Source organism: Labrus mixtus, chromosome 8 (assembly GCF_963584025.1).
Source record: "Labrus mixtus chromosome 8, fLabMix1.1, whole genome shotgun sequence".
NCBI lineage: Eukaryota > Metazoa > Chordata > Actinopteri > Labriformes > Labridae > Labrus > Labrus mixtus.
This window is the reverse complement of record NC_083619.1, coordinates 10,964,449-11,031,130: the sequence shown is the minus strand read 5'-3', so window position 1 is coordinate 11,031,130 and position 66,682 is coordinate 10,964,449. Positions and strand designations below refer to the sequence as shown.

The 66,682-nt window shown below is 40.0% G+C and overlaps 1 protein-coding gene across 2 annotated transcripts; it reads right to left on the bottom strand.

Moving 5' to 3' along the window:
• Positions 1-7,013: 7,013 nt before the first annotated feature.
• On the bottom strand, positions 7,014-61,880 carry LOC132978902 (cAMP-specific 3',5'-cyclic phosphodiesterase 4B-like). 2 transcript variants are annotated; one of them, XM_061044253.1, is made up of 18 exons: positions 61,763-61,880; positions 61,225-61,293; positions 48,945-49,098; positions 42,709-42,956; positions 35,328-35,522; positions 35,191-35,227; positions 34,292-34,362; positions 33,627-33,676; positions 20,913-21,025; positions 13,371-13,464; positions 11,621-11,838; positions 11,433-11,531; positions 10,852-11,016; positions 10,443-10,542; positions 10,144-10,298; positions 9,929-10,051; positions 9,579-9,761; positions 7,014-9,415 (listed from the first exon to the last, which is right to left on the bottom strand). In XM_061044253.1, exons 3-18 carry the CDS (start codon positions 48,984-48,986, stop codon positions 9,062-9,064), a joined length of 2,247 nt encoding a protein of 748 aa, XP_060900236.1. In that variant the 5' UTR covers positions 48,987-49,098; positions 61,225-61,293; positions 61,763-61,880; the 3' UTR covers positions 7,014-9,061. The 2 variants fall into 2 exon arrangements, with proteins under 2 accessions (XP_060900236.1, XP_060900237.1); XM_061044254.1 differs by lacking the exons at positions 42,709-42,956; positions 48,945-49,098; positions 61,225-61,293; positions 61,763-61,880 and adding an exon at positions 38,376-38,523.
• Positions 61,881-66,682: the final 4,802 nt, after the last annotated feature.

Genomic DNA, 66,682 nt, shown 5'->3' with positions numbered 1-66,682 from the left:
AATCTAAAATAAATGTTTTTTCAAGTATAGTCCACGTAATATGAAATAATGTTTTCCCCATTATGGTGCAAAAGGGGGGGTTCAAAGGGGGGGTCATTCTCATGTTGTCCATTTTTCATTTTATGTGAAGTGTCAGAGGACGATGTTACCACTTTACATGTCAAGTTGAATCAAATTAGAAATATAAGAAAAGAAAACATGCAGTGTTTTAATGTAATTACCGTAATTACACATATGACAGCTGGGTCTGACTGTCAGGGGGATAAACAATTCCGCAGACATCGAATGCCAGGATATCCAGACAAGTGTGTGGAAAGATATTCCCAAAATCACTAAGGAACCCAAAAACACATGATTTTCCAGAAATTGCCTTTTAAACATTAAAACCTAACATCTCAATTCATTTGCATTCACGTGTGCTTTTGTTAACAAATGTGTGTCTTGCAGTGAGAGAAAGTATTGACAGTCCATGCTTGCCTCAGGGCCCCAGTGTGAGCTTGACTTCAAAGTAAACAAAGATCTTACATTTGCCCTCACTGCTTCTAAATGTTCCATCCCCTGCTAATATCTTCAGAGAGGGCACTTTGCAAACATAAGAGTTAGATAAAGGTTGTGTCTTTGAACTGTTTCATGTGTGGTTTCAATTCTGCACAGATTGATAGAAATAATGAACAAGACAGGAAACTGGCTGGCTGCTGCCAGGGCTTTAATGATACTGACTGACATGGTAGAGTGGAGACAAGGCATGGCATGTGTGGTGGCACTCAGATCTGCACGTAGGCCCGCCTGTTATGCTGCCCTTTGTCTGCAAGACGCTGGACATACATTCACATGTCAGCACACATGTAGGCTACTGTAAACAGAGAATGTTTGGGCTGTCTCTGATTTAAGTCCTGTGCTTAATTTGTGTCTGTTTTTAGTAGACAAAGTCAATATGCACTTATGTTATCAGTTCTTGGTATGAAGTAATGATACTAAGCTTGAATCTCCCAATTCATGCATGATTTTATAATAACAATAATAATAATAATAAATTGGTTTCATATAGCGCTTTTCTAGAAACTCAAAGATGCTTCTACTCCACTACATTCCAGAGACATGTTTCAGTCATGAATGCTGAACACAGGGACCATTTTCTGTTTTTAGATACTTAAAGGATTGTCTGTCAAGTGTTGCTCTTTCACTTTTTGGAGAGTTAGTTTTATTGTTGTATTGGTTCCTTTACTTAAGAAAATGTTAAGTGTTTTTCTACCACTGTTCATTTTAAACTATAGGCATGTTCACACCACTTAAAACACATGTATTCCTCACGTGAAGACAAAGATTACTTAAGCTATCTGACCATCATTGAATTTTGCTTTTCAACAGCCCAGCCACAACAGCCTCTTATATCTGCATCCTCCATCAGGTCCACACAGTGCAACGTGCAGCCCGGCCCTCGTTGGAGCAGAGTCTGGCGGGAGTAGAGCAGCTGTCTCCCTCAGTCAGGGTGGAGGGGGAAACACTGCAGCCTTATCGCTCCTTTAATACAGCACAGTTCAGTGAACACAGAGGGAGCTGGGGCAGTGCTCGAAGACTGTGACGCTGTCAGATCCTTACTGGAATTCACAGCAACAACAGAAACTGGACTCTGACTCATCCCTTTTCTTGTATGATGAAAAATGATAGTTTCGTTATAAAAAATAGAAAACAAAATTATGTAAGCTTCAAACGCAGGCTCAGAGTTTTCCAGGCAACATGAATAATTTTGTTTCATATTCTGTCAGACAAAGTTGCTTTAGAAGTTTAGTTGCTGCTGCATAATGAAGTGATGTCTGGAAAACCATAAAAAACTAATTTAACATTTATCAGTTACTTAGGAGATACGTGTATCTCCAGATGAACCTTAATACTAACCAATTTGATCGTTTAGAAACACTTATAGCTAACAAAACATATCATTTGACTTTTGGCTTCTAATTTGAACCTTTTGTCCTTTATCTCTGGGAACTATTTCAGGAGTCAATTCATACATTTTATCAAACAATTTCCACAGTTCATCTATAACTTTTATTCAATGATTTCAAACCTTCATCCTTTACTTTAAGTTAACCTTTAGCTAAATATATCCACCATTGATTCATTACTTTTAGCTAACTAGTTCCACCATTCAACCATTCATCTTTAAAGCGATTTTCACCTTTCATTCCACCTTGTTGCTCACTAGCCTATATTATTTAGCTTTTGTCCATTCATTCTAAAACACACTCGTTCACCATGATTTAACCATAACTTTTAGCTTAGTATGACAATTCACCCATTACTTCAGCTAACTTCTATTTCATCAATGGGGGAAATAGAATGAATTGCAATACTATTAACAAACTGTATGGTAAAATTCAATTATATATATTTTTTAAAACAATTATTAAAAAATATATTTTTAAATAATTAACTTTACTATAGAGAGAAACAAAGGAACAACATGCGACAATAAAGCTTCCAGATTATTTCTAAGCCGTAGTCTTGAGTGTTTCTCTAGATGACCTTTTGAGTTTCCAATGAGAATGTTTTGTTTATCTCACCCATAGACATGTGGTGTTTTTTTATACTGTGTGGGCCTTTCCTCTCTCTTTTCCTCTCTTTCTCTCTCTTTCAGTCTCTTGCCCTCCACAGACTGTGCCACTGCAGAGCATGTTTCATCTCTCCTCCCACGCACTCGCTCACTGTGACACACCAGAGAGCCACAGAGCTGCACCCTCTCAATGTTTTCTCTCTCTCTCTCTCTCTCTCTCTCTCTCTCTCTCTCTCTCGCTGTCTTTGTGTCAAATAAGGACATTTATTGATTGGGGCAAAATCTTTAGAAGGGCATGTGGATTTAACGTGATTTGGTTTGCAGTAAGATCTCTATCTTGATCCATCAGGCCAAATTTCCGGATTTTCTGTGAGGTTGCAGAAGCATTTAATCGTTGGAACATTTGAACTAGAAACTGCATTTGATTAAGTATGTTTACCTGTCTGTACATGCATGATCAGTGTTCTTCTTTCCCCTCAGGTGTAACGAGTTTGTGTGTGTGTGCATTTATGTGTCTCAGTGTGTCATCCTTAACTATGCATTTGTGATCCCAGTGGAGTTTTTATTGTTTTTATTTAATAATTTAAAAGAAACTTGACAACAAGGATGACTTATTTACCGCTGTGTCCCCACAGGGCCTCTAATGTCTGAACGATTCCCTGGCTGGCTGCGCGCTGGGTGAAGAGCCCAGAGGAATAAGCACAAATGTCAGACTGGTTCTGTGTCTTAAAGGCATCATAACAAATGTGATGTGACACTGAAAGGGCTTTACACACAGGATTACGTCTAAGGAAACGAACAATGTTTAATCACTACCACTGTCTAAGAATTAAATATTATAAGACAAATTGATGATCAAATATCCATCCATCCATTATCTATACTGCTTGTCTGGTGCGAGGCAGCTTGAGCCGATCCCAGCAGTCATTGGGCGAGAGGCGGGGGAACACCCGGACTGTTAGCCAGTCAATCACAGGGCTGACATATAGAGACAGACATCCAGTCACACTCACATTCACACGTACGGGCAATGTAGATTCACCAATTAACCTAACGAGCATGTCTTTGAACTGTGGGAGGAAGCAGGAGTACCCGGAGAGAACCCACAAGGAACATGCAAACTCTACACAGAGAGGCCTTGACCGACGGGGGATTCGAACCAGGAACCTCCTCAACAGCACTAACAACTGCATCATCAAATATTTTAAGAATAATATTTTCATTTATTACCTTACCCCACCCTCCGAAAATCAGAATAAAATATTTCAGAATTAGTTTTAAACACAGCATGCAGGGCCCCAGTTTTGATTTCCTGAAAAGGTCAGATAAACACATCTTACATTTTGGCTGTATTTTGACATTTCTCCTGCATTTTCTCATCCAGTGGATTATATAATGCTGCCATAAAAATCTCTATGTATTTGAAAAAAATGTAGACAGTTGCATGCAAAGGCGAAAATCACGCTGAGAGAGAAACAATGGCATATCTGTTGCGACTGCAGCCAGGTTTGATAACAAGATGATTTGTGACATTTTACTGGGAAGGACACATCCTGTTATTGTCCAAATCCTTCGATTTAAACTCAACACACAAACACACACATACAAGAGGCCTGAGAGGAAGAGGACTGTCGCATCTCATCTTTTTCCAGATTCATCATTTTCTTCAGGACTTTTGCAGGGAACTTCCTCGTCCATCTGTCTCAGCCACTCAGAGCTGATCTTTGCCATTTTACACACAGACCTGCGTTATTGAATTATCCTGGAATGCCACTGACTACAGTCCCCACTGTCAACCCAACTAAAAACAAACAGCAGCTGTGCCAGGAGCAACGGCAGGAAGACATTTGTTTTTATAAAGTGAATATGGAGAGAGCAGGTTTGTTTTGCTGGAAGTGGTTCTCTTCCTCTCTTGCCTCGGCCCCGGGGCTGTGGATGCTCTCAGGGCCTGGCTGCAGGAGTGGAGAAACAAGGTGGATTGGCTGTCGGCTAGATCTCCTGGCAGTGAAAGTCCCTGGCCCAGCCTTAAGTGGGTGGCTCACAGACATCAGGGCCAGTCTCCTGACGTCAGACCTCAAGACTTGTGTTAAGGTTTCAAACAAACTTGCTGCCCATTGCCATGGCAGTACGGACCACCACCATGGAAAACACGAGTCTCTGTCTGCGCCCGTGTTTATCATAAACAGCTGCCTCGTTTCTGCTGAATCTAATGGAAGAGGAGAGCAGCTTCAGGTTTCTTGATGTCATTCAGACATCCGGACACTAACACATGAAGGGAATTTTACGTGACACACAGGTTGATTTCAGGGAAATACATTTAAGCTGTCTCGGGAACAAAGGGCTTCTTGATCAGTCTATTATAACGTTCAATTATCATATACCAGGTAGTTTTCATAGCTGAGTAATGAGCTCCTCGGAACATAGTGTTGGCCACGTTAATGCCATAAAATTATTGGCAGATACATAAGAACTGAGGATAGTTTATGTAATCATGACAGCTATCTATCAGGCCTTTTATGGAGGCATTTTTTGTGGGTTGTTGTGACCTATATATGTCACACCTTAAACAATACAATGCATGTTGCAGTGATTGATGATTTTTGCGATGAAGTTGCTGAATATTCTGCAACTGCAGGGAGTATTTTTCGAAGCATGACCCAAACTTTTTTCCAATAACGCCTGTTATTGAAGTGGGAGGTTTTCTTCAAAGAACTAAAATGTTTTGAAGCTCCAAATGTGAAAAGGAGAATGTTCACATACTTATATGCAGTTCTACTCTCTATTTTGACTGCTGTGCTGGTATAAAACCACTGTAAAGAGACTTGTGCAAGACTATATCACTGTACACACACTCTACGGGATCATTACTGATTCACATTACTAGTCTCTGGTTTCTGAACGTTAGGAACATAACCTCTGATTGGTCAAAAGCCTCAATACATCTAACAGTTTTCAAAACAGATGCAGATCGAAGCAGGGTAAGAAAACTTGTGAAAGCGGGATGATTGCACTGAAGCCTTGAAGAATGTTGCATCTGACTGGAGCATGTGTTTAACAGGGACTAAAGTCACAGTAAACCATACTCTGCATTTGTCGGGGCTTTTAATGCCTTTAATTAGAGACAGGAAAGTGGATAGTCGGAAATCGGAGAGAGAGTGGGGATGACATGCGGGAAAAGAGGCACGGGTCGGATTTGAACCCGAGCCACCCACTTTAGTGACTACATCCTCTGAACATGGGGGAGCGCGCACTAGCCACGAGGCTACTGGGGCCCTGGCAATATTTTTGATAACATTGAAGTAAGTCTGTTGCCTGTGACAACACATGGGGGAACCAGAACTACTAAAAGAATTTAATATTGAAAAAAATGAACTAATGTTCTAATATTATTGGGGGCCACTGAGAGTAATGGGGCCCTAAGAATCATCCCAAATCTTCTACCCCATATGGTGCCCTTGATCACAGTGATGTTATAAAATTGCAAGTTCACACAGATTCACATTTATAGGATTTACACACCGTAGAGGGGGCTGATGAGATTTGACACAATAGGAGCCGTGAAGGTAACATTACATCGGCCAAAGTGTCTTCACTTAAGTTTTTCTTTGTTGAAACATACCTCATTTTTTTATAAATTTAAATCTGTAAAACCATCCATTGTCTTCAAACTCGGCCTCACGTATTCCGATGATTATCTACGTGGGTCATAGTGCTCACATGGTGGAGTGAATGCCCTGAGGGTTCTGCACATAGCATCACTATCTCTACTCTTCCTGTTTACACTGCTGCCTTAGTCTCCAGCAGCAATGAACCCAAATCTGAGGGAAAACAGGTCACTGCGGGGAAATGACGACAAACACTCAATGGTTTTCCCCTTAGAGTTTGAAACTTAAAAAGTTACAATATTGCATCAGTTTAAATCATATAGACTGTGTAAATAACGGAATTTGCGACTGTGATGTCACAATGAAACCTTGTTCTTTATTTATTCCGTTGCTAAGTTGTTTTTTCTGCCCAGAAGTGACCTAGTTACTGTAGATTAAAAAAAAAAAAAAAAAAAAAAAAGAGAGCACACCTTTGACCAACTGTTTGAACATTAGACCAAACAAGACAAAGTCTTTGTTCAATAATGGCATGGTATAAAATCCCCCCAGAGGCAGCAACGCCATACACCGAGAGTCTAAGTTCAGTGACTGAATTAGCTGAGGTGACATCTAGCTCATTTTTATATTACCTAGAAAGTAATATTACAATTCCCTCCCACATACAGTTAAGAAAAGAGAAATGAGCTCCGGAGACCAAAACTACTTAACTGCAAATGTCTGCTGTAAAGTTGCCCTTTTTAATAAAGACTTATTTTTAAAAGCTTTACAGATAAGAATGATACAAATTTCCTCAAGTTTAAATTCATGAAGCTTTGATTTCTTTTGTGATCAAACAAACAACGAACACCAGAGGATTCTGTAATACATGCCCATTTTAATAATCCGATAGAAAACATTTCTTTAACACAACATACACTGTTTTACAATATATTGTGAGGAAAACACTGAAAAAATATATTTGAAACATGTTTTATATATTTCAGCAAATATTCCTTTAGCGGTACAATGACCCGTCACCGTACACAATGGACTGCAGCAAAGATTCAGCCGTCATAATCTGCCTGGAAAAAAGAACATAAAGCCAGACTTCTTCTGCACCTGACATCAGGTGTGTTGTTGGATCCTCGGAATGTACAAACATTTCAAACGGTACATTTCAAATCGTCAAAAACTGAACTGCATGACTTCACGTTATGGTCTTATAGCAAAGTAGCTTGTTGAGAACAATAAATCAGAACCACCAGTTCTAAGTACAGTCAAACTGTGACATGTGGTAGTGCATATAAATAACAAATATACAGAGAATATTAACCATCAATACCAATATTATCATGTACAAGAATAAGATAATAAATAGACTGTTACAAACAGCTGAAGAGTCATCGAGACTGTGCAACTCTGACACACACACACACACACACACACACACACACACACACACACACGTCCATATCATGTCACAACACGATATTGTCTTTTATTCTGAAGGTTGCACCTCACACGTGGTACCTTTAAGGTAGTGTTGGACACATCAGCAACCAGCTGCTGAAGTGTCGGCTTATTCAAAGTGCTGGAATAAAAACTACAGGATAACAATGATTTTTATCGCTAACAGGTGTCTCTTTTTCAAATGTGCGCGCAGTCTTACAGTCATGTAAAAGATCAAAACAAGTCACGGTGTCTTCACGAAGATGGAATACTTTTAACCCCCGACAGGTTTGTTTGTGAGAGCAAATGAAGAGTTACACAGCGGAAACAGATTTCTCATGATGTCATAGCTCGGTACAAAACAAAGTAAGGAGATTTTTGTTGATTTATTATGAGCAAATTAATTGTTGATTTGATTTTGAGAGGCCTTAACTATTCATCTAGCTACAGGATGATGCAAGAAGAGAGCTGCTTTGGCTTCAGGTTGGAAGTCTGTTACACCGCTGACTCTTCAAGCATGGGGTCAAACTTTTCAGAGGTGGCAGTAAACAGTGCTTCCCTCTTTGGAGGTTTCTTTTAATCTTAAGGTAATTATCAACTCAGTACTACACATGTTCACTTCAAAGAATCAGATCTGTGACTTATTGAAGTGTTTATGAAATGATTCTTTTGAAAACATCGAAATGAATTAATTTGAAATCAAATTTAATTGAACATCTTTTTGGTTTAGCATGTTTTAAATTATTGAATGTCTCCACTCTCTCTGCTGCCACAAAGTGCAAATTGTGCTGGGAAGTCAACTGATTTTAGAAATACATCAACCAGACGCATCTGTGAGACGAAGCTTAAAATATTGCAGGAACATCCGGAAGACTGTGTGAGAACATTTTGCCTGCTTTGTAGAAAATTTGACACATTTTTACAGCTACATGAATGTGTTCAATAAATTATAAAAACACTTACAAAAAGACATGGTTGTTAAAAAAAGGCACACAACTTTTTTTTGAGAAAAGTGATAAAAAACAAAAAAACCTACTTAGTAACACAGAACTTGTGGACAAGTAGTTTTGGTTGGACGCTTGAGGATGTCCCATCCGATCCCTACACAATACAAAGAATCTGAATGAACATAAAAAACGTCCTTAAGTGCAAGTTTGGAAGTTCTACTAGTCCCAGTACTCAGACACAGTCAGTTTTATCTTCTTTGTGAGAACAAAGATCCAGCCTTTTATTCTGACTGTAGTCCCTTCTTTAAAAAGCAGACCCTTCTCTTCTCCAGCTCCCTTTTAGGGGGCTCAAAAACAAACTGCCATTGGTTTTCCTGGCCTTGTTTGCAGGGGTGCCCCACATTCAGTAAGGCCCTCTTTACCAGGCAGCTCCAAAGAGCCAGATTGCAGGATTTCTCCACTGCAATTAAAAGAATTCAGCCAAAAACAGCTAAACCTAGCTGCATACTCAAACACCGTCAGTCCAGTTATGTTTCCTCTGGGGAGACGTCACCACTCGTCATTTCTACCCTGCCCTCATCCGAGGTGTGATCTTGGAGTGTCACACCAGTCTCCATCATCCCGCCCTCCCCGTCTTCGCCCTGATCGTCCAGCGTCAGTTCGAACTGAAATTTAGTCGATGCAGGTACTCCCTCCAGCTCCCCGTGTGGGGCGTCCTCGCCGTCGCTGCTGTAGAAGGGAGGGGAGGGGCTCTGCGGGATCATGCTCTGGTACCAGTTCCTGTTGTCCTCCAGCATGTCCAGGATGTCCTGGGCGTCAGGATGGACCAGGTCAGCCCAGGTTTCCCACAGAGGGTGGACAATATAATCAATGAAGCCAACCTGGAAGAAATAAAGGAGGAAGTCAGTTAAAATGAAAACAAAACTGACAAGTTATCAGCAATATTTTATTAGACAAAAAAAACCTCAGTGTATATGTGATTACTATTTTGATTCCATAAGGTCTTCAACTACTTCTGGAGCTTGACATGTGTTTTTTCTTTACCTGTGTTCTCTCCACTGAGGCTGTATGTTTGTCGCACATGGGGCTGATCTCCATCCCCCTCTCCCTCTCTCTGTCTCCCTGGTGGAAGAACTCGTCCATGATCCTGTCTGTCCACTGACGGTAAAGATCCAAAGGCTTGGTCGGGTTGCTCAGGTCAGCACAGTGAACCATGTTACGCAGAACCTGCAGCAAAAAATGAATAATGAAACATCTTGCATCTTTTCAGTGTAACAGACTGTCTGATGTCAGTGTCTGGTTTTTGTGTGTGTGTGTGTGTGTGTGTGTGTGTGTGTGTGTGTGTGTGTGTGTGTGTGTGTGTGTGTGTGTTTGAGTTAGAGTGTGCATCTTACCTGCATCCTGTCTGTGTAGTTGTCCAGCAGCAGGACTCCAGAGCTCGTCACTTTCTTGGTTTCCACCATCGTCTTCAGATCGGCCAGCAGACTCATGTGTTTGGACATGTCTGTTGCCAAAACCTGGACGAGAAAAAGGCACAAAGAATGATGTAAGCGCTGCACACCACTGTGAAAGCAAAAACAGGTCTGCAGAAATGGAGACGTTTGCTCACCATGTCTATGACCATCCTGCGCAACGTCTGCCTCTGCTTCTTGCTGAGGTTTTGGAAGATGTCGCAGTTGTCTTCCTGCAGCAATTTGAAGCCCACAGCCAGGTGGTGGTTCTCCAGCACTGACTCATCGTTGTACATCAGAGCCAGCTCGGAGTCTATAAGCAGAGAAAGGAGGGAGGACAAACTGAGCTTTAGCTTTTTTTAAAAACAGTGTTATCCTTGGAGGCAAATGTTTCATCCTTTTTTGTAATTACAGACTTAATAAATTGAGCGGTGGCAATCCAGCAAAGGGGACTTACTGGTGTTGATGAGGAACTGGTTGGACACTCCTGGGTGGTCCACATCGTGAATGGCTGCAGCAAAAATGGCCGCCAAGATCTCCAGATCAGTAAAGACCGCCTGCGTTGAAAGAGAAGTAAAATAAACAGATGAGCTTCAGAGGAAATAAACTGGCTGAACAAGGTGTTAGACAATTGTTTGAGGCCGATTCTCGCATGTGTCATCCTCTGCGGCATGCAGTTTCAGGGCCATGCCAGCGCTGGTGACGCTAATGCCAGTCAGCTAATTAAATCATAATGGAGAAGCTGAGAAAAGGTGCAGGCCGTGATGCTTTGAGTATCGACAACCTTATTTCATGAAAATTTTAATTACTAAAACAAACAAACTTTTTATTTTTTGTTCAATGAAAGCATAAAAAACTTGGCTTACATCCAGTGCAGGTGTGGACAGGAGGATGTGTGTGGACTGTGCAACATCAGCTGCATGGAGGCTGTTGTGGTACGCCACGTCTGAGTGATAGTGGCCCTCCAAGGTCAGCATGAACGTCACAAAGGTGTCTGTTGGAATCTTGAATGTCCTCATCAGGTCTCGCTCCTGCATTCGACACAAGAGTATTAGAAAACAACAACAGTGAGAAGGGATGAAGATGGTACAGCTACTTTTTATTTTTGTACTGTAGAGCTGATTTCAGTGAATTTAATCTTCAATGGACAAGTGATCTGACCTTAAATCTAATCTTGGATCATGATCAGCAAATTGTGACTTATTTACAAGAGAAAAGGCTGCAAATGAGGATGATTCACAACTAGAAATCAATCTTAGCTGCTAATGTCCCTTAAGCAGATGTTTCTGTTTCTGTAGCAACACTGACAGCTGAATATACTTTACACGCTGATGTGTGCTGAGCCTTGTGTTTACTGTGGCCGTCGGTGTGTATGTATAAAAACGTTTGCACTTCATTAGAAGTTTTCTCTGACTCATGCAGAGACGAGGAGGTTGAAGGCACTGACCTGAAATATGGTGTACATGATAGAGGTGAGTGGACGGTTATGAGAGTGCTCGGCCACTTTGAAGATATTGAGTCCCCATTTGTTGATGTCCTCCAGGTCCTGTAAGTGAGACGATAAGATTACATATCTGTCTCAGCTAATCATTTTCTTTTCTTGTATTTCTGCTGTATCATCGGTCTATGTTTTACCTTCGATAGCAGCTCCTCCTGGTCCGTCTTGACCCCGAAGCGGTTGCCTGTTCCTCCTGAGATGCTGGGCGTGTTGCTGACCTTCCTCACACCGCTGATCTGGGTCATCATCCCACCCTGCTGCTGTTGCTGTTGGTGTTGCTGCTGCTGACCCTGCCTCCGCTTCCTCTCCCTCGATTTAGGGACCGGACACGGAAGCTCCAACTCATTCTGCTTATCTGGAAGAATGAAAGAAATAGAAAAGACACAAACAAAAGTTAAAAAAAAACAAAAATAAACATGGTTGTTGGTAGCTCCAGAGTAAAAGCAGACTGGACTTGTTGTTGTTGGATTGTCTCGCGCACTGCACAGAGTGAACAAAGTTAACACGGGGAGACAGTTCACCTCTAACACCTTCATGACAACACGTTACAGCTGCACTGACACTTTTTTAATTAGCAAGCAGTACTTCAGATACTGTTTACAGCAGAAAATACTGCACAATTGTCTCATTTAGTTTTGTATATACCAGTTTTTTTATTTTTAATATTTAATTTTAAACATTTGTACATTGAGAGCACAGTCTACCAAAGTCAAAGTCTTTGAATGTGTGAGCATATCTGGCAAATAAAGCTGATTCTGAAAGTTACCTTTAAGCAGTCATTGGTTTAATACTGTACAAAGTGGAAAAGAACCAGACATGTGGGATTCTTATGAAGGGCACTGTATGAAAGCAGACAAAGCTCCATTGGTCTGTGCATTCTAAGAAACTGAGCAACGTTGCAATGACAATCCATAGACCTATGGCCACAACAAGTTAGTGTGCAGGTTTGTTTTGTGCATGCATTGCTCAAAGCAGATGATAGTGTGCCCTGGTGTGCAACCACACACCGCAGTGAGAGAAAGAAATGTATCACTGCTGCTGCGTCCTCCACAAAGCACAGGAAGAAAGTGATCTCCCTACACCTGACAGGTGTGAGCTGCAGTGCAGATGACAACAAAAGCACAAAGCTTCAAAGAAGAAAAAAAACAGTTCCTCTCTGTTTTCATGTGCTCGTCTCTTCTATCAAAGCCAAAATCTCTTTCACTGCACCAGTTTTATTGCTTTTCCTTCATGGTGCAGCCATCCCCTCTTACCCATGTGGGTTGTTTAGAAAAGATGGAGGTGTGCTTCCTAGCTGGAGCAGGGCTTCAGTGTGCACCGACCCTATTAAGCTGCCTGTCTGGGTGAATGATGGCGTTAACTTTGATAGGAAGGTAGAACACCTGAGGGGCAGACCAGCTGGCTTGCAGTGAGTCACGAAACACCGCAGGGCTTTTAGAGACAGGGAAACACTGCTGCTGTCCTCCTGATACATAACTCAGCTTCTATGAGGACCTGATGGCACTGTATGCACACAAACACTCTCCCTCTTTCCTGCTCCATGCCTCTGATTTTTCCAGAGGGGAGTCTTTCCTCTGTATACCCCCCTCCCCATCCGTGTCCTCTCTCCATATCTCCCTGCAGCTGGAGAGAGGGGACTCTCTGTATCTTCCCTTCAGACCAGTTCAGGCAGGTTTGAGAGTGCTGGAGGACACCAGGTACTTAGCACATACTTTGGGTGACCTCACAACCTCTGCCACATACAAACTGTCAGATTCCTGATGGATATCGCCTCATTTGAGCCATCCACTGCCGTTTTGTGTGCAGCACATTTTGTAATGGCACAGATCATACTTCTGTGGGTGCCTACTGGTGTGATTTTTTTTTTGTGTTTGCTGCAGTGCTCACCTAGGAAGGTGTTGGAGATGTATTCTGACACTTGGTTGCCCGAGCGACTCATCTCAGACAGGTGGCTCAGTTCCCGGTTCAGCATCCTCTTGAACTGGAGGCAAAAAGATAAAAAGTACATGAAGATAAATGATTTATAAAAGAGAAGATAATAAACATTCATTGCATCATTAAAGTGCTGTTTCAGAGCAGAGAAAATAAGCATTTACTGTTATATCCCACTGAAATATGTCCCATGAGAACACAGCCTGTTTTTTTTAAATGCACCATATAAGGTTGTGTTTACATCTTTGGTCCTGGTTTGGATTAGCCACAAGGGCCTTGACTCTCTCATATTTCAACAAACATCAATTAATATATAAAATTATCTTGTGTCGCTTTCTTTTCAGGGAAACAAAATGTGCCAGTTTTCTTTCTCAGAGCTGAGTGAGAGCAGGATAACAGAGACAGTCCAGACTAATCAAAAACCCTGAAGTGCTTGAACCAAATTTAACAAATTCCATTGAGTGAAATCAAAAGTGATTAACCAGCTACAGTTAAAATTCTTCAATATAGAGTATATACACGCAGACATATGCACATACAAATACACACAGTCCCATCCATGCCCTTTCTCCTCTGGGACACACCTTGATGTATCCCCAGGACACAGAGAACAGGTAGTTGGCCTCAGGCATGGTGCTGAGCTGTGCTGAGCCCCTGGTGCTCCCCAGCAGAAGCCCTGTATGCTCCTCTCTGAGTGGACCCCAAGGCTGCAATCAGCCCTGCAACCTGCAGCTCAAAGCGCGTCCAAATCCCCCGCCTTCAGGCGCTGGACTGCAGTAAAAAAATGCCCCTGCTGAACCGCCAAAAAGGGGCTGCGGCAGACCCCCACACTACATCCCCGACCAAATATGTCTCCTCATGTCGTCGCCTCCTGTTTTCCAGTATTGCAAAGCCGCTGGCGAGAGTGATGGAATCCCCCTGGATGCAATCAATATTTCCTTTTCTTTTCTTCGATTCACGCCGTCTCTGTCTGTCTCTCTAAACCACAATCCGAAACGTTATCTAGTGACACAACTGGGGGAAATCCAACCTTCCCCAGCCCAGATTGTGCAAAGCAAGGAGGACGATTTTAAGAGCGAGAGGGAGAAAGGAAAGGAGGGATGCAGAAAGACGGAGAAGACACGGAGGAGGGGGTGCGCTCTAGCTGTAGAGTCCCCTGTGGCAGAGAGGCTGATGGAGTCTCTCTCTCTCTCTCTTTGCCTCCCTCCACTCGCTAAACACTGAGCCAAGCACAGCACTGCAGAAAATGGGAGTTTGGAGAATCCCCCCCTTATCTCTCTCTCTCTCTCGCTTGGGCTCTCTGCAAACCCCCTCCCGCTGACTCCTTCACCCCCCCTTCCCCATGCACTCCCCCTGCTCAGTAATGCAGAACAGAGTCAACGCATACTGCGCAATGTGAGGCTTCAAAGCACCACAGCGTTTATCACATGGCTGAGGAGACCCAGGGTATTCATTTCCCAGATTGTTTTTAACCACAAGCTGCTGTGCACATTTTGGTCCATAAGCACTGCAGCACATTTTAAATTTCTGTTTTCGTTCTGAATTTCAGCTTGTCAACAACAATAATTCCAATAAGCAGCTTGTTTTCTGTCTCTCTGCGGCAGCACTGTGTATAAAAAAAAAAAGACGTAAATGAAGACAAGGGATGAGAGAGTTTTCAGTCTGCCACCCACTAGTGTACCACCAATTGCACGACAACCTGAACGCCATGGCAACAGAGTCACGTGGCCCCCTCCATCGTTCTCACGGTGGTCCCTGCTCTGAACACATTGCATCACATCGCATACACACACAAATGTACAAGTACACACACACACACACACATTCAATGCATGGCATGTGCTCTGGATTGACATAACTGGGCTAAACACTGTAAAGACACAATTCAAGATTGTTTCAGGCTGCAGATTCGGACGAAAAGGGCTTTTCCTGTCAGGAAATAAAACCACATTCTAATCCTCAATGAATTCAAATGAATAGTGGTGCAATCAATTCTTTTTTCCTGAAATGTGATCCTAATTTCAGCCTCATAAGCCTTTATTCAAGGGCTTTTTTAAAATACTCATACAGAACCAGCCACTCTTTGGTCGCAGCAGCTAATAGCTGACAAGCAGACGGCTAACATCCACTTGACTGTGAAACTTGAAAACCTCTTTCAAAGCGCTGGCCTCACTCAGACACCCAGCCTGCCAGAGGCTGTCCATAAACATCAAAGAGAGCTCGTGAGGACAAAAATGTGAATTGGAATCAGGCGGCATTATTCCATTCAAAGGGCGACTTGTAATTGATTCTTTAAAGCAGCAGAACAGTGCGGATTATTGTGACCTGGAGGATATGAATCAGACACAAAGCCACATGTCAGTTTCTCAGGGTCATATAGTTCAGCTCAGACACACAGCGTGCGTTCAAAGTGTGACGACATGTCTGAGTGTTCAGGAGAATAGATTACTCAATGCATGGCAGTAACTCATACATCCTTTTACGTTGGTGCTCACTCAGAACAACCCCCCACCCCCCCCACCCCTCTTTAGCAACCTCCACAAGTCACATAAACTCAGCTTGTGGTTGATTCTAAGAAGACGATAAGCTGATAGTTATAGAATATTCAAAAACTGTGCACACTGGAGTCACTGTTTCTATGTAAATGACATGCATAGGTGCAAGCCTAAACACTATTTACATATGAACTTGTTTAAATGAGTGTTCCAATGTTACTATTCCAAAAACACATACACTTTTATCTCTCTGTCCTGAAACTCCGAACCACATAAAAGGCAGGAAAATCAAAAAAGGAGTAAAAAGAAAGTTGAACTTTTTTTTTTGTGAGGATATGATTTACTTTAGATCAAACTAATAAACTTTTTAGTCTTGAGTAGATGAGTCTTCATACAGCAGATCACTCTTAAGCAACTTAATGTAACCAGCTCAGAACATTTCTCACCTTTTTCCAACCTGTGAGCATCTCAAAGTTCTTCTCCTGCTTTTCAGAACAACATAGTCCCATTGTCACTTAAAAATAAATAAACGAAACACAAGTAGAATGAAATCCCGTAAAGTTCCTTTGCGCAGTAACTCCTCTTCAGTGAGTCCGAGTGCTGCTTCCTCTCTCTGTACGGTCTTTTGTGAAGTGCACACAGGCAGGAAACGTATGGCGATAAAGCTCGACTTGACTGACCGGCCTCTTCAGTCTAACACAAGATTGATGGCTCCTCCCTCCAGCACAGGCCCGAGCACGCGTTCCCGCCTACTTCCCCTTTTTTACTTGACAAAGAAACTTGACTCAAGTCACTTACTGGTAGATGTCCTTCCTCCTAACACGGCCTCAGGCAACAAAACAACTAACATACCTTTAACTCGTCACTGAAAAGTCCCAGACAGCAAGTAAAACAGAAAGCCATGCTGATGTAATGTGGAGGAAAATATCAGATTACATGGATGTATTAGTTCTTAGTAGCATACTTTGACCTTGACCCAAAAAGAGAAGAGATAAAGATGGGATTGCACAGCTAGATAACTTATTGCAATACTTGTCTGTGCAATCTACAAAAGCAGGCAGTGATCCAGAGCCTCCTCTGCCCTGTGTGAGGCTGTTTATTGTGAAAACACACTGCATTAGCGAGTTTCAAAGTGTAGAAACACTAGAAAGACATTTCCTAGAAGCCAGGGAACTAAACGGGGTAAAAAAGGGTCCTATCCGCCTTCCTCATTCGGTTTATTTTCCATGCAGCATCAGATCATAGAGGTTTAACTTTTTAATTACAATTAGACACCATAATCACTACTGCAGCTTCAGTCAAACCAAATCAAAACACTATAATTTTATGTCCACTACTCCTGCTGCAGCTACAATCCCACCGCTACATCTGTTTCAATAATTTTGTCATTTTTTCCCCACTGAAGACAGCGGCGCTTCAAAGTTAGAGTGACCACACGTGAGTTAAAGTTTCCTACCCCGCTCGGGGGCTCGCTTTATTTCGCTCGCACGCTAACCCACAGAGTTCTGCCCTCCTCTAACTGGATTCAGATGGCAGAGTTTGTCCAAGGCCGCCACTCGCTCCAGCATGGAAGTGTGGCGAGCGTAATGATAGTGAGGGGGCAGGGAAGCAGCTCCCCCAGCTCTGAGGTCACAGCGACCAGGCAGGCGGTCAGCAGGGTGTGTGGTCCTGTTAGACCCGGATACACCTGCGCCCTTGAGCACTGTAAGTAGAGACACTGTAGGTTTGACGGTGGATTCAATTGCATCCTCTCTGGTTCCTCTCTGTCTCTGCCTTTGTCAGAGATCACGTCATATAAATGAAGAAAAGGAGCGAAAGCTGCAGATTCTGTGTTAAGTCAAGGATAATGTGCAGTGAAGGGGCTGAGAAAGCAAAATGAAATCAACGCACGATAATTCACTATCATTCTGTAGCAACAACCCAATCCCTGAACATTATTGGGCTTATTGCATATCTACTTATGATAGAAATCAATAATTTGACACAAAGTTACTCCCTTATACTCTATGGTAGGATTCAAGTCCTCCAGAGTCTTTGATTAGAGCCTCATCCAGAGCAATGGGCTGTTCTTTACGACAAGAGAAATAGCAGACCTGTCTGAATGCCAATCACAATCTAATATCATGGATTAATTAAATATTCAACACAGCCATGAAACTATGGTGCAGAAATGTAACAATATATGACAACTGTCTTGCAATATAAGGTGAATAGTGCGATGGCTTTAATATTGCACAACAATCCAGCACACTGAGGAATCTCAAACGGAACATGACAAACTCTTGACCTCCGCTCTTTCAAAAACAGCGTTGGTCAACAATGATCAGTGCTGGAGTTGGGTCATAGAGACAGGACTCTGACTCACGGGAACAATGTGCCCGGCCTGCCTGAGTGAACGGCTTTGCTGGCATGCGTCTGCAGAGCCTTGTGCCCATTGTCCTGACAGTCCCAGTGACGTGTTTCTCTCGTAAAAACTCAACCTGGCTGCATGGTCGAAGCTCTGCTATTGTCGTCTGGTAACCAGGGAGCAGAGGAGAGGGGGCAGAGGGGGGTACGGGAAATAAAGAGACAGGAAACCTGTGTCATGGTCACAGTCACCCGCAACGGTCTGAACACACTCCTCCCCATCAAATCCTCCCCCAGACCACAGAGTAGAATACACACGGAAACGGACAACGCCGCCCTGGGTGTTTATAATCTGACGCCACCATAATGTCTCCACTGTCTGCACAGGGTTAAGTAACTGTGTGCACTGTATAGTTACTGAGCTGTGCACAAATGAAAAATGGATGCACCAAGACAAAGGGGAAAATGACTGTAGTTCTAAACAGTTTCTTCATGTAGTCTTAAAGTAAGTCAGTTTATTCACTTCAACCACACCAGAAAGATGATGTTTTCTTTTACAAATATTATGCAAAACATAAGCATGTTATCCCTATTATTGTTTTCATCTTAGAAAGCAAACGTCTGCATTTAGTTCAACTGACTTCCTGAGTGCAGCCTCATAGCGCTGTTAGCATGGCTGCAGACTCCTTAGTCTGCTTAAAGAAAACGTTTCAGTCTCTTCATGAAGTACTCGTCTTTGTAAAGACCTGATGTGTTATAGATAATACTGCACTCACGCTTATGAAGAAGCTAATTGTAACATTAGAAGTCAGCTCCACTGTCCAATTACTTTTGTTAGACAATCTTGTAAGAAACTCAATACAAGCTAGTAAAAGTCATTACACTTCCTTTGAATTCAGACAGTCGGGCTGTGCGTTCAAAGCATTTCAGCAGTAATTAAGTCTAATATTTGTGTTGCTATTTTTCGTTTCATGACAAATTCAGCTCAACTGTATTTACAACGCTTTACACACAACACTGTCGATCCAAAGTGCTGAACAGCGCAGATGGAGAACAAACAAAACAAGACAAGGTTACAGCCAAAAGAAAATCAAACAAATGATTTAGAACTGCAATAAAAGCAGCAGTAACAACAATAAGTACTCTAGGTGCCATGCTGTCACCACAATCATAGTAACAACATCATAAGAGTCAGTGTTCATTTATTTGATGTCCTTATTAACACCTGCAATATTATTGGACATGTTTGCACTATTGTTAGCAGAGCAGAAATGTTTTCAATTAGAAAACTGTGACACAAACTTTTGCACAAAACATCTGTTGTGCTTTACTGCAGCACTCTTTCTTTTTTAGAAGCTTGCATAAAATAAATCGGACCTTACCTGCTCAATAGATGGATAGCAGATATTTATAAAGCAGAATAAAGTGAGTGTGTTTAATGGATTAACTCAGCAAACTGAAGAGTAATTATAATCCAAGACAATGTACCTGTTGCTGTTATTTTTTTAGTGGGGTTGTAAAACAGTGAAATATACATTTAAGGCTAAAAAGAACTTTCCTCTAATGAGTCTTTACTTTTTGTTAATCCTAAACTAAAGTCTGGCAGACTGATGTATGTCAGTTAAGTTTGGCCTTTAGCGATGACGTCACTGCAGACAGCAGACCAGTGTTTACCTGAGGTCAACATTACACCAGAGCCAATATTCACTGCACACTCAAATCAATGATAAACGCCTCTGTGTGCAGGATCAAATCATATTGCATGTTCATCTGTAGCTCAGCTGTGTTGCATAACATACTGCAGTTTTACTTTGAATACCATAAATATATGATTCTCATATTTCCTTCATGTATTCAAAGTTACCTGGAACTCTGTTTTCATGCACGCAAACTGAATGTTGCTCAAACTTTCTTTTACAACACATCTATAAAATGATGAAGCCACCACAGAACAGCTGTTAATTTGCAAGTGCGTCAATGTGGTAAAAGGCAATTCAGATTTTGCATGCACTGGTCAAATTTACAACCACCGTGCAACAAAGGCCAACTGTACGACTTTGCAGAAGTCCGACAGGTCCTCATACTAAAGCATGCTTAGTCTCAATATCATGTCCTCAAACAGCTATTAGATTAGAAGCTGATAGGGGCTTCAAACTGGGAAATGATCTTGACATGACAGTGTGCTGTGTACCTAGGAGGTCTTATGCTGATCATAATTACAGTTTATTGAGAAAACAATGCACAATTAAGATTAAATCAATGGCTGTGCTATAAGAGAAGGCCTTAAGTATTCATCATAAGGAGCATTTTAGTGTCTACAAGACAACTCTCTCAAACTTGTCATTTGGAGATAAAAAAGGTTTTTAATGTGAGTTGATTAAGATTAAAGCCCTCTTGGACTTTAAAATAGTAACATTTTTAAAGATTTCAACATGCACTTTTACACACTCACAGAGAATTGGTGTTCAAACCAACAATTATGATCTCATTTTAATACACCAGAAACCTTCAGATATTGCAAGGTGTTAATTGCCCAAGATACCTCCCAACATTCGGGGTTTAGTTACTTTTCAACTAATAGCATACATACTAAACTTGTCAAAACTTTACAATTGCACTGTTTGCACAGTCATTTGTAGGCAGTTCATTATCCTACCTTGTTAGAGGCCATGTCACTGACTGAGCGGTAGGTCTGGATAGTCTCCAACTGGTCCAGACACCAGTCCAGCTCCTCCATGGTCTCCATCGCCAGCTTCTGGTAGGACTCATCTGCCAACAGACACATGGACACGTAATCAGGCCCCAGAGGGTCCATGTCCATAGACGAGCCCCCCGACACTATGTGTGGAGGTCCGAGGGTCCCGGAGTGGCTTGATCTCACGGAGGACTGGCCCGCAGAACATCCAGGAGACGTGGAGGAAGAGGGGGAAGTGTGTACACAGAGCTCCTTCATCACGTTATGCTCCAACACCTCAGAAAAGTTCAGGGAAGACGAACTCTCGGTAAACACAAAGTCTAGCCTCAGTTTGTCTGAGTCTTGCTCTGTAGTCTCTTTCTCTCCAGACCCCCTCTTCCCCGTCGCTCTCGTGCACTTTTCAAACCCCCTCCCACTCTGTCTGCTTCCCCCTCCCCTCTCAGAACCTCTTTACTGAACGGGTGGTGTGCAAACCAGGCGGTCTGATGCCTCCTGCTGTTGATGTGTCTGTGACGCCCCCCCCCCCACCGCCCCCCAACATTTAAACTCATACCAATTATGTCTACATACAGGTACACAAACACACCACCTGAGAACTTATTTTTCCACTATCTTAATTATGTTTTTGACCCAAACAGAGGCAGCTCTACGAAACTTTAAACCTTTTGGCAGAAATGTGAAAGAGAAAAATCGACATGAACTTATTTGACGCACTCTGTCACTGCTGCAATGATTACCGCTACAACTCCCTCCACTTCCTTTCTGAAATGTGCAGACCACTTCAAGGCTTCACTCTGCTGAGCAGCAGCAGCTTACACCACAGCAGCATGATTCACAAACTGGCTCTCTCCTCTCTGAACCTCTCCGAGGGAGGAAAAAAATTATATGAAACACCAAACTCTGTGTTTGCACAAGCAACACGAGAGGCAAACTTTGACTCCCTGAATTGAGGGGGGGAGAGAGGGAGGCCAGGGTCTCTCTGTGTGCCAAAGAAACCAAAGCGCTTCCTCTTTGGCCCTGAACTCACAGAAAACATGGAGCGGAATTATTACTAAATGCTGGAGTGAAAACATAGCTGTCGTTTGATGAAATAGCTAGTCATTAGCAGTTATTACTGCCAGGTGGTAGACACACGCGATTTAGAAGTAAAAAAAAAAATTTGGTTTATGAGAAATCCACTGAAACTATAAAACACGAGAAAACAAATTAAAAGCTTCTTTCTGATGTAGCAGGGAGAAGGTTGATTCAACACATTTCTGCCTAAAGGGAGGGAACGCTGAACGCATCTGGATCTCCCCACCTTCCTTTTTTGAAAAGACTGATCTCTTCTTCATAGGGCTTCACACATGGAAGAAATTTACCCCATATGCTTAGCACAACAGGACAGCCAGCGTGCTGCTCCCCAATTTACGTCAATATAGAGGATCAAAGCACTTCAAAGCGCAGTGATGGCGTACAGACTCTGAACCACCGCTGTTTGACAAAGAACTTCAATGAACTCTCAGATGGTATATATGCAGTCGAGGAAACATTTAAACATCGAAGGAACATGATGATAGCAACTCCTCTAGATCTAACAGAGAGTCAAGTTTCAATCCTTAAAGCTTAACTCTGCTTTTCAGAAATCAGGCCACTGACTCCTCAGGTTACACGAGCTCAACTGCTAGCATGAGCCTTATTCCTCAGCTCGGATAAATTTTCCTTTACTTCAGCTCCAGGTTGGAGGATTCAACAACCCTTGGCGGCAATATTCAGCTGGAAGCCAAGCTTCCTGGTCCAAACTATTCACAGGAACCACTGGCATCCAAGTCATGTAAAAGTCAGTGACACAGAGCAGAAAGTAAAGCATCAAAGCAGCTCATGCACAAGGCGTTGAGCTGTTGAAACTGGGTATACACCAACGTGCGGCCGTCTTGAGCCAAAGGAGCAGGAGACCATGCCAAGGAGGTGCGACCACATCCTGCCCCACTTTCATCCAATGAGTGCTTAAAGATACATTCTGCATTTCAGGAAACATCAAAGGCTTGGCTGGTCCACACCGCCTCCATGACTGTGATTCAGGTCAGATTGAAGCTGTCGTTTGATTAATTACACAGTCCAGCATCTGATGGCTGTAAAAACCCTCGGATGCAGAACAAAAGATTTTGGATTTTGGTGTCTGGCTTCAAACCACTTGTCTAGAGCAAGACCACTGAGGAGGAACTGCACATTTCAGCTGTTATTCATCAAAATGACAAAAGCTGGAAAGTAGGCTACCAGTCTTCTAAATAACTTAAGTCACAATCAAGTTTACGCACTTACTGATATTGATGATGACGATTATGATATTTGGGGTATTTGGTTTTGATGCTGGTTAGAACTCTCAAGATCAGGTGTCGATGTTGTGCTTTGCCTCTGTGTCCGATCAGACTTAAAGCTGATCGTTTGCACTTACAGACATTGCTTCCTCTCTTCTAGATCCTTGCTTGTGTTCTTCTTACTCTCTGATTTACGTCGCTTTGGATTAAAGTGTCTGCTAAATGAATTGTAGAAGTTTGAGTTAAAGTTTTACTTTAACAAAGTTATCCACTAACACACACACGCACACAGCAGAAGTACATAAAAAAGATGAATACATCATCGCTTTTTAGTTGATAATAAATACAGGGCTAAATGGACCGACACATTTCACAATATCACCAGTCAAAGGTGGCATGACGCACATTCAAACTGAAAAACCTGCTCCGAGACAGAGTGTGAGGTACTTTTCCAGCCTCTCGTTTTCAATGGAAGTTTTTTCTCGCTCGTTGAGTCCTAATGCTTTGGCCATATGCTGGAGGCTGCAGAGAGGACAACAGACCTCAGTGTGCAGACAGACCCTGTCTGCCTCCCCCCTCTCCTCCATTTCCCTCCAACTCTCTCCCCTATAGAGCCACAAACCGGCCCTCTGTGGGAGTCATCATCTGCACCAAAACCAGGGCTGGACTCAACCCCATTCACCCCCTCTGTCCCCCACAATCCCATCCTACCCCACCCCCAATCTCCATTCCCACCTGAGAAACCTTCAGCTCACATCCACCTCACACTGCCACTCTCTGTGTTCTCAACCTACCCCCCAAAAATCGGTTCCCCCCTCTGTGTGGATGAATATAAGTGTCCAGAACTGGACTTCCTCCCTATTACAACATCAACTGATAGGCCATAGCAAGTGAGGAAAGACAAATCTAAACCTTTTGCTGTGTTACAAATAAAAGCAAAAATGTAACACCAAAAGAGTCATCATAAAAAAACTTGAGAAAATATTCCTTTATAAAAGTAGTCCTGTATGCAGACTTCATAAATATAATAACTTTGAGAACATAGGTGAGATCTGAAAGTAGCTCTTCCATGATACGTTGTAACTTTAAACAGTTCTTACTCACAGATCTCACATACGATGCTGGGTACTTCAGTTCATAACATTCATAACAATTAGCATTACATTTCAGGTTCTTTACGTAAAATGATAACAATGCAGAAACCCTACAGACTAAAAAATGCTCCAAAAGTGGCTCAATCTTCATTATCCAAAGCGATGTACATCAGAGAGTAAGTACAACACTAATCCATTCATACACCGCCACCGAAGCAGCGGGAGCAATGCGGGGTTAAGTGTCTTGCCCAAGGACACATCAGACATGTTGCTCAGCTGGGGATGGAACCCTCGACCTTCTGGCTGGAGGAGACGACTCTACCAACTGAGCCACAGCCGCCTTTTAGAGAATTTGTTTTGTTTGAATATCAGAAAACTACCAGATTCTTCTGCTCTACACCTGATGCTTGCTTTCCTTTCAGCAATGTAATAAATAAAACAACTCTGGTCAGGAAGCACAAAAAATTAAATCTAATTTTGAGAAAAAATAAGAAAAAAAAGGAGCCCACTCAGGACTTGATAGCTCTGATAACTTGGCTATCCCTGACCACAAGGCTTGTAAAATGCAGTTAAAGTAGGCCTGACTCTTCTTAAATACAAAATATCTTTGTGCCAGGATATTCACAGAGTTTTGTGTGTAAGCAGCTTTACAGGCTTAACGTACGGTTGAGGTTTTAATGTAGTAGGAGTTTTACTGTGAGGCATTCTTAACACAGTGACTAATGTATCTTCAGTCTTCTTTATTCAGGGAATAATGGGGCCAGTTTAGACAGAGGGTCAATAGAGAAGACTTGAGTCATCAGTCAGTCAAAGTGTAAACAGCCTTGAGCTATCTGCATGTACGCAAACACACATTCCTCATCTCGAGATCAGCAGATCATGAAGGAGAGAAAAAACAGTCAGTGGTGTTTGTTTCACTTTGTTCCCCACGTGGAGCTGAGACAGACAATGAATCACCCATGTATCACCCCCAATGTACGTCAATCTACTTACATGATGAAAGAGGGGAAATGTGTTGACATTAAGAAGAGCGGAGGAGAGAGGCACTATCATTCTTAAAGTAATGGTCTGATCAGAGAGCAGCACAGAGAGGTTTTCTATACCTGTGAACACACACCTGGTTTGAAAGTAACCTGTTACTTCTTCAATGATTGATGAGCAACTTGGCAACAGAAAATGTCTCTATTTGCTTTATAAACAACAAAACAAATGTTGCTCTATCAATATCAACTTTTGCATATCGTTACTGCTCTAAATATAGAACGTTTGTGTAGCTACAGCATCATCTTAAAGTGTTATTTGCCATTATGTGGAATTTCCAAATACATATTATCATTGTCATTATCAGAAGACTCAGCTGAGTGGGAACGTGTAGACACATCCCTGTTAAATAAAGGATTTTTAAACAGCATCAGAGTGCCTCCGATTTTCAGTTTCTTCACTGTGAACCTCTGTGCAGTCTTTTCTCCATGTGACCTCTGTCGTTTATCCGTGAGGTGCACCTGATTTCCTCACATTATTGTTCTACTCTTTGACCTGGTGCAGCACTCGCCTCATTTTATTTTTCTACACATTATCTTTTTTTTATATTAAAGTCTTTCTCAGGGAGGTGATTGGCAAAGGACAAAAAAGCAGGACCCCCCCCCCTCACTAAACAGACACACAATAGAGACACATAAGAAAGTTTAAAAAAAGAAAGAAACACAACTTATGAAATCCTTAATTTCACAAATAGTGTGCCTCAAAGTTCAATCTCTTCAAAATATTTCTGTCTTCAGCAACAGCTTGTTGGTTATTGCCAATACATCGTTAAACTGTTTCCATTTACTGGCTGGCAACATCAGGTAAGGTGGGGTTTGCAGGTCTCCGGGAGGCCCCTCCTCTAAAATTAGAAGAACCAAACATTTCTTGTACTCCAAGGTAGAGGGAACCTCTTGCACTTGAGCCCCTCCACAAATGGAGGCCGGTGCTCTCAGAGAGGGACTTAATTTGCCTTAAGTGACTGTGTGCTTCAGTACTTTCTTTGTATCCAGTCTGAGAGAAGGAGTCCACTGAATTACATTTTGAGTTTCTCCTTTTTAAAATTATGTTTGGCTCTTTTTGCCACAGCCACTGTGACGAGGACTATACATGGGACACGCAACATAACTGCCATGCTATCGGCGCTCCCCACTGAAGTCTTTCTCCTGCACAGATTGATTTTCATGCACCAATTTGTGTATATACTGCACCCTCTTCTAATCATGATATGGTCTTGTGCCTTCTTTCCCTTTCAGTGTTCTTCTGGCAGCTTTTCACACCAATCATTAATGATACGGTCCATTTATCATTGCAGCATGAATGGAAATAAGTGCAACGGTTCTAGTTATACTTTGAAAATAAAAAAGGCGTTTTTTTTAATTATTACAACCAAGTTCTGGACCCCACTGACATCATTAACCCTTTCTGTTTATAACGATTAACAACGACATTAGTAGTTGCATATTTAAATTGAGACACTGCCCAACAATCCATCCATTCAAGCCGGGACGTGACAGCTGAAGTCTCTTTCTCTCTCTGATCACCTGCAGAGCCAGAGCATGCATCAGGTGCTACTCAAAACACGTGAGAGAAATACAGCGCTAGGGGAGATTATCTGTTCGTTTGTATAACTTAAATATGGATCTTTTAAAAGATATCCAAAATGGTCCGCAAATATACTTTGGCATGCTGCCTGGGTACAGTTTTGTTAAAGTCTTTTTTTAGGGGGGAACATACAGACTTCAGGATAAATCCCTGAAGAATCACATCCCTGCTTTAAGGAAGTGGTTCAACATTTTCATGTCACGACCCCCCCCAATAACAACAGCTTCGGTGTTCACAGGTGATGTTTGTCATGTGCGACCGCCCTCTTGTTGTGCGTGTGTGTCCCTCTGCCCCTGCCCCTGCATAAATTATAGGCAAGGTTTATTAATCCCATACTTTAATAAAATGATACAGTAATTATACAGTAGTCAGTGTAAAAATTCAGAACTTGTTGTGGTGCATTTACAGTAATGGTCCACCCTGAAACCATATTATGAGCCTTTGTCTTCTTTCACAAACACCTTTATACCTGATAATGTCTCTTCATAGTCTACAACTGCAGCCGACTCTCCACACATCAAAACAAAGGGCTTCAAGAGTTAACAAACAATCGCACACACACACACACACACACACACACCTCAGGGCCTGTTTGACAGCTCCCACACAATGAACCATGGAGCTGTGTTGGCACAGGCCAGCCTGAGGGATGGGCTGCAGCGAGGTTTATGACTGTGCTGACGTCAATGACATAATTCAAATACTTAACCAGGCTGCATGCTTCCAGCCCTGTGGATCCGCTCCTCTGCCTGCTAGCTTGGAAAACCTGAGATGGATTCCTGATGTGGAGCAGAGAGGAGCGGAGTGGGACTGGCCTGACTGAAAAATGACAAATAAAATTTGTTCAACTGTTTTCACCTTCCACTCTCCGCTAACACTTTATGCTTTGTCCTTACATCACGCTTCTTTAGTTCTTGTCTCACTTATTAATGCATTCACACTAGGGCTGGGCGATATGAATATCTCAATATTGTTTAGCTGAATGGCGATACTCGATATATATCGATAAGTCTTTTATTAACAGTGAAAACACATGAAAAATAAACTACCTGTTTGTGAATTCAAACAGTAATATTGTAAAATAAAATAGTTCCTTAAATTCAATAAAAGAGGGAGAGAGGAGGAGCAGGGTTAAAAGAGACAGACAGCCATCATCAGTGAGATGAGAAAAAGGTGAACTGGCAGCTGTTGAAAGATCAGAAAGAGTTATGCAATTGTTGAATTTGTTTTTGTCTTTTTTCTTTTATTATCATTTAATTCTTTCATAATGTAATACATAGGTCATAAAGTCATAACCTTTTTCTGCTTTCAACATTTCCTGTTAAAGTTACACACACTCGTAGTGCCTACGCACCTGTGAGGTCAAGATAAGTGTGCCATACATTGAAGCAAAACCACATAGCGTTTCTGTGTATATGCTCGGTTCACGGTCTTCGAGCTAAAACTACATATGAACTTAGTATCTCCTGGGTTATGAACTTGGTATGACCTGTGTATGTATCACGTTTCTGCTAACGTGCATTGTTGAGGTGTTACAGGATCTTGAAAAGAGACTGTTTGGCTATAAAAACCCTGTAGAAAACCTGATCGAGGTTCCTTTTTGCTTTGCTAAATGAATCCATGTCACTCTGACTTTTGAAATCCCATTTTGGGACTTAGTCTCTGAGCCAAGATCTTTTAAAACCTCAAGTATCTACACTCACAGGTTTAGACTTTGGTCTTTGAGTTTTTATATTTTTTACTTTTACTGTTTTGTATTTGCATTTGGAATATCATTTGAAATTTTTTAATACATTTTCAGAAACTTTTTGAAATCATTTTCTGACTGAAATCATTTACACCACAAAGACTGGAAGTCCCCCTTAAGGACCCCGTGTACCTCGGAAGGTAAGTTTTGAGCAGTCACACCACGGATTTTATATATATATATATATATATATATATATATATATTACACACTTCATACACAGCTAACATCATCACAGTTGATGTTCACAGTTATTCCCCCTCCGGGGGGGTAATCTAGAGTCCTATTCCAGGGGTTATCCTTGAATCTAATTATTCTAGAAATGAATGTTAGGCAGATAATCCTGCGGCTGTGATTATAACTTCCTCCAAAGGGTGTTAGAGGAGTAATTTTACATAGCTCCTTCCACTAGGAAAGAGTAGACTAGCAGGTTGGTAGGGAGTGAGCTCTCATTTAGTTCTAGGAAAGAGTAGTCTAGTTAACTAATGGGTGGTGAGCTTCCGTTAGCTATAGTAAAGTTATTCACCTCTTTTTGCATGTCCAGGACATGCTACACAGCTCTATAATGTTATTTTAATGCAACATAAACTATATGGATATATATGAACGATATTGTCTTACCCTATATCTTGTTTGAAAATACATCGATATATCTTAAAAACTCAATATATTTCCCAGCCCTAATTCACACAGATACTAAACTACAACACTCCTCCACTGATTTGAAAAAGCTGAACTGTTAGATTGCATCAACCTGGTAGATTACAGGTGATTAAACACGTCCTTTTTCTTGTGTATTCTGACAGACGTACCTGTTTGATATTAGTCATTATCTTCTTTGTTTACAGAAATAAATAAATTAAATGAGTAAGTCTTACTAAAGGGTCCCACGCCCTGTCCACTTTACGCACTAAGTCATGTGTGTGTTTAGTCTTAAGGCAAAGAATGTGTTTTCTTTTTGCACTGCAGGACTACCGACCAGCTGACGGGAATCCCCCACAGAAAGACACATATAACGAAAAAGACTTCTTAGGTAAAGCTTCTGTCAATAAATAAAACTAATTAGATTAGAGCTTACCGAAGATGATTAAACATTTTGTCCTAAAGTTTTTTCCCACATAAATCTCATTTAACAACAGCCAAACTCTATCAGATCGACTGAATAACAACTAATCCACTCAAGAAAATAAAAAGTACTTCTTTTGAATCCTGTGAATTCCTTGGGGATCTACTGTCCAGTATGAAGAGTGATATTAAAATGTTTTGAAGTTTACCTTCAGAGGCTATTTAGCTTAGCGTAGCTTAATATGGAGACTGGAAACCTGGGGAAAGATTTACCATTGCTGTGTCCAAAGATAATATATGGATATAAATGTATAAAATATGAATAATTACATCTGTCAGGAATCATTTCTTGTTCATGAGAAATACACACAAACAGATCAAAGGTTTTTTGTGCTAGAATACTTCTTCATTGGGAGGAGAGACTTCTCCATGTTGATATTAGTTACCTCGTAAGTCCATATACGAGACATATCTTTTGAAATCTTTTTGTTCATAATAAACATTAAAGATGTAAATGTATCAGTTCTTGACATCTGAGCCTCCACAGTCATTTGAGGATAATTTTTTAACCGAGTCAGGCTAGCTGTTTCACTTCCTTCTAAACTCGATGCTAACTAATCAAATCAGAGGTTTGCTGTAACCGATTTCACAGAGAAATATGATAAGATGTTCTTTTCTATTTAAGTCATAGCAAGGAAGTGAGGAGTTACTGAAAATATTTATTTTTGCTGTTCAATGTATATTGGTTTATGAAAAATGAACTGCATGTTTATTATCAGGGTTCACTTCACAAAATTACCCCTTAAATCTGTGTTACTATTACTGTGCACTTGCTTTATTTTGATAGGTAGGTCCACATAGAGAGCTGTTTAAAAGATAATTAAATACAAACCAAGGAGAACTGTAAAAAGTCTGCACATGCTTTCTTTTTCCTCATTCAGGGGTTGAATTTGATGTTCACAACTTTAGAAAGCAGGCTTCCAATCTGGGCAGCGCTGACTTCAAGTTCCTAAAGGCACTGTGTGCGCAATTAATTCCTCAATGGGAACACAGACTCCCAAGAACATCATGTTTTACATCCTCTTCTTCTAACCATCATCCCTGAAGTCTTCTCCATCTGCGACAATATTCAGCTCAAGCTAGTGATGAGCGTAACAGATTGATTAGCAGTCCTTGACGGTCACCGACGTCATCATCAGAACTGTTCCTCAAAAGCACCCTTTTTCATGCGTAAAATAGAACAAAGCCTATAATCTGACCGACGCAGGGAAGAGTGAGCCCTTTGTTGGCCACGGGGCTCATGGGACCCCATGTGATGGGGCATGAGATGGTTTGTGAAGCATAAATTCAGACTCACACGGGAAACACTTCCATCCCGTCACGTTACTGTAGTAAGATGGTTAACAGTGTAAACAGCCTGCAGTGACGCACGTGAGGCTGAGCTGATCTTTAATAATATACCCCCCCCCCAAAGGTTTTCTGATTATACCGCACTTTCACCCAGTCACTGTGGTCACGTTTCTGCCTTTCGTTTATTTGATCTATTCTGCCCTTTTTTCTGCCTCTCTCATATCGCATCTGATTAAAGGGCTTGAAAGCGCTGACGTCTCTCCGTGACCTTCGCTGTGTTTTTATTCTTTCCTATCTCACTCCATGAAACAATCTCTCACTCGGTGTCTCTGTGTAACCTCACCATCTTCCTACAGGAATTAACACTACTCTCACTCTACTTCTCATGAGTTTCACTTCATCCCATCTCATTCCCTCTTTAGACGTATTCAAAGTTTGATCTAGCCTCAAATCAGCCATCTAAGATGACTTCATGCACAGAAACAAGCAGGTACTTTTTCCAAAAAAAAAAAAAAAAAAAGGGATATTCCCTTACTGAAAACAGAGATGCAAAACAGGAAAAATCTGTTCTCCTTTTCCGCTCAGAGAGTTGACGAAAACGAGACAGAAAGCAGCAGCAAGGAGGAAATGAGGGCACCTTTCTTTGTGGTATTGTTAATTGTTGTTCTCTCCTCCTAAACAACTCGAACAATTACTGCTATGCAGTGGCAGGTGTTGTGATTGATCCTTATATGGTCAGGTTTCATGGATGACGTTAATATTTAATGTGGGTCACAACAAAGCGATGTCTAAGAAACATACGTGAACTGTGGTTCAAACAAATGAAAACAGAGTGAATCATATATTTGCTTTTTTATTCTCTAATGACGGGAGACATCAACAAGACGGTTTCACTCGTCAGAGTTTGCTCTGTGAAGGTCAAGGTTTGTGTGAAGTGTGGAGGAGGAGGAAGGAAAATAAGAGCCGAACAGTTGTCTTGTATTTTTTCCTGCTGCGGGACGCTTCTAGCAGCCCATCTGTGCTGATAGGAAGTAGAGAGCTGCTGTGAGCAGGCTGTGCTGACGTCAATCGGGGCTTGAAGAACCAGTGCAGCAGGAACTAATATCCCCACCTCCCTCCTCCTTTTCTTTCACCCGTCCTCTTCCTCCTTCACATCTTCCTTCATGTGAATCTTAAGCATTAAATTTCTTCTGTGGGCCTCAGCTTTTTTTCATACCTTCTGCACAGGCTTAACGTCAGTGCATGAATTTTTGTGTTGTTATCAGGTGATAGTTTCCTGTGTCAGTAAGTGGAGATTACAGCTTCTGTTTGCACGTGTGCAAACGCCCAAAAACAACAGTTTGTGCAGGACGTTAAAAGTTGATAACTGCAGCCATGGACATTTTCATGAGGAGTTACAGCTCTAACCAAAGAATATCTAAATGAATTAAGAAGTAGCACGGAGAAGACTGAACATAAAATGAGTGTGCACAATGCTGCAAAGGCACACCCGGGTTTATTAGCTGCCCACATATAAGACTGCATTATTAGCCTCTACGCCCTGTTTTTCATTGTTTATCAAGCCTTCTTCAAATTATACATGTTGTATGTTTGTAGAATTCACACAGTTAAATAGGCACTTTATTTGTCATTGTACTGTGTACTGCACAAAAACTGCATGCTTGAATCATTATCTTTCTTTTTTTGCATCTTTCAAATCTTTAGCCTTTGGACATAGTAGAAAATAGTCAAAAAGTACTGCAAAGCCTGTAGAAGTGTTTTGATGTATCATTTTCCTGCCTGATACAGATATAATACACACTACCCATTATTGTATACATAATGCTAATGACAAAAAAAAAAAAAGGTTTCCATCATTTAAAAGATTGGCCAAACACTGATCACTGCACATTTTAGTGACGTGTAGAAAGTGCTCGCGTTGTGATTCAGATTGAGCAGCAGTCATTGCTACAACAGCAAAAACACAAAACAGGGGTTTCCTTGGGGTCCTTAAAAATTATGAGATGTCAGATTTACTACCTTGGCTATCATTTGTCCCGTTAATGTTTTAGCTGCTCTGCTTTTTGGCATCTGTTACTTAAAAGCATGTATTTATTTATGTATTTGTTTGTTTATTCTGATTGAATTGTTCTCTTAACATCATTGAATGATGAGGACATACCCTTAAGTCTCTGAAGTTTTAATACATATTGAATAAAATAAAAACTTGTGATGTGGATTAGTTACCTGAAGCCAGTCTTTTGTTGCTCTTACACAGTAGTTACTCATTGCATTAATTCATATATATTTTCATGTATCTGCATAGGCTGCTGTTTTGGCTAATAAATGCATTGACTGGTGTAATGTAGTTCAGGCTGTATTAGATACCGTATATGTTATTTCATTTTTTTTATTAGTGTCTGACCCCTTTTACAGTTTCTAACACTCATTATTATCGCATTATCATTCATTAAACTCCTCTCTTTGTATCCTGCATTGATTGTAATTTAGGACTCACCTGACAGACAGACTTTGGTGGCAGAAGGCTGATTAGCAGCAGGAGACCTCCTGCAACCAGAGAGAAAGAGTCGTTAAATATTAAAATCAGGAGCCTTCATGTGTCACAAATGCCTGTATTGTGATATTTTTTCAGCAGCAGTCATTGTTGCCACAGCGAAAAAAAAAAAAAGGGACTTCCTCATGTCACATGTTACCCCTACCTCTAAGATCATAATGACTCTGTGACCTTAAACATGTTTCAGCTGCAGCCAATGACCCAGACCAGTTGTCAGAGTTAGCCCTCTACTCGTGCCCTCAAATATAAAATAAAATGTCGCTGTGTCCCTTCTACAATGTCAATGCTGCAACTGCCTAAGCATCAAAACACTTGTGATATCTGGTTTACTGATAGAGGCCACTTTACTCAAATGTTTTCGGTGCACTGGCGCCCCCAAGTGACACATATTTGCATCTTGAATTGTAGCATCTTAAATAAAAACTTCCTCCTTCAGCTTTCATCCACATCAAGACTTCATCTCAAAAATCAAGTATGTACTTTTCTGACAAGGACAAAAAGTCATCCATTAAGGGAACCTTCACAGCACATCTGAAGACATTCTTCAGCATTTAAATACGGTCACATAACACAAGCAGACACTTTCATAAAATGACGAGATGACTTACTTATTGGATACACACTGCACATTTGTCAGGGTGGTGAAGTTGTTTCTGACAGTCCGCAGGCTGGCCAGAACCTAACACAAAAAAATGAAGAAAGTGACAAAGGTGTGAAATATGCAGAATATGTACTTTAAAAAAAGAGAGTAAAATATGCAAAGATTACAATTCTACTCTTGAATATACATAATATTCAGTGATGCACTGTATAAACATATGGTGGCTGCTATGACTATGATGACTGCTATGACTATGATGACTGCTATGACTATGATGACTCTGAAAAAGTCAAAAGTGTTTTGAATTTTAATTTTAAAGTTCACATGCATCTGCAGCTAATAATGCAGAAAGATTGATTAGTTATTGTTTTGTTAATTTGCTGTGATGATCAATGCCGTCTTTGAAGGTGAATCTTTGTACTAAATGGTGCAGCTCATTACTCTCCATCCTATCAAAATCAGTAACAAAATCTTCAGTAACACTTTTACAAAAGTGGAATCTACAGATTCACCTTTTCACGCTTTAAGTGGAAAGAGTGCATGTCATGTAGAGCACCACATGCAGTAGTATAAACTTCCTTTAAAGATTCAAAGACAGAAAACGTCCTCATCTGTCGTCATGATTGTTTGGAGCTCATTGCTTTAATTAGAGAGCAGAACTCGACAGAGCAATAGTCGAGCACAGCTTCAATTGGAAATGATGCATTTGGAGAACAACCAACGCAATGCCCACCAGATGGCAGAAAGGTTCATCATGACTTGAATAAAAGAGTTACTTTTTAGATGTGAAGCACCTCTTACATCAACAAAGACTTTAGAGAAACTTGTGTACATAAAAAAATACAACTTATACAAAACATAAGGCAACGTTCTTAGTAGCAGATTTTATTGACTTGTAATTCTTACCTGAGCATATGGAGTCACAATCAAGTCCTCTCCATGCCTGAAATGGGAAGTCAAAAGGGAGAGATGAAGAAATCCATACATCGTTAAAGTGTTCTTGATAAAGCAGCAGTCACTCTCTGATTCTTTTATTAACTCACAGTTCTCCTACAATCGAGGAGTTTCGAGACAAAGACTTAGGTGACAGGTCGTAGTCGCTGTCAGAGCGGTACAGGAAGGACTCCCGCCGCTGGCCATGACCCGCCTGGTTTGGATGCAGGACCAGACCTGAACCTGGGGACGCCTGTGGGTCTGAAGGACTGCAGCACAATGACGGACCATTCTCCACCTCAAAGCTAAGAGACAAGAGAGATGAACGACAGAACAGTTAGATGAAAGAGGAGATGAACCCCTGCAGCTTTATTTAAAGAAAAGGTACAGAAGGTATGTGAAAGCTTCTTGTTTATTCATTGGACTGAGACGACTGTCCACCGAGTCGCACAAGTTGAATCAGACAGGTCATCGAGGGAATATAAACCTGACAATCTGTCTGCAGGATATGCTATCTCAATACACATCATATCACATTTTTTTCAAGCTGTAATAACAGAAATAAATTAGTTTTATAATACTGTCTCTTCTGTCCTTTGATGACACTCAGTTCCTCAGATTTCAAAGCAGCTATAAGGAGTTATATTCTCTAGGTCTAAAAAAAAACTAAAATAAAAGAGCAGGAGTCACATGAGAACAGAGTTTCACATTAAGCTTTAAAAATCTAAAATTGAAGTGTTTAAAAGGTTTGGCATCATTTGATATCAGAGCGACATTTTCCATCTGTTTGCAGCATAGACGCTAAAAGCTGCTTCCCCCTGTTATGTTCTGACTGCCTGCTGAAGATCTGAGAGATCTACTGGGTTTATTTTCTTTGAGCAGATCAGTGATGTGTTTTAGTCAGAGATTATCAAGTGATTACAAACGAGTAGCAGCACTTTAAAATCTATAATTAAGAAACTGGAAGGCAGTATAACGCCTTAAGAAGAGGAGTTACATCCTCAGTACTCTTGGTACTTTGAAAAAAAAAGGTTGGCAGTAGTGTTCTGATTGAGCTCAAGTCGTTTGCTGATGTATTTTTTGGGACAACCGAATAAGAATATTGAAGTAAAACATGCTGGAAAATAAATACTATAAGACGTTTTGGGCATGAGTCTTCTTAAAACCCCTGAGATCTATCAATATGTCCTGAATCATATCAATCAATCTTAACAGACTATCAAATCATCATCATGTACTTTCAATAATCTTCCACTAAATACTGCCTTGAGCAACATTGCCACAAATCCCATTCAGGAAAAGAGATGGTTGCATAACCCATTAAACCATTATACACCCATCAATCCATCAATGGCCTAAAATCTAAACTACGGTGCTCATTAAATTAGTGTGTTGCTGGTCAGAGAGGGGAAGGGCTTTTTGATTGTAATTTGCTGCTCTGGTCTGTGTCTCACTGAAATACTGACTGTGACAGCTCCGCTCATTAACTTCTGCTCAGCAGACGCATATGACCATGACCAAGTTTTTTTATTGAATACAGGAGGATCTGTTGAATCTTTGTTGTTCTGCATCTAATTGTTAGGATGGGATATTGTTGTTTGGATAAGATAAGTGCTGAAGAGACGGCATCTCCTCTTCATTTTGTGAGAGGAGACTGTTTGATTCATCAACCCTGACAGATAAACCACATTATAACTCAACTATAAACATAAAACCATGTAATGAAAAAAAAAAATCTTAATACTTGGCTAGTTTGCCTCTGGCTCTTTAGAGGAAAAAATACACAAACTGCCCAAAATAAAACATCCAATTATAGGAAAGAAAAACTGTCAAGAAATGGTCCAAGCAAAATCTAAAGAAGAAACAGCAGATTGGATAAAAAAAACACAAAAAAATGTCTCACTTCAAAATAAAGGAAAAAAAAACAAAAAACTTTTACATGAAGATCTTTTGAATGTAAATTTGTCGAATGCCTTATTTGATCTGCTGTATTTCATCGTTTTGATGGCTTACTGTTGTTAAACAGTTAGTTTTTTCGCCCTTTCTTTTAAAACTTAAACCGTGTGAGCTATAATATTTTGTTCTTTAAAGCACGTTAACGTTTTATTTTGAAAAATGCTTTACCAAAAAAAATAAAAAATAAATCATCATTATGATAATTCAGACATATTTAATGCCATCATAATCAAAATAGCCACAGTTCCTCTACCCAGCATGTTTGCTGAGGCCACAGTGAATCCACCACAGATGTGTGGACGGATGTAATCTGTTTGCAACAACTGAGCGTGTGCAGGAGGAGAGGATGGGCTGTTGGGTAACCAGATGATCGGGTCAGATGGAGCCGGGTTTAAGGGTCAAAACCCAAAAAGTCAAAGCCCTGCAGGGGCAACAGATGCCACAAAAAAATGAATCAAACTAAAAACCAGTCAGACTCCAACTGTGTGCATATTTTAGTTTAATTCATGTTTAATTGACATTACAACTCAGCTGATAATTTTGGTTTAAGGACAGTAAAAGTGTCCACAATAGAAATAAAAGTCACATTTTGTTTCTTTCCCAAACACTTAACCAGCTCTCCACAATCACGTAATATCTGGACTGTCCTGACAGTCATTCCACTCTTTACTCCACTTTCACCCCCCGCCTCTGTAATTTCTCTAACATGTGGGATTAACCACACATATTTATCCCCCCTAGACACTCTCAGCTCCACACCTCTGCCAGAAGAGCTCAGATTAATGTGAAATGTTCTGACTGATTACACACATGAAGAACGTCATCAGCGTAGCACTCTGCGTCATCCAAATCCCAACTTCACAACATTACCAGCATGCTTTACCTAGAATCTAATCTCTTAATCTGATGCAGGCAGGATACCGCTGGAAGTCATCACAGCAGCATTTCTGTAGATCCTAATGTTCAGGCAGTTACGCTGGATAACAATTTTCAGAATAAAATTCCCTTTTATTTCTCTCTTTAGAAAATAATCATGATTATGATAAATTCAACCATGATGTAATTCATTTATAAATTCTAGATATAGTTAAGGAAAAAACAATGCTGCAGGTCTTGAAATAGTGAAAAAGACTGTCCAGTAACATCTTAGCTGAAGAAATTTATTTTTCTGAATTTACCAAAATAAAGTGGCAAAGATTCACCTGGGAGCTGAGAGGTGTTCTCTGTTCACAACATCGTCGCTGAAGTCAAAGTGCCCCGCTCTGCACCTTGGGGACCTCCGGAGCATTCTTCTCTTCCTTTTCACCTCCTCATCAGGCACCAAAAGCTGCAGATATTTAGACCTCTCACCCACAAACACACACTGACGGACCCTCTTTCAGTCCAGGAACAGACCACGTGCTGGAATACTGTCCGCTTGATAGAAAAACCAGGCAGCTCTGGACTGCTGCAGGACTTGCTCTGTTTATCTGACCGCCTGTCCCTTTTTCCTGCTGATATTAAGCCACTGAAGATTAATCCGTCCGTTTACCATCCGGCCCCGCCCTGCACTCCACAACCTGCGAGGTCCTATTAATGTGTATGCACTAAAGTTTACAGAGCAAAGACCGATCATTATTTTCCATTTCTCAAACTCTCAATAACGTGCATTTAATGTAATATTCAAATGAACCAGGAGTAGTGCTTTGCTAAGCCCCTTTTATCCTAAATGAAGCATCCAGGCCATATACATATCTAGTTAAAAGTCACAATCACTGCATCACTTTCAGATAAAAACTGAACCTTCCTTTAATTGTCAAAGAGAAGGTTTTATTATGCATTGGAAAAAATATTTTTTTTTTTTAAAAAGGCAGAAGAAATTTTTATTTTTATTTTTGTATTCCCTGTAACCCAAACTTAATCATGTTCGAAAGTACCTTCAGGTAACAGATGTATTTTGTAAATGGTCAAATAAATCGAAGATGATAAGTTGATGTGATCATGAATTAAAATATGTTAATTAACTCAGGAGAAAGCAGTGAGATCTCAGTTCACTTCTGCTGTAAAATAAGTATCTCTGCTCGTATACAAGCTAATGAAGTCAGAGGACGAACAGGTAGTGACAGAGGGTTGAATGTATTTTGTTTATGTGTTAAAATTATTCTGTTGTGAACTGTCTGACTATTCAAGAAATGCTGTTTTAGGTTAAACTGGCCTATAAACATCTTGTTATTCTAGAGGGGTTTTGCGTGACCTTTGATCTCTACGAGGATGACTCTGCATGGACATCTGCTCTTCTTCTGTTTAGGTTGATTGTGTTAAACTGCTTATCTCCTACAACAGAGCATGTCAATATTGTTCCTTCCTCCTTGACATGTATGAAAGGAGTCTTCAGTGTCTCTCTCATTTGACTCACTCACAGTCTCACTCTCTCTGCAGACTGATCACCATGATACACTCTGTGCAGTCACTCCTTCTTGCAACTTCTTGCAAGAATAAAACCTCACAAAGACGATTGGGTCTTGGTCTTTGTACATATTCTCACGTCACTGAAATATTTCCATAACAGTGTAAAAGTGTTTGACACAAGGATCACAAGTAATATCATAGTTCAAACTGATCACTAAAAGAATCAGTGATGCCATAATTCGATTGTTTAAGGTTGAAAAGCCTGCATTAAGCGTTACTTAAGAACCTACAGAAGGTAAATGGTCTTTCACATGAAACTCCTGAAAATGTCCCGTACAGTGTCTGGATGAGCTGTATGTGTGGACGCAAATGGACGGATTTTACCCAAGAATCTGCTCAAGAAGTTGGGGTGAGCCTGTGTGTGAATACAGTAGGAAATATTCAGGAAAGGCGAGGGGAAGGGTTAATAACGTTTATATCAGACAGTGGCTGACAACCACTTCAATATTTGTGTGATCTTTATGAAACTGCTTCATACTATTTTCTTTTGTTAGCAAGTTCTCTGACAAGCAGGAAATAGCTCTTTCATATTTTTAGGACTTCTATCCTCAAGAAATGACCTAAAATAGCATTCATGTCTTTGTTCTGTCAGAAAGCAGTATATTATAAACACAATCTCCTGTTTATTTAATACCATGACAGTGTTTTGATATTAAACATCCACATCGTTTTGTTAAGTTAGTATTCGAGGTAACTAAGCAGGCTAAAAGCAGTATGACGCAGGGACATCTGAGAGAGAGTGACATGAACCAGAGCCTCCTGTTATCATCCGAGTGCAAACACAGAGAGAAAAAAGGAACAGGCTGGCCATTCTTAAACTAGACCACTGCTGCTGCAATATAGATCAACCAACGTTATTCAAACATCGACTGCAACTTCAAGTAACACTTTATAATGACATGGACATGGTGTTACCCAACTTCAAAGCAATAACAGTAACTTCACTGTAACATCACAAGCATTGACGATGAACTGGAAAGATATTGATCTTCATCAGTATAATGCATCTCAGAGAAAAATAGTTAATCCTCTGCTTTGCTCAGTTTGTTAAAATAACAGAGGGATTTCATGACCGAATAATGTCATTGTCTCATCTTGCACACTTAACCAGATATAACTTCTAAAAGTTACAACAAATCCCAAAAGGCTGCTGAAAAGAAAAAAACCAAGTCAGACCTATTGAATGTAAACCTCGATAAACGTGTCATCGCCTTCAAACCATTCACACAATCAGATGAAACCCAAGCTAGCTGCAAGCTAGCTGCTGTTAACTCTGTGGTGAACTAAAAAGGTTTGTTTTAGTGACACATCGTCTCTCCTGAATTGAAAATAATTCAGATACTGGGTAAAACGTGCAGAACAGCTAAACTAATAAGCAAGCTTCAATGTTTGTTTATCACACTTCTTATCGTCATGGCGAAATATTGAATCTCACATTGCAAAATGTCTTATGTGCAGGCCTATTGTAATTAGTAAAAATGAGAAGGTATTATCCATGGAGCCGTAAGTTCTTATTGTCATTGTCTGTCTCTAGTTTTTTCATATACCAATTAATCTGTTTGATAAATGGATTTTAGCTCAGCAAGTTTGAATTATCTTATTAGCACAAATGTGCTTTAGTTGTAAAAGGACACAGTAAGTAATAGAGGTAATAAATACAAATGAAAAGGTTGAAAAGACAGATCTGTTGTTCTTTCTCACAAAATGATTCTCAACAGGTGTTTGAGCTTTTCAGCTACCTGCTCTCTCCACCAGCTCTCATAGATCTCCTGCAAGTCTGACAAAAGAAAAGTGACGGCTCTTACCTAGCTTTGTTCTTCTACACTTCAATCACACCACCATTTTTTCTTTCTGCTTTATGTTGATGAAGAAGGAAAAGTCATAGATGCTCAAAAGAAATCACCCCGCCCACGCCCAAAAGAAAATAACACTGAAACAATATCTGATGCTTTGAAACAAATATTCAGCCAGAAGAATGACTATAAGATTATGATTCATTACCCCACTTGAAATGTGCTCTACAACCCCTCTCCCACAATATTCTTTACGCAAATAAAATCTGAAACGTCATCAAGCTGAATGGCTATCAGTGGCAGCCAAATAATCAACAGTATACAAAGTTGTGGTATACAACACATGGGTCAAACATGTCCAAGCTCATTGCCCTCTTGTTTTTTTTTTTTTAAAGCAGAGGAGCAGAGTGAGAGTTTCATGGAGATAAAAGAAAGAAAGAGTCAATTGATAAAACAGGTCTGATAAGAGCCTGTAATCATCAATAGTTAGGTGAGGTGAGTCTCTAGGGTTCAAAGAAAACTACCATTCAATAAAGTAAAGTGGCAGCCATGATGAAAGTCTCTTTTATAGTTTGATTTAATGCTACTGTGCAACAGCAGCCCACTGTGTTCAGCCTCAGAGGTAGACACAACAAAGGAGGGTTTTCAACTGCACGACTGCAGAATTATTGTTAGTACCATCTGTTCTTCTCCGGGCACAGGGTTAGGAAACTAAAACTATGAAGCAAACAAAAGAACAGCTTTTGGATCACACATACACCGAGACAAAACAAAAATCTAAATGTCACTGCAATCTTTTCATGCTAATGTGCAAATCAAATGTCAAAAGAGGACGGTACAAAAACCCTGAGGCTGTTTTCAACACGTATAAGGTTAAGTTAAAGTGACAGACAAAGTCCTGCACTGCAACATCCCCAAACAATTCCCATTAGGAGAAACAGGCTACAAATTCACAACCATGCAGAATTGAAAACACATGGAAAAGTCCAAAATAGCCTCGTCTCCCATTCTCTGTCAAACATAGATACCAAGGCTTCTCCAATTGTAATATTTGGATTTGCAGCATTTTCCTTTTCCTCGTCTTTTCTAGGTTTATGTGTTTGAATATTATATTAGGTAATAGCTTTCTGCGGCAAATCTTTCCATTTGCAGCCTGTTCAAATGGAAAATTCTTCAAATGAATGTATCTAATACTCGGATCTAAAAAAAATAAAAACTTAAGCAGGCTTGTCAATCCACCAAATTGACCAACTCTGCATCACTGTCATGATTGTTTTTTGGGGTTTTTTTTTACCTGTCAGGGTCGGCGTTTGTGATGTCTATGCGGGGCAATGATCCGATAGGCAGACTTGTTGGTCTGGTCCGGGTCACTGGATCTTCCTCAGGTGTTAGGGACCTACCCCTGTAACTCTCCTTTTCAGCCTGTCGCCATGACAATGGAGGCAGCTGCAGGTTTCCAGAAAATCGCCTGTGGACTTTGAACAGCTCGACCCCGAGCGTGCTGCCTGAGTAAAGCTGTCCCGCAGGAGTCTCCTTATTCTCCTGAGGAAACAAACAGTGACAATGCTTTTAATATTGGCTGTAGATCGGCTTAGTGGTGGAAAAAACATGAAGAAAACCCAGGTGATAATTAATCCAATAATGAAGGAAAAGCCCCACAGAAGTTTATCTGTTGGAGGAGGACACCGTTATCAAATGTAGCTTTACAAAACAAAAACAATTTTTGATATCAAATATCGATGCAAAAAATCTCTAATTCACACTTACTTTTCATTAACATGTGCATTGATTCACTTGTTTTGATTAAAATGATACAAAGCATTTGGCATTACTCAAACTACTTTCTGATATACAGCTGTGTCTGTGATATAATGTTTTTATTTGACAATCACAGAGGCACATGGGGGGGGGGGCTCATTTGATCAAATGTTACTGAAAATGTAACACCTCTCTGCACTTTCAGGCCAAATAAACTAAAAATTATAATCAATTATATAAATAAAATTCCTTCATCTTTCGGAGAAATCACCAGACATAGCTACAGTACAAAAAAATATTTTTCCAACAGGGCTTCATTTGACTTCAATAATTTCTGACATGCTATTGTTTAATAGGCTAACAGAAATGACTTCTGTTGCCCTTTGACATGTTTCAAACACTAATAAACACACGTGGTTCCTCGTCTACCTACATGTGCAAACACGCAGTCACAAACAAACTCACATGCGCGCACACACACACACACAAACACACAGTCAGAGGGCGAGATCACAGCCTTAAGCCAGTCACTTAGTATTTTAAAACTAATAGGTTAAATCAACATAAAGATTGTTATTCAAGAAGTTATTTACTGGAAAAAAAAGATTAATCAATCATGCTTTATTTTTTATTTAGCACCTTGCTCACAATGTCCTCATTTTGAATCTTGGACTACAAACAGACTGCACAGATCTGTGGTTTAACAAAGTGACGGACAGTGTACGAATGTTTCAAGCTTCAATACACAGAGAAAATAAACTGTGTGATCGAAGTCTATTGCAGTCATCCACCAGACGCGCCAATTGACATTTTTATTAGCCTTTGCTGAATATAAATTGTGTTAAGTATGTCTGGTTGAGTGTGAAGGCTCCAGCAGGGTGTTTGTCTGTGATGAAGGGTTATAAACAAGTCCAGGCACCGAGGAAATAGAGGCGGGCTGCCAGAGCTCAATCTGCATACATCAATGTCCACTTTCTGTTCGCCGCATGCAAGTGTAAATGAAACGCTCAGACAGGCTTCAAATAAATGAGCGAGAGAGAGAGAGAGAGAGAGGACAAATCAATGAATTCCTAGAATGTTGGTTCAGTAAACAGGACAACATTTGTGTACTCGGAGTACGAGGTAGAGGGGGGAAAAACAGAGAGGACGAGTGTGAACCAACCGCAAGTGAAAGAGTGTGTAGGACGAGAAGCCACAGTTTAACCTATGCAATCAAACATAAGAGTTATTAAGCTAAATGCAATTACTTTATCATATTTTTAAGATTAACTGAAGTTATAAAGTGTGTAATTCTACCTTACAGCAGAGTTGAATTGATTTCTCTTTGAGTTGGTAGTTTGTAAACTGCAACTATTTTGATAACAGATTTTCAGTATGAGTAACATTTTATGAAAAGGGACAAATTCTCAGATCGTAGTCTCTTAAATGTGAGTTTGTTCTGGTTTCTTTCCTTCTCTATGACAATAACTAAACATATTTATCTTGAGGGTTAAAACCAGTTACTTGAGGACCAAATATTGGGTTTTGGGAGACACTGGCCCTTTTCAGTGTCATAACAAAGCTCCGCCTTCATGACGTCTTTGTATGTCCATATTGTTTTGTGACGGTGTAATATTGGTGTCCCAGTCTGTGAATTCACAGTGGGAGCTTCACACACACAGCGCTGTTCCCGCCCCCTGGTTCTGCCGATCCCGTCTCGCCCCTGTAAAGCCTCTTTTATTTCTCTTAAAGTCGGTACAGAGGGGGACCACTTGTCCTCCCATTAACCCTCTGTGACATTCAAAGTGAAGGCGAAACCTCACAGAGGAGTAAATATAGTGAGTTGAACAGACACTCAGAATAGGGCTTCTGATAAACATATATTTATTAAAGATTTTTGGGGGACTTTTATGACATTATTATAGGGTGGAGGGCAGTGGAAGAGTAGGAAACTGAGCTGAGAGAGTGGGGAATGACATGTGGTAAAGTGCTGAGGGTTGGAGTCAAACCCCGGCTGCCCCCTTTCAGGACTAAAGCCTCTGTGCACTGACCCTGATCAACATGTTTATCTTTTCCTGACATGTTACTGACCAAACAAATAATCAATCAATCAATCAAGAACATAATCCTCAAAAAATAGGCCTGCATAAGAAATATAAACAGCAGTATACATGTAGATGTGTGTACAGGGTTGTGACAGAAGAGGGTCTTTATATAGCAAAGAAAAAAAACAACCTATCACTGCCCTCTAGTGGAGAAATACTGTATATTTCTGCAGAATAGAAGAACCTACCACAAGATAGTCCAATCATTTGATACAGGTCTTTGGATATTAGATATTTTAGATCAGATATTCCATTTTCCTGAGCCCATAATATCCATTTTTGTCCGATCAAGATCAGTAAACTATAATACAGTGTAGAGAGATTCCTTAAAAGGTAGCACACATTTTGTCTCTGCCTTTTACACACTGCTGTACTCTCTTAGCTGTTATAAATATTGACTAACGAATGACAGAGAGAGATCCATCAAAGTATTTAGGTCAACTTTTACTTGTAGCAGACTGGGCAACTTAATTTGCCCCTTTTTTAATTAAAATTGTGGTTATGATTGTGATTATTATATTAATATAGAAGACCAAAACAAAAAGTTAGAAAACAGCTAAATTCCCTCCAGAGAGGCAAAACATTAGTCTCTTTTTTAGCTGCTGCAAATTGATTTAGATTGAGGGAGTACTGATCACATACTCATCATCAGATATGATTCTATTCAACATGGGCTAAATCATTACATCTGAACAAAGAATAGCAGCTGAATTTAAACCAAAAGCATCTACTGAAACTTGGTAGGACATCAGAGACTGCTGCATAAACACATTTACATCTGCACATCTGTTTCTGTCAGGGACAGTTTATTTCTCAGCAACACTGTCCCATCAAATTAACTTTAAGCAGGACAGAGAGATCTTCTCTGACCTTTAATCTTTCATGGGACATTTTCAAGTTTCAAAGAGAAAAACCATAACTTCAAATGCACAGTGTGTGTGAACGGATGTTAGCATGCGGATGACTACATGGTGAGGAAGGAGCAACAGCATTTCAGAATGAAGAAAGGGGACGGACAGACCGAAAGGAAAAGTCATTCTGTTTCTTCTTTCCAGTTAAAGAGAATAATGGCAGGGACAAGAAAATTGAGTAGCAAAGCGGAAACATGAAGAGAGAACTTTTGAGAATAGAGGGAGGAGATGGGGGTTAAGACGTTTCTTAATGAGAGTCATATGAAGTGAACAGAGGAGAAGTAAAAAAAAAACACAGAGATGTGAATCTGTCCTCCCCTTTGATTGTCTGTAAACACAGCTCTGCTGACTCCTCTGCTCCTTCTAGGAAATGCAATTTGTCTGATTTATGGTGCCTGTCTCTTTAAGACACATTCCTCCCGTCCAAGGGAAAAGGTTTGAAAATTAAATCTGTAACAACACAACTCTGTTCCACTGCTGTTACACTTACACGATCACTCTCAACAACAAACATTATAAGCAGAGATCTAAATAGTCTCTTGTCAATATTCCACACTAACACTGCTGTTTCACTTCCAAATTGTTTATCAATCGTGTATCGATTGGATCTCTGACACTGGAAATGTGAATCTAGTTATTCATTGATTCCATGTTTGTGCTCCAAATGTCTTTTGGACGAGGAAAGACAGCTCTTTTCCCCTCATATATGCCTGTAAATAATCCTGGAGGAGGATCAGATGTCTGTACTTTAAATTTAAAAAGCTGGATTAATTACACGTGTCTGAATATGGTCTACAGGATGTGAGATGAAAGGAGGTAATATGGCTCCAGTGTCAAACAGAGGTGTCGTGAGTGCTCTCTCTGTGAAGATGAGAGAGGTCTTTTTCGTCCTCAGAGCTTAAACTACTTCTCTGGGATTCTTCCAATAAGCCTTTTCCAAGGAAGGTGAAATAAATGAGGCAGATTTAGGACAGAAGCTCGATCAAGATTGGTATAATGTCTGAGTATCCCAGAGCAAAAGAGGGGGGTAAGAAAATCTTAAATTATTAAATGATATGCGCTATTGAATCTTAATGATATGGAAACCTGAGGGTGTGGAGTAGTGGAGAATAGCAGACGTCTTCGACTTCAGCCTGACATTTTGCAAACCAGACATGATGGAATAAATAAATAATCAGTGGGTTATTAGGTTTCTCTGTTTTAACTAAGCCACACCACTGTGGGCTTTTTATGGTTGGGTTTGATGGTTCCTCGTATGCCTAACAAAAATGGTTTGTTTACTTTTGTAGATCTTAAAGTTTTTTTTTTTTTTTTTATCTTAATACAAAAATAAATATTTTTCAGCTATTGTGACAAAAAGGATGGGAAAAAATATTATACAGCAATATATTGTAGTCCTGAATACTGCGACACAATTATCAAATTGCTGGTGACCAATGTTGATAGTTTAAGAAAAAAAAACCCTCTGAACAGACTTCCCTGCATATTTGGCTCACCACGTCACTAATTCACTTTCAGTGAGGGGCTTCTGACCAGAGACGTGCGGTCAGGGGAGGCCTCACCTGTCATCATCAAAAGTAAAAAACAAATCATTCTTAAATAAAATAAATATATATATTTTTCTAAAATCCTTCTTTGGTTAAGTGATAGTCCAAAATGAATGCGACACAAAACACTTACTAAGTAGCCTGATTGAACTATTGGTCTAATCTAGTCAAACGGCACTTGCAGTCCTCAGTTGTGAAACACAAACATTTGAAACATTAAAGACGCCGTCACTCTTCCTTCAGTAGAATGTAATGAGCGTTTTAAGTGCTATTAATCCAAAGTTTTGGTCCCCAAATGAAACACCAGTCTTTTAAAAAAATGTGTCTGCTGTTCCCATAATTACTGCTCGCATTAAAGTCAAAGTTACTATAAATCATTCCTGACAACACAGGCCATTAAAATGGGTTATATTGTGTGTTTGCTCTATTAAAGTGAAAAATGTACCCTAACCCTAACCCATTAAACATGTTTGAAACATCTTATCATACATTTTTAGTTACTGCCAGATCTCAGTTCTGGCAGCATTTAGATGTTTCAGCAGGAAAACTTTCATTTTCCAGGCTGTAGCTCGGTTTCTGAGCTTTTTTGGACAGTGTCGGAGTAAATGATTACGACCTGCCTGCTCAGTCATAAACACGGGTGCTGTGGAGGAGAAACAGATGGACCTCTCTGTCAGATCTCTGCTCATCCCCCTCTCATCCATGCTTCCATTCACTCAATGCACTGAACGTCTCCTGCTGTGACCTCTCTTTTACACCTTTCCCCTTCTTCCTGCTCTGCCTCCGTCCTCTAAACTCTGCATCAGTCCTCAATTCTTTATCTCTGTCAGTTCAAGCAAAACACCATGTCCTTCATCCTCTGTTCCAACACACACATGCACACAAACACACACACACACACACAAACCATCTTGCTCTCTGCGGTGTGTCCTGCCGGATAGCGGTCTGTTGTGTACGGTACAGTCATCTGTTCATGAGTCACTGACCACCACACAGACATACAGTACTGCACCTTGCTCCCACTAGAGCTTGTTGTGTTTGGACACAGAGGAAAGACTAACGTTACAAAATTTACAGAAACTGTGCAAACTGCCGTATCAGGCTGTAAACTTTGGAGGCGAGATGTAGGATTTCCGATAAAGAGAAACAATGAGAGGCCGTGTAATGAATTCATGGATGGATTTGTTGCTGTACAGATGGAAGGTTGAAAGAAATCAATACTGTACTTACATTGCCTGGTGTAACCCCCTGTGCACTGCTGCTTTTCTTCATTTTGAGGGATGTTCGACCAAACTCTCTCTCTCTCTCTCTCTCTGGTTGTTATCCTCTCTCTGAAAACCCGTCTCTCCTGCTTCTTGGGCTCCGGGTAGCCTCACCAGTCTGCCTGCACATGGGAATTGGAGTGGAGGAAAAAGAAGAAGGGGTGGTAGGAGGAGGAGGAGGAGGAGGAGGAGGAGGGAAAGGATTGATGAAGCAGCCTGTTCCAAAAGTTGTTCTGTCTGCTTCACAGTAAGAATCATGTCTGCAATTGTTGTCAGACTTGTGTAATTGTTCTTGGTAAGGCTTCTGTGTGCGGCAATTTGACAAGTCTCAACAGTGTTGTATTATGTAACTCAGACAAAAAAAGCAGACATTACAGTAACTGTGACGGATCAGCATTCTCAGCAAATACAAGTATGAACAGTAAGCCACTCGTACTGTTGGGAAGTGAATGGAAAAACACAATGCAGTGGTATTTAACAGCTGCATGGCATTAACTTTTTCAAAAATGTTACACAAACCTGACAGCAGAGCTGGTTTGATTGAAATGTATTTCAGTAACGATGATAAACAAAGACATTTTATTATGCAGTCATAAAAGCCTGTCACAACGATTCTCGGATAAGGGTACTAGTAGCATTATTGGTACTTTGACAAGAATATAAAATGCAGTTCATCAGAGTCTATGAAGTTTGTGGTGACACTGACCTTGGGGAAATGACACTTTTTAAATACTTTCCTTTTGAACTTAAAGCAAAATGATCAGTGTTCATAATGACATGCCTCATTTTTTAACACTAGATCTGATTAATTAATTAATTTAAGTGTAAACAACAGGGCTTAATGCTGACAATGTCTCAGTACTCGGGTTCACAATTTCTGACAATCCCTGAGGGTTTGATGCCACCCTTCCCTCAACCAAGACTACAAAGGAATACTTGCTTCAAGGAATTTTTCTAGAACCACATGTCTTCGATCATTTGAGACACACAGCTATGAATGCTCTTTATCTGACACTAATGGACTTTATTCCAACATTTCTACAGACCACTTGAACCTCTCAAATACTTTTCTCCCCTACTAACCAGCTCATCAACACTGCCCTCACCTGTCTGCAGTTTTGTCATAAAATTGTGAAGAACTTTTTATTCTTTAAAATTACAAGTTAACTTAATTTCGGGTCAGTATTTATGCTGATATTCACACAGATGACCTGAGAAAATTAAAATAACTTTATTTATCCCTGAGGAACTTCATTTGTGTAAAAGAGCATCAGTGCGCATACAGCTAGACAAAAAAACAACAACAAAAACACACCCATACAAGTGGCTACAAACCCTGTAAGAAAGACATAGCCATGTGAAAATGTACACATTATACATTTACTGAGCTTTGTAATGCAAGTCTCCCCCTTTATCTGTTCACCCTGTACCTAAAGCATCTCTAAACACTCAGGTACTTCACATTTCAGGTGATGTCATGTCGATGATGTCATTTCTAAGAAGCGTCTTTCCAGATGCCCTTCACAAAGCGGATGTAAAACAATTACTGAAAACCAGACCAGGATAGAAATGCTCTACTGTAGGCCGATAATATACAGTATTTACATACTTAAAATAAAGTATCAATGCAAATGTTAAAAATGTAATGAGCAGCCTCAGTTTAGATTCTGATTAAAATATTTGTTCCCAATCCTTTAAACAGGCACAAGTGTGCCAGAGTGCAAAAAAGCCTGCGTATTTCCTGGTCAAGTCTTGGCAGGTAATTACAGTGCTCTCTACAGCCTCTCTGGTATTTCCTGACTTCAATTCATGTTTTGTTTTCTCTCTGACGTCTTGATTAGTTCACTTTACGACCTATTGTTTTTACAACCTTGCTCTGAAGGGTATTATTTGTGAGATTCCATAACTGCTGAGCTCGCTCACCGCTGTGCAAAAGAGAAATGCTCGACTTAATCATCCTCAGAATACAGATGGTTATGTCATTCAAAGTGCCAATAACAAATATAAAACACCTAAACACAAGCAGCCATGCAAACATAAAGCTTTGATGAAATCTTAGCAGGGTCTGCAATGGTTTAAAATAAAACCCTTGTTACATTTTCTATTTTTATACAAAGGTAAAGTAAGGAGATGTTAAGATAAATAACATGATTATGCAGATAAGGTAGTCTACTCAGTTACCTCATGTATGCGTCAGATTTCCTGTTAACAGCTGTAAACTTGAGTAAATGTTTAATGGTTGCTTTATTTTGCTTATAAAATAAACGTATTTCCCCAAGAAAAACCTTGCTCAAAGTTTTCAGAAAAACATTGTAACACTTTCACAAGTACGAATATTAGTCACTACAAATGTTAGTAGTTAAACTGCATTTTTCAGTAGCTTGGTGGTAGCGTCGCTCTGTTCTGTGGTCTGGACAGCTAAGCTTTTCAGTAGCTTAGATGTATTAGTTACAGTTGAGGTTTCAACAGAGCGCTCTTTCACAAGCAAACTGTTAAGGATGAGTAGCAGACACCAGTCCTTTGCGGATGTATACTTGTAGCTGCTCATACAGATGTGCAGTGAAATGTAAGGGTCTAATCCTTTTTGTAATTTCAGTGCCATCGCTGCGACCCTCCTCCACCCCACTCCTCCATTCCAGCTCCTCCTCATCACATTCTGCATTCCTCTATCAAATATTAGGGGTCTGGTCGGAGAAACTTCGGGTAAAGTCTGCGCGAAAAATGCAGCTGTTTGCGTTCACATATAGCCTAAAGCCCCTATGGGTAGCCTAATCTCCGGAGTTTTTCAGGAGATTTCCGTATGTGTGAAAAGGGTTAATGTGACAGAATCTAATTGCACATTTATCTTTTACTAAACTGTTGAATAAATAATTGTTCACGCTTAATCAAGTCTCCCCTGATTAAAATGTGTTAAGTAACGTGTTCTAGGTGTGTGCAGCACCAAAGGTTAAGGGTTTTTTCCCAGTGTTAGTGTTTACTCATGCAACCTTCAGCATTAGCCAGTCACTGGATCAAGTCTGATCATGATTATTAGCACAGTTAATTAAAGAAGTGATTCATGCTGGTAGATTTGCTGTAAAGTGCTTTATAAATAAATGTATTAAAACAAATAACCAGCACATTAAAAAAAACGTCAACAGACAGACATGAAGAATGATCCTAGTGACGGATGTGAATCAATATTTTAAATGCACTATTGATCTGCCCCGATGTTTTTCTCCTATATTAACCTTAATCTTTAGCTTTAAAGCAGTGTAAGGCTGCTGTAGAGAGAGGCTGCTGCCGGTGCTTAACCGCTGATGACAAGTCAAGTGGCATGAAAAAATAATTTCTCAGCTGCCAAAAACCCTCAATCCTGTTTATAGCTTTGAAAAATACATCTATACAGGCAGCAACCTGCTGTCCAAAGTTTCACTTCAAAAAAATGACAAGAGAGATGAAATGACGGCGGATCACACAGGTTTGGTGTTCAACATCTGGAAGAAAAAAACCTCTTCAGCTGCTGGTTCAAATCTCAGCAGGAGTGGGGGAAGTTCTCAATAATGTATGAGGCTGCATAGATGTGTCCATTATAGGTTTCACAAGAAAAACCATACTTGAAAAGTAGGTTTCAAGTAGATGGTGGAGCTTACTTCATGAGAAAAAAGGTCTGCACATAGATGAGGCGAGTGTTGAATCAGACAAGTATTTTAAGATTTAAACATTTTAATTCTACAAACATCTATTCAGAAATGTATGATATTTGACAAACATGTTCTACTTCATTTAAACTAGTCTAGCTGCAAACATGTTTTTCTGCACACAACTGAGTAAAACTATTACACTTTCAATATAGAGATCAGTCTTTAAAAACATTAGAATACTGTGATTAATTAGTGGAATTTGGGAGGCTTAACACATTAGGCCTACAGTGGGTCATTAGACCAATGTGCCAATGTTTTCTGAAAACACACAAGGTAGCAAATATGTTGTATCTTAACTTTTCACAACACTACTTTGATATAGTGTTAGGTAAAAAGATGAATGTTGAATGTCCTTACTCCAACACTGATAAACAAATAGTAGAGCTGAAGCAGGTGGTTTTTGATGAAAAGCCAATAATAAGTCATGGTATTTTGTGAAAAGTCAAGAGATCACCAAAGTTATTGCAATGTATCCTTAAAAAGGATTTCAGAACTTGCAATTTGTTTGATTTTATTAAAGATATTTCACTAAAACCCAAAGAGGGAAAGTCTGAGGATGTCGTGAGTTAGTAGGATTCATCCTGTGGCGAACAGGAATGTTTCAACGTCATGCCAGTTCTTGATAGGGTTCACCATTACATTCATGAATGTCTGAACCATCAACAACCCCACCCCCATTACAATTGGTTAAAAATGATCAATGAATAAACTGAACCCAGAACAGAGCTCCACAAAAAAGCAGAGAGGACCAATGGTAAAAGGTTATGTTGAATCATGTCATGCGAGTCCAGGAGTATCAGATGTGATCCAATAATGGTTTAAAAGCTTGAAGACCATTAGCACGGATCATTAGAGGAAAGGTCCACAACACAGCTCTATGCCCTTTGAAATACAGCACTATGTACAAAATACCCACAAGGGGCTCAATAAACTAACAGAATGGCTATGTTATTTTTATAAAAAGCTATTAGGGGAGTTTTCAGTCACATAGAGACCACTTAATATGATTTTCAGATGGCACAGTATTTTACTGTGCTCTTTTGCTTCAAAATCTAGTTCTGAAGATTACTGTATATCGTAAGACTTTTACAAAAAAAACCCCATCAAGGCAGCAAAACAAAGAAAAGCTTTATTCCCAAGACTATACGTGCCTTACAGTCTGTGGTGATTCTCCCCACCATCATGAATATAAACTAACCATGCAATCCAATTTCACAGCCACAGTAAGTAAAGTTTGCATGTCTGTGCACTATTTATTTTAAAAGACTTTGTCAGAGCCCCAATTTTATTTTAAGCTGACAAGCAATTGAAAATAAACCAATAATCACGTTAAAGAAAGAAATAGTGAAATACCACAGCTAGAACACACAAATAAACATGATTTTCTTTCATAGACAACTAAATAGATGACCAGATGTCACAGTCATGTCTGACAATTATCTTGTGTGCTTTGAGAATCTTTCTTCGGGTGCCTCGCAGCATATTTTTTTTGCACTTTGAATGGAAAAATAAAAATCAACTTTGGAAGAAAACTTTCATAATATCTGGAGACATACTTGAATCCAAGACAAGAGGAATCTTCAGAGTAAACCTTGAAGAAGAAAGTAAAGATTTTGTTTCAAATGTTTTTTTCTTGAAAGCATTCGGTCTCACCATTTGGACTCCAATAGAAAGCTTGAGGCTTTGTCTCTCAATCAGACAATTGTGCTTAAGACACTGAAGAAGTGTTTAAACCCAAAAAACCCAAAGGACCACTCAATCACAAACAAAGATGAGCATTGGACAAAAGACACTGCCGCTTCCACTTGTCATAAAAAACAAGCCCCAAGCTCCCATCTGTTGAAATCTGGCGAAGAGCCCCATGGTGGCTGACTGTACCTCTACAAATAATTTGTTGTTGATGTGAAACAGGCAAAGACGTGCACGATCATGAGGCAACACTTGAGATACCAAACACTTACTAGTTCCAGCTTGGTAAATGAGAGAAGTTGACATTTTATGGTCATTTTTTTTGCTTTTTTTTGCAAATTGCTTGACAAGGAACTGTTGTAAATCTCCCCTTTTTTTCTGAGATTTCATAGATAAAATCATGTATTTAAAATATTGTATGGCTGCAACTTGTGCATGATTTGTCTTAACATTGCAGCTAACAGTGGATTGTTAAGTAAAATAGATAATTTCTTACCAACACTGTGATGCTAAATCTGTTAGCACTATTCCATTGTCTTAGCATCAAGCTAAAGAATTAAGTACAAAACAAAGTTATTTTCAGTGAAATGCCCATCCCTAACATTTATTACAGAATTGTGATAAAATCATTAACGTATTCCACATATTGGGTTTCATATTGCATAATTTTGTGTGTTACACTGCAAATCCCACCCCCAGTGTTATGTGTGGGTTTCCCACTGATGCTGTTGTTTAATGTCACATCCATTAAATGAACGTATAACTATGAATAACCCAGAAATGTTCATTTGAGCGTTCATGTGCTCGTGTGGTTGATAGACTTGTTTCTTTCCGTATAAACTGGGCATAAGATTACACCAGTCCCCCCACCAACTACATCCCAATTTACCCCCTATTGGAACAAGTAGGATGGACCAATGATAACTAAGGGCATCTGTTATATAAGACACTTATTTTCTTCCAACCAAAACAACCTTAAGTCTCTGACAGCATGGGAAAGTATTTACAGCATTTGGTAAATTCAGAGTGCTACTATTACGACCAACGTTTGCACTTTTGTTGCATGTTGTTTACAAGAGGTCATCAAGGGTGCGTTTCTGGCAGCAGTGAGAAAATGTTCCCATCTGACCAATCCATCCATGCCACACAGCGTCCACGCACAATGGAGAGCTGTAAAGGGTGAACCAGTAGACGTCACATGTTTAAAAATCGCTGGACACCCACACAAAGGTAGCTTTTGTGGCATCAAAACAAAGGAGGCTCAAGAAGACCATGTTGGGAACTGCGTTGATATTACGTTCATTGGCTCCGTTTTCGAACAATGAGCTGTCTGTGCAAAATGAAAGTGATGAATTAACTTTACAACGGCCTCTCAATAACAAGCAGAGAAGTCAGATAAACTTCAAAATGAAGGAACCATTCAGAAGAGACATCAAAGAACATACTATGATCTATCGAGGAGATAGACTTTACCAACCTTGGTTTAATCAATTCAGTGTAATTTAATCATATCTACATTGGCTTCAAAATCATTCAACAAATTATGAGTGCTTAACAGTTACTAAGAGTCACTAATCACAAGACACGACAGCTGTGGGTAAAGAAAGCAAGCCTTGTTTGTATGTGGATTTCCCCCACATTCGTTTAATTTGAAAAAACACCATGCCCACTTTATTCACACCTCAAGATCGACGTCTTACATGCAGATTGTGGCTAATGACATCACTCTTCACACTAATTTAAATATAAGGTTTATGTTGTTACTTTCAAACTTTGATTACATTCAAACACCGTCTCTTCTCCAAAGTCAAAGCTTTGACATCAATCTTTGAAACTGGGCTAAGATTTGATGAATGAAAGAGATTGTGGTCTCTAGTTTTATCATCTCAGATGCTCATCTGATGGGAACAGAAATGAACCTAGCCCTGTCCATGTTGATACATTTACATCTAATGGCATTTATTGTAATCATGTTGCATTTGGAAAGCATTCAAACAATGTTCTATGTATTTGTCAGAGCTTATCTTAGAGAAACATAGCCGGAGTTAAAAAAAAAAGCTTATTAAATTATCAGCTACACCTGTCTTTGTGGCTGACCCCTCTCATCCACGGACATGGACTGTTCGAGACCCTCCCATCTGGTAAGAGGCTGCGGTCTATCAAGATAAAATCTCACGTCACGGGAACAGTTTCTTCCCCTCTGCTGCCTCATCAATAATGTCCCTGCCCTCCCACTTCCCCCCACATAACACAGACTCTCATGAGCCCCACATTCAGAGAACATTACAGTAATGTGAAGGCTGAATCTATGCATTACATTAACGCACACTGGACCTAATATTTTTCTGTTTACACTGCAAGCAATCTTGAACATACCGGCACAGCTCCTCCATTTCACATTTTGTGTTTTTCAATTCCAGTGTTTCCCCTAGGTTTACAGCTTTAGGGGGGTGGGGGGGCCGACACGCCGACACAAACACTTGAAGGAATCTTGGTGTTCATGGGTACTTTTAATGACAGCTGTCCTTTTCTATCGGAAAGGTATCCTTAAATGACTTCTTTCCCTGATTTCCGACTCTGTCCACTATCCCATCTCTACAATAAAGGCACAAAAAGTCAAAAAATCAAAAAAAAAAAAAAAAGAATTTGGGGGTGCGGGCCGTCCCCTAATATAATGGTAGGGTAAACACTGTATTCTATTCAGACTCAGGATTGTTTCTCTTAATGCAAATCAAACCTTTAAAGGCGTCCCTCCTGGACCATTTTTTGACTTTGTCTGAAATTAAATATTGCAGCCTTGTCTTATCAGCAGAAATGAATGTAAATGAAAACTATCTGACCCTGGGTTACGAATCCACTTTTCAAAGAGCCTGCAAATTTCTTATTTATAGCATTTCCAGGACAGGGACATCTAATGGAATATATAAACAATCTGAGATACTTAGCTACTACTTTACAGCATGAGCAAGTCACTGAAGCACTACTGTATTCACTGTAAGCTATTTTTAAACCAGTGTATCACTTACTTTCACATTTTGTGACAAAGGTCTTTAAATCCCTCTCTTAGAGTAAACAGTCTTAATTTTAATTCATACAGAAAATAATGATACAAATTCAAAATGGACTCTATTAAGTGGATTTTATATTGCTTCATTAAGTATGAATGAAGTTAGTTATAAACTTAGGTTCAAATAAATCATTGCTTTAAGGCTGGAACACATTAGAAGTCCAACACTTTTCTAATCTTATCCCTGCTTCCCACACCGTTTGTGTGGGTTTATCCTGCTCACAAAGCAGCTGATGCATCATTTCAGGTGCCCCAACATTACTGACCAAGTCAGACTAAATAACAACTGTAAAGTAAAATACAAATTCTAGCTTACTAAAATCCATACATCTACAACTATTAATCTTCTCACAGAAATGGATAGACAGACAAGAAGGATGTAAATGCCAAACAATGTTCCACCAGTGCTCCTGTCCTTTGAAAATGAACAGAACCTTTCAGACCAACAAGGAAGAATCTGCTACATTCATTTGATGATGAATTTACCAATCTACTTAGTGAGTGCATGAAGAAATACCCTAAGAATTGATAACAGAAGCATATCCATATTTTGAGAATTTCATTGGCTACTAGAAACGTCAATCATCGGCACAGCCGCCTGCAACTGGCTGTCAGAACAGGGGCAGCAGGAATCCCCACACATACGAGCCGTGAGTGTGTATGCCTTCTGTATTATAAATGGACATGTGTAATATTGTTAAAAGGTCACCTTAATCCAGAGTTAATGAGTTAGATCAAATGATGGATCAAACACAATTACATTGTTATCTACAGTAAGAGTTTAATGGCATGGTTAATCCCTTAGCTTATGAAAATATGGATCAATTAGAACAAAAACAAAACAACAACAGTCGATGACGGGCAAAATCTCAAGACTAAGTTGATCCTTAGTGTATAATAAACCATTTCTGTGTGATTTCAATATGAACTATTGCCCCAACGACATAAAAGGTCTAAGACTAAAAACATGCGTATCAACATTTGGCAACACAAATAAACTAAGCCATAGTGGAAAGTATACATTCTGTGTAGCATACTGAATTGAACTTTTGAGATGAGCGAGGGCTGAGGGGAGTTTGTAGAGGAGGAAGAGAAACAACACACTGATTTGTGACAGCTGAAAAATGACATCACTGTGGGGGCTACATGCAGGGAACCCGCTGCCCTACAGTACTGGACAGAAAGAGATTGAGAGAGAGAGAGTGGAGAGAGAGAGAGACTGAGGGGGCAGACTCAGCCTCATTCTCATGGGCCACATGTCACAGGACCAATCTGGGGCTCTAAAACTGTCACACCATGTGTTTGATATTTTGACCTTGGCTATGTATGATATTATGATGCCAACCTTATCAAATGTACATTTAACTGTTGTGGTGATTTACAAACCTGTGTTTCACTGTAGTCAAGTTAATTTAACTACTAGCATAGGATTGGGGTTGTCGTGATACCAGAATTTTAAATTTGATACTACTAAAAAAGACAAAAAATATTGATACCTGTTTCTATACCATGGTAAAAAAAATACAGTAGAAGTCAGAGGCACCAAAAACTGGGATTTTTTAAAAATCTAAACAATACAATGATGTTACAGAACAGTCAATGAGAACACACCAACTCATATAAATATTCCATCTCAGGCATCATGCATAATCCAGAGGAAGTGTGGTATCAGCACACACTCTGCCCTCAGTCTGTATTTTTAGGATTTTCTCATTATGTTACTGTATTTCGGTCATTTCTGTGCGTCAAAGAGACCAAACAGACATAATAAATGTCGGTATATAGACCCGCCTTTGAATGGGAACAGTCTGCTGTGTGTAAGCAGAATGATATAGTGATACGTATATTAGAAATCTTATAAAGGTATTGCTTTTGCCTGTTCACATGTCTAAAATAAAATTAGCTAAACTTTGTTATGGATGATTAATATGGACTATGCGTAATACATATTGACACTGTGAAAAGACAACAAGCTATCAAACCTTTTAAGAGAAACACAAAGAAATGAGTTTTAATTGGTGGGCCAGGACACATGACGGTACTGACTGGATGAGTCAGTGAAAGAGGGAGCGTCTTCCTTTCGTATTTAAACACCCACACACACTAATTACCTCATCATATTCAAGTCCCCCTATTTAACTTCCATTGCAGTGTTGTGATGGAAGTACAGTTTAAGTCAGCACTTTGTCATCTTTTAACAAATAAAAACTTTTCATTGTAAGCTCCATGGATTAAAGCTTTTAGGAGGAATCAGCTCTCACACTGGTGAGTGTCACCAGTTAGCAACTTCCATGTCAACATGACTGCATATGACCACTGAGACTAAACAATCTGTGCCCATCTTGACTTCACAAATATACGGATGCCTGCAGTACTTCCTTTAGTAGAAGGCGTGGTTGGATACGTGAAACCTGAAATACCACCGCAGCATCCTTATATTGAGATATATTGTTTATACCGTGTAAGAGAGCTGCAACTTAAATATAACAAAGAGTAATGTCTGGAGCTAGACGTGCTCTTTTTGTAAAGTGTCATTAGATAACATTTGTTCTGAATCGGGGCTCTACAAATAAATATTGATTGACTGACTTACAACTGTTAATAATTCAAACGTGAAAAGGGAAAACAGCAGTCATTTTTTTATATTTCCAAGTTATGTATTAATATTACATGTAATGTCCAGCTATTTTTATAAGAAATTGTCTTCATTAATTAAGACACACAAAACATTTTGGCTTGTATTTTCTGTTTACCATAAATCAATATTTTCAGAGAGATTTGGGGTTTGCAGGTTTAATATAAGTCAACATTTTTGACCATTAAGGATTTGTGTTTGCTAATTGGCTACATTAAGTGGCAGTTTTGCCAGTAGCCCTTAAAAAAACACTAATTTTTCATAGAAAAAAAACTGTATGCATTTCTTTTTAATGGCTTTGATTACTAGGTACATCATTTCTGTTGAGCAGGAGACTCCTACGGTGTCAGATTTCTTTTTTTTAAATTACTTGACTCAGAATTGGTGCAAACTGTATCACAGTGTGCAGTGAATGGTATTATCATACTCATTCAAGCTGTGTTGCCTATTGTGAATTCCATCAGCTTTATGGAAAAAATGACTTTTGTCCTACGACTTCAAAAGGAGAAGGGAGAAGAATATTGGAGAAAGTGGGATTTATACAAAGATAAAGACTCGTAAATATATCTTGTTTCATTAGAATGTACCATCCATTATGTACTGTACCTGTGCCTTTTACATTCTTGTATTTGATCTTATTCATACTGTCTTGCCCAAGTCCTCACTTGTTCTGTGTTTCTTGTAAAACAAAAATGAAAAATAAAGTATAAAAAAAAGCTGTGTTGCCTAAGGATAATAAAAGCATCTTTGTATCAGTCTGTAATATCTGACGAAAATGTTGATGTGCTGATGTTACAGTGCTTCTGCAGTCGCCTGACATTATCTCATTTATTATGACATTTTGCTTTTGTAATGAATTAAATTAATTGAATGATTACATTTTTTAAAGTCTATTTTGTTGTTTTCAAAAAGTAGCAACAAAATAGTTGCAGTGTCATTTTTTGTCATTTGACCGATCCATCACTAGATTTCAGCTTTAGCAATGCATGTACTCTATGGGCAATCTTACACTTTAATCTGGCCGATTTCCTGTAATTTTAGTTCAATACGGTCAGCCAAAAGCCTTGTGACACAGAGAAAATGACACCACTCCTTAGTCAGCGATAAGACTTGCAGTGGAAAATTGATATTGACCACAATATCCCGGCACAGACAAAAAAAGAAGTGTACTCACAAATGAAGATTTTCTCCTCGAGCCAGCTGTGTAATGATAAGCGGGAATTCACGTCAGCAGGCTGTCAGCCTAGAAGACAAACAATGTATGGCTTGAAACTGGACAAATCACATATCACAGCAACAACCATAATAAGGTCCATTTGTTGTTCCGCTGAAACTTTGATTGATAAACAACAAGAAACTCTGACATATGTAATCATGTAGGGGCAAAAATATGTCCTTTCTTACAATAACAGAAAGGGAAATAAAAGGTATTCACACATGATTATATAGAAGCAAAAAAGGGATGTATTACAAATTTTGATCGGTCAGAGTTGCAGGAGCAAACTTTGACTGTGTACAAAAGCTGCTCTGTTCCCCTTTTCGCTTCAGGAATCCACTTTGCTGTGCTTCTCTTAATACCTAACTGTTATTATATACACTGTTCAGATTACAATCCAAAGAATACACACTCTCATGTATGTTTAACTGTCATACACAAATGAACACAAAGCTTTCTGTGTTCCCTATCAGCTCCCAGTATAACAGCCACTCACCCAGTCTGCAAACGAGCACACAAACGGCATTCATCAGCTGGAAACATCAACATTCAGAGACAGAAAGAGCCGCATATTGACCACATCGCCCAGTAAAGCCAACAAGCAGCCAGTAAGTGAGTCATCAGTATGGCAGCCAGAGCTCTTTAAACAAGAAGCTGGATGCATGTGCTCTGTTGTTTCAGCACTGGCTGACAATAAAAGGACAGTGGCGGCTCACATGACTGGGGCAACCACAGAAAGCTACACACTGGGCTTAAAGGGAAGCGTGCTTCTGAAAGTTAGGAGTGAACTATGATGGTGTTTGAAAATGTCAGTGAAACTTCACAGCTGTGGTAATACAGTAGGTGAGCTTATTTGATGAAAAACATATGTGCAGCTATACACATTAATTAATTCAACAAAAAAATCAATACTACAAGGGTTCATGAATGTTATCCCACAACCTCCAGCCAGACCTCCACCCATCCTCCAGACTTTCAGATCTGTCCATGATTTAGCATATTTTAACAGATATTGATTCTGAATTTTAAGTCGGCAGCAAACTTAGAGCAGCCATACAGTATGTATCTGCTGGTCCAAGAAAGTCTTATTCCACGTCTGAAAATCCTGCTCAAGCTTGGATATGATTGGTAATGGGGAGACATGTCGTGGTTGTAACACTGTCCATGTGACCAGACAGGAATGAACAGCAGTGGTGTGACCAAAACTTCCTTACTGACCTCAGTAAAAAAGCTTCAAGGTTCTGCTGCCACAGATTATTTGACACACAAACTCAAATGCTCAAGCATGCACAATATTACATTGAAGAAGGAATTATAAAAAGTGCTATCATGGTTTCATCAAGTAAACATCGCACAAAAAGGAAGGAACTTTGTGTTTGGTAGATTATTTCTTTGTTGTAACAATGCTTCCTGGCAATAAATATTGCACTGCCACTGGTTGTAGAATCTTATCTCGATATCTGTCTGCATATAGATTACCTCCAATGATGACAAGTCTCGTTTCTCCAGTGAGGGAGATGCCGCCCCACACCATCACACTGCCTCCAGCGTTCTCCACGTCTTCTCGAAACTTTGACCCAAAGATCCAACTGCCGTAGGCAGAATCTCTGAACATAACGTTCCTCCACATGTTCAGGTTCCAGTATGAGACCAGCGATGGCATTGGCAAGTTTTTCATGGCCGCAACCCACATACTCAGCTCTGATGCTTATCCCATAAATGCATGCTCCTTACAAATGTGGCAGCATTTAAAAGGGAAATAAATAGGCTTTCCAACAGTATACGATTTGTTGTCAATAAGCATTGTTACAAAGAAATAATCTACCAGACACAAATTTCCTTACTCTATGTGCAATGTTTTTAGTTTGTTTTGTAGAGTACGCTCCACCTCTATAGTTTACAAATTCTCCCAGCACTGTCAGCAGCACATTTAAGAGAGCATTACAGATGCAGAGCTCAATGAGTGGCACTAGAATAAGCCGACAATGTTAAATACATGTTTACTATTCATATAGAAAGGGGTCTATTTTTATTCCAGTTCAAAAATATAGACTCCTCCGAATAAAGAAATTAGCATCAGTCCCAGAATACTTTCTGTCAGCCCGAAAAAACGAGACCCTTGTTTTGCTCCTGGAACAGTGTTACAACAATGTAACATGCTGGGGTCTCAATACAATGCCTAGTAGGCCTTCACTGTGATGGAGACTAATTGTACGTGTGCTGAAAAACAGTTGTGGCTTTAAATTAGGTTTGAAAGGTCGAGCAAAAACAACCACTAATGTAGAGATGATAAATACAAAACAGATTCAATCCTTTCGAGTCACCTCTTTTACCCAGATTATGAAAAGGTTCCTCTGCAATGAAGTGTCAAAAATATATTAAGTCACAAAAGCATGTACATCTCTATAGTGAAATAAATCGCCCAACTGAATCCATTCATCCTCTGTAAGAGTCTGACCTTATTTTCCTCAGACTTCATCGCCTAATGAACGCTGATTGATTGTGTAATTGCGTCTAAAACACTTTAGTGTATAGACCAAACCTATAGCCTAACTGTGTTAACGATTTTCACACAAGCTGTCCACTTAGGCTCCACAAAACCCCTTTTCACCAAGCACCTCTTAACTCCACTGCCTATTCAAATCACCTTTCCTGTGAGGGATAGGAAACACTAGTGGGAAATGCTTTTACCTTGTTCGACCTCGTCGTCAGGCTGCAGGAGAGTGCCCAAACATTTGTGTAGCCTGTAGTATCCTGGGCAACACGTCATTTGTTGAGAAACATGTTGCAAAGCGGACACATAGTGACAAAGAAAGCGACTGAACAAGCAGACTGTGAAAAGAAAGAGAGATGTGAAGAGCACAGCCTACGTTCAGACAATAAACCTACGTGAGAGGGTTGAATCAAAAGACCTTTCTTTAGTGCTACTCTGGACAGCTGTCTGCCGATACAATTTCCTCGAAAAAAAGCTTTTGCACTGTTTAAATTACAGAAAATAAGCCACCCTATAATCAAATGTTATCTTTTGCAAACGTTTGAAGCAATACATCATTTAAGAATTTAAACTTTAGATGGAAAATAGCTTAACTTAGGCTAAATAAACGTGGATAAAAGGGAAGAAGATTAACTCCATTATTAGTTACTTTCCGTAAAAGTTGTACCGACAATAAAACACGCTGGAGATAGAGCAGGCTACAATTTGAACCGTTTCTCTGACAGGACTGTTTCAAATCTTACCGGTGAGGTATCCGCTTCCTCGCGCGCTGTTTTCTTCTTCTGTCTCTGCCGCACCAAGCACGCGCCCTTATTTAACACCGTCCATTCGCGCTCGTTCCCCTCCACGAACCTCGCGAGCGCATCGATTGGCTTTCACACCGGCGACGCAAACCCTTCCGTTTGTCAATGACTGCCAGTCCGTACGCCCTCCCTCTCTTCAGTGGCTTCCCGCCCCTCCCTCCCTCCCAAGCCCCTTCTCCGCATCCACTTGGTATCCAGCCAGAGTGGGGGTATGGATGTGTCAGTCTCCCCCGTTAAGTGAGACCACAATCCCCCAGGCTTTTTGGCATTGACTACATAATGTATTTTAGTTGATTGTCTTTTTTTTATAGCAGTTACGCAAAGTGGCACAGGCTACTGAATTGTTACCCCTTCCAGTCAGAACAGGTTCTTATATTTATATTTTCATTAGGCTACATATTCACACATACATCAGCCATTCCCCTCAAAAGAAACACTCAGGATGCTCATTTCAAATGCTATCCTACCTTAATTTGTATTCCAGGTTGTAAAAATGTAGGAAATCTGACAATCTTTGGTCAGCAACAGAAAATTGATAGCCTACCTAAATTTTGAAGAATTGAAAGTAAAACAACATACAGGTATTTGATAACCTGGCTGTGTAGCTACATGTTATGTTAACACTAATAGCTCACATAAAAAGTTACATTGCATGCAAATTGTTAATGCCTTTTGTGTTAGGCTATATAATATAGGTTAACTCTGAGGGTAGGCCTATGAACTTTGACCCAATTCCCTAAGTGACAGTTATATTATGATTGACTGAACTATGCTCTGTTACTTGATCAAAGTTATTATTATCCCATCAATAGAAAGGTGGTGATAGAGCCTAATGAAAATGTCAGGTCGATCTAAGATTAAACATATAAAACTTCAAACACAGCTGTCGGTAACTATCGCATTTGAGCGTACCCTTTCCAGTAGAATGATTCCACCCTGACATCTAAGCAAAATGCATGGCTTCAGTGAGATATGGTCAATGGGCTATATACAGTATATATAGCCCATATTGTTACCATGGCTATTTACAACTTACCCAGTCAGTGTAATCCTGTTGTCAAAATTGTTGTGTGGCCTGGCTCAGTAGCAACTTTGTAAATCCTAATCTTTAAAAACAACTTTGCTCATAGAACTTAAGCTAGCTTCGCTATGGCCCCCTTCACAACATAGAAACACCGTTTTTAAAATAAAACACTTTATTTGGGTGTTTCATGTGGTAGTTGGCACATGTTTTAATAACTGATACTGCATAGTGCGTATCAGACTCAGGGGAGTGTTCAGACTTTTTGGACTGGGGTGGCCCAACTGGGGCATCGACTTGTGCAGGAGTGGCCTGAAGTTTGTGTTGCAAACACATGAATGACGAGCATTTGTTTACCCCTTCTGTTTGTACTCATCACATGGACTTTTGGCTCAGTTGGCAGAGTCGTCGCCTCCCAACAGGAAGGTCGAGGGTTCGATCCCCAGCTGAGCAACATGTCCGATGTGTCCTTGGGCAAGACACTTAACCCTGAATTGCTCCCTCTGCTTCAGTGGCGGTGTATGAATGGGATTAGTTACTTCTGATGATACTACATAGTGATCACTACCATCAGTGTGTGAATGGGTGGGTGTGACAGGCGGTGTAAAAAGCGCTTTGAGTAGTTGGAAGACTAGAAAAGCGCTATATAAGCTCAAGTCCATTTACCATTTACATTACATAGTGTTGTTTCCTAGTGGCCTTGAGTTTTGTGGTTTATTGCATCACTTTGTATGAACATGCGATTGGTTGGTTGCATTGCCTTGGTATGAGTGCCGTTTCAACGTTGCATTATTAATTTGACTCTTATCTTGCTCTGTGTCCAGCTGGGATGTGTTGCACTGAGAACCAAATGCAACCTACTGGAAATTGCAGTAGCACGCAATATACTGTGTGTAGCATTGTGTAGTGTTCAAGGCCACACTCAACAGTCTTTTTAAATAATTCTGATGCCGTGGCTGTTGCCAGGCAACAGCTGTCCTGCAACAGAGATGAATGGGTGTCCCTGGGCTCTTCTTCTTCAACTTTGCCTTTATCTCTTTTTCCTCCTCAATCTTCCACAACAAATCAAGTATGGCTTTACCACTACCCATGAAAGAG

Coding starts and splice junctions, on each gene's coding strand:
- LOC132978902 (XM_061044253.1), bottom strand. CDS start 48,986: ATGAAGAAAAGCAGCAGTGCACAGGGGGTTACACCAGGCAAT. Junction 35,228..35,327: donor TCCTCGATTGTAGGAGAACT/GTGAGTTAATAA, acceptor TTCCCATTTCAG/GCATGGAGAGGACTTGATTG. Junction 10,299..10,442: donor CCAGTTCCTCATCAACACCA/GTAAGTCCCCTT, acceptor CTCTGCTTATAG/ACTCCGAGCTGGCTCTGATG.